This window comes from Rhinoderma darwinii, unplaced genomic scaffold, assembly GCF_050947455.1.
Source record: "Rhinoderma darwinii isolate aRhiDar2 unplaced genomic scaffold, aRhiDar2.hap1 Scaffold_81, whole genome shotgun sequence".
In the NCBI taxonomy this organism is placed as follows: Eukaryota; Metazoa; Chordata; class Amphibia; order Anura; family Rhinodermatidae; genus Rhinoderma; species Rhinoderma darwinii.
In genome coordinates, this window is record NW_027464375.1 from 924,432 (window position 1) to 996,520 (window position 72,089).

Consider the following 72,089-nt stretch of genomic DNA (forward strand, 5'->3'; position numbering starts at 1 on the left):
TGACCTCACAGGTTTTTTTGCAGAAATTATTGGAAGTAGGGCGTGAAAATTAAAATGAACATTTATTCAAAGAAAATGTAGGTTTTGCTAATTTTTTCTCATTTCTACAAGAACTAAAGGGGAAAAAGCACCACAACATTTGTAAAGCAATTTCTCCCGAGTAAAACAATACCCCACATGTGGTCATAAACCGATGTTTGGACACACAACGGCTCAGAAGCGCCATTTGACTTTTGGAACTAGGATTTAGCTGGATATGTGTGTGGACGCAATGTTGCTTTTGGTATAATAAAGGGGTTAATGAAGCATGAAATTACTAATTTATGGATGTTTGGTACTCTTTGAAGCAATCCTTGATACAGAGGCCTGGTTTTTCGGGGCAGGTTTCACAGTGGTAAATAGTGTCTTTTCTAATTCCCATTTTGGAACACACTGCACCTTTATTGTGTCCGTCCCTTCGTTGCAATTTGGGGCACTTCATTGGGGAAATGTTGCCCTGGTACAATACGTGGACCATCGCTACCAGCAGATGTGCTTGGGCCCTCCCCTGCCTGGTTCCCAAATAGATAAAATTACAAGATAAGAATTTTTTTTTAAAAAAAGAAAAGGAAAAAAGAAATAAAATAGAATTTACTGTATGATTGTCAGTTAAAAAAAACACAACTAAACGTTCGTCAGTAACTGACGCTATCTATTACTAAAAAAAAACATGTAGACTAACTAATGTGCTACAGTAAAACTAGGCTCTAAAAAATTACTGGACGAACGTCCGTTAAAAAAAAAAAACGGAATGTCTGATAGTAACTATTACTAAAAAACTTGTAGTCTAACTGAACTACGGTAAATTTCTACTAAAACTGCAGAAAAAAATTGCTAGATATATCTATCTAGATCTAAAACGAAATTAACGTTTCTAACGCTGGCGTATGCTACCCTAACGCCCTACCTACTAGCTACACCTAACTACTATTATTTTTTACATTTTATAGTGTATTCGAAAAAAAAAAAACCTGCACAAAAAATTGAGCACAGGTGCTGATCAGTGATGGTAATCACTGATCAGCGCTCAGTGGGCAAAGGACTCGGACAGGGAGGGAGTGGAGTGGGAAAGGGGGGGATTGGGACAAGGAAAGGGCAAAAAAAAAAAAAAGACTGATGGTTATCAGACAACCGCTCTGCACGCTGCCTCAAACTGGAATGGCGGCGTGTTAAAAACACCCGCCGGTGCTCTAGTTGGTCGGTCATTACAGACCGACCAATCAGAGCGCTCCTAGAGGTAGCATCACTGCCACCTCCATAGGTGACGTTGGTGGTGATGGGTGTTGTGTTAGACAGTGGTGATTGATGCTGTCCATCTGTGAGCTGTGACTCCAGGGCAGTTTTAACAAAAATGCCTGGTATTGGCTGGTCAGAATTGACTGACCAATAGCAGCGATCGCCAATGCAGGGGGGCCGAAACGGCACCCTGGGCGAGTAGTAGAGATGGCCTGCTGTCAGGGACAGCAGTCATCTTTACTCTGTCACAGTGCACTTAGCACCAATGACCGTTTCCCGTTGCGCAGTACCTATACGACGCTTTGCGGGAAGCACCTCCCGACAGCGCCATATATATACGGCGTATGTCGGGAAGGGGTTAATTGGGCTTCTGTCTCTGCCTCTATCTGTGCCATTTTTGCCCTTCTGCTTCCTTCTTAGAAATTCCTTTGCCAACGCTAGCTTCTTCTGCATTTTCACGGATTTCTATTAGCTTGTCACTTAGTCTCATTCCAGGTGGTCAACATTATCTGGAAGAGTTTGGTTGACGTTGATTGATGTGACCTAACCTCTTGCAAGTGTGCGATGCGGAGTTCTGCCTTCTCTTTGGCGTCTTCCCTTTTTTGGAGTAGAGAGCTAGCTCTGCTGAGGCTTTATAAATATCAGTTACTCAGGAATGTGATCTACTTTGCAGACAATCGCTGGCAGCAAGCATAGGCGGTAGCTAACCGATTCAAAGCTGCGTTTAACTGTGCGGTGTCATTGTTAAAGCGTGGAAGTGTGGCTATGTAGCGTTCAGCTCTTTCCCATAAGTCATCTAGGTTGTTGCAGAACTAGTCACTGGTTGCCTCATAGTTCTCTCTAATCTTTTGTGTTGGTTTGATCACGCATTTAGATTGTACTTCAATAAGCCTGGACTCTGCTTCCTGTACATCTGAATTGTCAGAAACATGGTGCATTTGCTTTGGTTCAGCGACCAGAATCCAAAGCTTTTTGTAGACATGTTATGTCTTTGCTTAGAAAAGTACTTTCCCTCTAAGATAGACTTGCAGCTTAGCTTACAGGTGACAAACTGTGGATAACGAAAAATCATGACCACATACACTTCCTAAGATAGCGGATGGCTCTAACCTTGCTTGCGGACTATGCGTATACATGCAGACGCTGTAGACTTAGGTTTCCTTTGACTATTCTACCACTGATGCACGTGAGAGAAGCCTCTAAGTGTGCGTGGAAATCTCTTGTACAAGCAATGGAAGATGGTGAACTCGCTATACTCATTACCTTAGCGACACCAGTTGCATGTAGAAACCCAGTGAGGGAGGGAAATACATACTTCCCCTTAAGGCTTCATGCCCACTTCAGTCTTTTTCTTCAGGGTGCTGGCCGTTTTTCAGATGGCTAGCACATTGACCCATTCATTTCAATGGGGCCATGCACACTTCAGGTTTTTTGACGGTCCTGTTGCTCCCTTCCGACAAAAGTAGAGCATGTCCTACTTTGGTCCGAGAGTCTGTGACCGTGAGGTCCATGCAAGCCAATGGGGCCATCAAAAAATCGGAAGGCATCCGTGTGTGTGCAGAGGTACACATACAGACAGATACTGCACTAATAGGCAGCCACTTCTCTCTGTCAGCACTGATCGAGAGAATAAGTTGTCTTGGTGACGCGTCCCTCTACTGACATCCAGTCCGACCTCCCTGGATGACGCGGTCTGAAACGTCATCTCAGGAGGCCGGACTTGAGGAAGAAACACGCAAGCAGGGAGTTCTGGGTAAGTAGTAACTTTTTTTTTGTTGCAGGTTTTTTTAATGAACCATTAATCTATATTGTGAGCGCCGCTAATGGCTTTCCCTGTCCAGCGGTAGTCCCTGTCCAGGGTGCTGAAAGAGTTAAAGGGCTGCACTGATCAGCAATAACTCTTTCAGCACCCTGGACAGTGAGTACCGTTGGACAGGCAGTAGCATGTGCGGCACTCACAATATTGTGTTCATAGTGTGAACGGGTTTCAGTTTCTGAGAGGAAACTGTACACGGTACACGGAAGTGTACACGGAGTACACACGGGAAGCACACTGTTCCAATCACAGATAAACGAATCCGTGAAAAACGGCCGTGAAAACTGTGATGGAAGTGTGCATGAGGCCCAACAGCTATCACGTACTAGTACGTGACATGTCATTAAGGGGTTAATGTGTTTTAAACCTAACTCAAGAATCACAGATGCACCTTTCACAAGAGCAATCTAAACCGGTATATGAAATATGGATCAGGTTATATGGGCATGTTTTTGGGCTCAAGTATTCAGTAACAACCCTCCACCTTTTACCAGTATGTGCCAATTTGTGCATTGACTTTGCAGTATAGGATCAGTGGCGGATTAAGTAGACCATGGGCCCTGGGCTGTTACCCAAACTTGGGCCCCCCTTCCTCACCGCCGCCCTGCCGCGCCGTAACTATTTTTAACACTACCTTTTTGGGCAAGCATTAACAGTGTTACGATTTCCCTTGTCACAGCGCGGTGTCCCTACATACTGACAGTATCACACTGTGCAGGGACACAACCTCCTGACAAGGGGAATTGTCTATCAGTCCTGGACTGCAGAAAGACTTTTTGTGAAATACAAGGATTCCTATAATAAAAATGTCAGGAGAGGTGACAGATTCTCTATAAATCTAGTGACTCACAGGTGACGACGTCTCAGATTCTAGTAGTTTTTTTCCTCTTTTCTTCTCCATCCGGTCCAGCGCTCATGACGACTTCTCCCGGCCATGACTCATTTCTGCAGAATTTGCCACTCAGACGTCTCCTCACTTTTCCAACATTTCCACACCTATAAACGAAAATAAAGTTATCATGGTGCCACATACTGTACCCCTAAATATAATAGCACCAAACACTGCGCCTGAATATAATAATACCACACACTGTAAAACACCACATACACACAGCCCCCTGTACATAGTGCCACACACAGCCCCTGTAGATATTACACACCCCCATAGATATCGCCATACACAGCCCCCTCTATATATCACACATCCCCCCCATAGAGAGCGTTACACACAGCCCCCTATAGATAGTGCCAAACAGCCCCCCTGTAGAGAGCGCCACACAGCCCTCCCCCTTGTAAATAGCACCAAAAAGCCCCCCCTATAAAGAGCGCCACACACATACCACTGTGGATAGCACTACACAGCCCCCCCCTTGTATATAGTGGCACACAGCGCTCCCCCTTGTATATAGTGGCACACAGCGCTCCCCCTTGTATATAGTGGCACACAGCGCTCCCCCTTGTATATAGTGGCACACAGCGCTCCCCCTTGTATATAGTGGCACACAGCGCTCCCCCTTGTATATAGTGGCACACAGCGGTCCCCCTTGTATATAGTGGCACACAGCGGTCCCCCTTGTATATAGTGGCACACAGCGCTCCCCCTTGTATATAGTGGCACACAGCGCTCCCCCTTGTATATAGTGGCACACAGCGGTCCCCCTTGTATATAGTGGCACACAGCGCTCCCCCTTGTATATAGTGGCACACAGCGCTCCCCCTTGTATATAGTGCCACAAGGTTATGTACACATTTAAAAACTTTATATTATAATTATATATATATATATATATATATATATATATATATATATATATATATATATATATATAAAGTATGTGTGTGATTGATTGATTTCATTAAAAAATATTTTCACTTTTTGAGATACAGCTGCATTGTATCCTGTATCCGTCAGGTCAGCAGGACTGACAGGATCAGTGACACGCAGGATCCACCTCAAATCTATCACATCTAAGATTAGAATTTAGCGCAGGGCCCGTTTCACTGATCCCGTCAGTCCTGCTGACCTGACGGATACAGGATACAAAGCAGCTGTATCTCAAAAAGTGAAAATATTTTTTAATAAAACGGAATTACAAGTTGCACCAAACACACATTTTTATATAAAAAAAAAAAAAAACGTGATTTTTACGACGTTTTTTCCGTAGACAATTGCTATTTTAGAATTTTTATTCATAAAGTTTGAAAATAATAGTAAAAAAATAAGCTTTTTTACGTTTCAGCTATTTTTTTTGGTAATAACAGTTTTACCCTAAAATAGACCTTTTATTTGTAATCGTCATTGTTTACCGTAAATTTTAATATATTACATGTCTATATTAGGGTAATTGGGTCAGCGCTAGCGTTACAACAATGTTTGGCGGGGGGGGGGGGAACGTTTTTATTTTGGGGTGGGTATTTTATGTGTATTTATTATTTCTTTTTTTTTTGCACTTTACTTTACTATTTTTTTATTACTATGGTCTGTCCCCCAAAGGTCAAAGAAGACCTTTGGGGAACTTTATATATATTTTTTCTTTATTTTACACCAGGTTTTTCCACTGTAAGGCTATGTTCACACGGAGTATTTTGGGGGAGGAATATCTGCCTCAAAGCTCCAAACGGAATTTTGAGGCAGATATTCCTCCCCCAAAATACTCCGTGTGAATAGCAATGATCGCGCCGTTTTTCGCCCGCGGCCATTGAGCGCCGCGGGCAGAAAACACGCTTTCTCCTGCCTCCCATTGAAGTCAATGGGAGGTCGGAGGCGGAAGCGCCCGAAGATAGGGCATGTCGCTTCTTTTTCCCGCGAGGCAGTTTTACTGCTCGCGGGAAAAAGACGCCGACGCCTCCCATTGAAATCAATGGGAGGCGTTCTCGGGCCGTTTCTGCTGAGTTTTGCGACGCGGTTTCCGCGTCAAAAAACTCGGCAAAAGACCCCGTGTGAACATAGCCTAACTGGGGCTGCACAGCAGCCCCAGTTACAGGGGAAATCAGCCCTCTCATAGTGACTATTGTCACTAATAGGGCTGTGCTGGGTCTAGTTAGACCCAGCAACAGTCTGTCACTAACGGCACCCGGCTATCATGTGACCAGTCACATGATCACCGGGAGGAATAGAGACAGCGCCGCTGCTGCTGTCTCTATTCCTATACACAGCGTTCATTGAACGCTGTGTAAGAAGACATCGGAGAAGACAGAAGCAGCGAAAGCTGCTTCTATCCTCTCCTCAGGGTCCCCGGCAGTCACTGACAGCCGGAGACCCGACATTCAGCTGCCCGATCTCGCGGGCAGCAAGTTAAAACCCGAGCCGTAGAAAGTCTATGGCTCGGGTTTTAAGGACCCATCCCTGACCGCTGGCCGTAAAAATACAGCCAGCGGTCGGGAACCAGTTGGGTAGGAGGATAACTAACCTCAGCGCCGGTGACCGCCCGGCTCTTCTCTTCTCTTGCAGCTTTGGAGTAACAGAACAGCCGTCCGTCGCTGTTCTGTTACTCAATGGTGCACTTGTCAGGGAGGCGTGTCCTACCCCTTTCCCGGCCAATTCCCTGCTCCTCCCCTCCTCATCTTCGGAAGTTAGCAGCGCTAGCGCGCTGAATAGGTTTGGAAGATGTGCGGTTCGGGCTGCCATGGGCCCCCTGGGAGCCTCGGGCCCCGGGCGGCCGCCCGAATCGCCCATATGATAATCCGCCACTGTATAGGATTCATATATATTGTAAACACAATGGGAGGAACTTAGAGAATCTGTCACCATGGTGTTATGCTGTCCTATCTGAGGCAGCATAAAGTGGTGTCAGACACTGATTCCAGCGGTGCATCACTTAGGGTATGTTCACACGCTTAACAAAAAGCGGCTGAAAATACGGAGCTGTTCAATGGAAAACAACTCCTGAATTTCAGCAGTTTTTTGAGCAACTGGCGTTTTTGGAGCGGTTTTTCTATTGAGTCAATGAAAAACGGCTCAAATAGTGACGTGCACTTAACGCGGCCGTTTTTAAAAATAGCCATGTAAAAACCGCCCTGTAGGAACAGAACGCCGTTTTTTCCATTGAAATCAATGGGAAGATGTTTGGAGGCATTTAGCCCCCGTATTTTTAGCAGTTTGGGGGGTTTACGGCCAGAAAAACGGCTGAAAATAGCCTGTGTGAACGTACCCTTACCTTGTAGTGTTCAGTCCTCTTCATAAAATCAGTTTTCTACTGCAGCGTGAGCCGAGAATGTCCTAGGCTTGTGCTCAGGAGTCTGATATTCATGAGCTGCAGCTAGCTCCGCCCACCCACCACTGATTAGCAGCTTTGGCAGAAAGCGGTCAACCATCGGCCGGTGGGTGGGGGATAGACTCAGCTCATGAATACGAGCTGCTGAAATAGTTTATTTTAACAAAAACTACCGAACACTCAAAAGTGAGTGATCGTGTTTGAATCAGGTTATGCGGACATCAGATAGGGCAGCATAAACCGAGTCACAGATTCCCTTTAAGACTAGGGTTTCATACACCAGTCTTAATAAATAAGGTACGTCTCACTCCAGCACACTTTGATTAAGATCTCTTAATAAATTCTTCCTAACTCTGTCCATCCGTGCGCCAGGAAGTCAAATTTACGCCATCTGGAGTAGACTTGCCCTTCATTTATGCCCATCCATGGCACAAATTATGATGAATTTGACGTGCAGCGGTGGACTTGCCTGCTCCACTATGTCCCTCCAACTTTTTTTCCTTTTTCACCTCTCGTTATTTTTCTGAAATGTTTGTACAAATAAGGTGTGCAACAAATTAAAGTTTTTTTTTTCCCCACCACAATTCTGGTGCAGACATTAATAAATTCCCCCCATGGTATTCATACTATAACATATATATTGTGTATGTTACATAATAATGAAATACCATGACATCTGTGCTGCTCCTTTATACCTTATTCAGACGAACATTGAAATAGTCCGTGTGACAGCCGTTCTTTTAACTGACCGCATGAAAGGTCCTTGAAAAAAATAGGACATGTCCTATTTTTGTCAGTTCTCAGAGATCCCTCAATAGACTCAAGTCGTGTAGTTCAAGCTCTGAATTATTCCCGGAAGTCCTGTAGCTTTTCTAATATGGAGGACGTGACTGAGAACTTTCTTCCTGTGCTGTTCGTGTCGGCGTGTTGACAAGTGCATGACCACAAGGGGCTGTCACATTGCCTATTACTGGAGTCCCCAAGCAGAGCGTCCACTAACGCTTTGCTCTGGACTCCAGAACTGCTCCCGACATTTGGTCAATGACTTCAGGGGTTTGCGGTCGCTGGAGTTCCCAAGCAGAGCAGAAGCTGATGCTCTGAAACTCTAGCGATAGGAAACAATTCACAGGGTTTGAACTGCACGATTTAGTAGAGTTATAATTTAAAGTACATTAGTAAGGGACTTCTTTTCACATAAATATTAACGCAATGCAATTTTTGGTCCCCAGATAACCCGTTATTTTCACCCCTGAATCATATATGGTGTTTATGGAGTCCATTAGTTGCAGTGTAGGTGACGCATGTAAAAGACCACGCGTATTATCTGTACAAGCGGCTTCAAAAACTAAAAATATAAAAATAAAACTTGACACTACTGCTAGGTGTACGGGCACCCTTAAATATTATTATTTTAAAATGTTATTTAAAGGAAAAATTATATTACACATTGATGAAAAGTTAAATGATGCAGTCCTAGTTTTGCTGCCCTACTGCTATATCTAAATACACTGACCAAAGCAGAGAGTTTCATTAGTATCCAGGACCAGGGGAGATTCCTGTGGCAGGAACATTAAAAAGACCACAAAATGTTTTTTTTAAATAAGGTAAAAGCAATTTTTATTTATTTAGTAATAGAAATGTGGAACAAATGTTTTTCAAAATCACTTAAAGCTATGTAAATAAAGTGTAGCTTCGATTTGAAATCTACATTTTTACTATTAAGGGTTAACATGGCTCAATTGTAGAAATTCGGAATCGGGTGCCACCAGGTCTCCATGTTGTCTGCGTTCTTCATACTGCAAATGGCGGATTACTACACAGCATAGCAGAAGTGGAGGTTTTCCCAGTCGGTGAAATCTAGAAAAGAAAGTTTAATCATCAATTCATTTAACCTCTTATTTTCCATATGATGGACACTACTCCGTGACAACTAAAGACAAGTTTTGCAGGAATCATCCACTGATTTGCAGCTGAAGACATATCTGTACTCTCCACCTTTGTATAAAGACTTGTTCATCTATTAAGGTGAATAGTTAAACCATACCCATCCTTATTCAAACCACATCTCCACTATATACTAACAAACTTGCCTCGTCCTCATCTTCTAGCTGCCTGGAGTTCCCTTACAAATCCAGAACTGAGAAAACTATTTGATAGCTGTAAAGTAAGCCACTATAACGGACTGCAATATACTATTACCCTGCTCATCTCAAATATTAAGATAAGCGCCACCTATTAACAATCTACCACCAATCCCCTCACAACCACGCCAATAACACAGAAAGGGCCATCCATAATGGGGGGTTATGGACCATTATACCTTTTAAGTGATCATGAATAGGCAGTTTGGGTACCAGCTTTGGATTGCCATTCTAAACTAATGTCAGGGACATAAGACAAATGAGAACTAATACATACCATCTTGTTGCGGCTTGATGCCCTGGTGATGATTCAACGACTAGCAAGTAGCAGGGCAACGGTGGGTGGTTGTTCAGAGTCCTTCTGAGGTCCATACCAGAGAATCAACGTTTCATGCCTGCAAGACAGAAAATAATGTAAATAAAACATGATATTTTCTAAGCTTCAAATGCCAACCTCTGTATAGAAAACAACTGGTTAGGACCACGGCACTACATACATTTATAGGCATTACAGCAACAGGGATCACACTGGTTACTATAGTTATTTTAGCTATTTTCACACGGTGTTATACTGATAACCCCCCAATTATCAATACAACAAATCATGCTCAAAGTCGCCACTATCCTGCCGGGACTGGGGATTAGAAAGTGGAGCCCTAAGAAGGGGCCACAGCCAGAACGTTATCCTGGATGGGTGTAAGGAATGCAGTAATATACTGCATCAATAATAACTCGCTCGAGGGTGGACTATAGTTATTTTAGCTATTTTCACACGGTGTTATACTGATAACCCCCCAATTATCAATACAACGAATCATGCTCAAAGTCGCCACTATCCTGCCGGGACTGGGGATGGGCTTACAATGTCACCATGGAATTACATGGTGCATTGCCGTTTTACTATAACGGATGATATATCTATTTTGTAGGTTATTAATCTAGAAATTATAATGTCTATAGACTTCATAAAATAAAGGGAGAGACCTACTATCTGAAAGCAGCTCCTTCCAGCTGGGCCAGTGAACCAATGACTGAACGTTGTAGAAACGTGGAAGTCGGATGTTTTCACACTTTCTTAAATAACGGATGTTCAGCATCAGAAGTCTGTTAATGTTCCTGCTAAAAGAAAGAAACAGGACGTTAAAAAAACCTATTATGCATTTTAAGTTTAAAGAAACTCCCAATAATAGCTATTGAGCCCCCCCCCCTCCTGTTTGTACACACCAAGCACTTCATCCACTAATACTTTCAGCCTCCCGCTTTGACTAAGTGAATCCTGCAGCTTTTGCTGTGTGGATCAGAAGTCAGACATTCCATTCAATCCCATGAGTCTCCATGCGATTCTCAAAGGAATGAATGGAAAAACGGACATCTGGTCCACACAGCAGATGCTGCAGGATTTGCTTAGTCAAAGGGGGTCACACGGTCCGACAGACTTAATAGATTTATAAATGCAGTATCATGTAAGGCTAAATTCACAATATCCTCGTATAATCCGTTACTCTGATCTGTAAAACGGATTGTAATCAGTTTGCATCCATTAGGGACTGTTCACATCAGCGTTCGCTTTCCATTCCGGGGTTCCGTCTGAGGTTTCCGTCGAGTCAACCCCGTAACGGAAAATGAAACTGAAACCACAGCTTCTGTTTCCATCACCATTGCTAATGGGTCGTCACCATTCCAGCAGGTTTCCGGTTTTCTGACGGAATCAATAGCGCAGTCGACTCCGCTATTGATTCCGTCGTTAAAAAGGAAACCTGCCAGAATGGTGACGAACGGAAACCATTAGCGATGTTTCCGTCACCATTGACATCAATGGTGACGGAAACGGAAGCTGTGGTTTCAGTTTCACTTTCCGTTGCGGGGTTCACCCGACGGAAATCTCAGACGGAACCCCGGAACGGAAAGCCAACGCTGATGTGAACAGGCCCTTATTGTGATTTCAATGGTATTTTTTAACTGATCCGTTTTTAGATCAGAAGAAGGATAAAAACGGATCAGAGTAATGGATTATACAACGCAAGTGTGAACTTAGCCTAAGAAATTCCATTTACAAACGGGAACACACACATCACAGCAGTCTTACAGAAAAACTGGCCTTGTTGCTCCAAGAAACCATGTTAACTAAAATGAAAGCTGCGCTCTGGTTGCTGTGGGTAACCAGATCCATTTTTCTGTGAGGGTTTATTTAGATGGTAGTTACATTTCTTTTTACCACGAAACAGCCGCAAAAGGTAAAATAACAGCATTTCGGCGAAGTTTCGTGGCAACTGCGGTATAACACGGTCTAAACAAACATTTACATGGTTGATAAATAAATCCATGCTAATACACTTGACCTGCCTAAGTAGAGTCGTGTGTTAATGAACCTTCCCTTACCCATCTTATCCCTCCACCCCCACCTTTAGGAAAGACACGTGACACCGAGGTTGGATGTGAAATGGCCACAGCAGCCGTTTATTAATTTCACAGTTTTATAAAAACAATTTAAATCCGAAACATTCGGATAACTAGTTAGGAATCCACCAGAGAATTCCTCCTAATAATTCACATGACCCAACATGGGTCAGAATCGTAAATAACAATTTTAACGTTAACATTAACCCGAGCAGAGGAAGTCCTTGAAGCCCTTTCAGATATTCCTTTTTTAAGAACACACCGAGTTAGCCATCTGCAAACCACCAATTACCCCCAGCCGTAAACCAGCTCGGAAGCACCGTTCACCTCAGCAGATGGCTCCAACCACTAGAAGTCCACTTCAAAGGGATAACACCCGATGAAGCCCTCAAGTGATATACCGACCACTAGAAGTCCACTTCAAAGGGATAACACCCGATGAAGCCTTCAAGTGATATACCTTCCACCAGAAGACCACTTCAAAGGGATAACACCCGATGAAGTCTTCAACCATGTACCTTTTTTGGGGGACGCATACCCCCGATGCGACCCCCCCACCATTTTGTACTGACTGGCCTCAAGGACTCCCCCCGCCACAGCGAAACAGGCCTTGACCACCTTAAGCCTGTGAGTTCCGCCACACCACCACCGCCCTTTCTATTCCTTCTGCTATCGCCAAGCTCCAAAGATCAATGCCAACCTCGGTCAGATGAACCCCATCACTCCTCCAGAAGTTCCCCACTCCTGACTCCAAATCCCTGTGCCGCACACAAATGCCCCCGTTTTTTGCTACGAAACGGGACACCGCCCGATTAACTTTAATGCGAGCCTTATTGACTCTCTCCACTGACCTAGCCAACCGCCAATGTTTCCTCGGGACTATGTCCGACCACACTATCACCAACTTGGGATAAGAAACCCACAAACACTACATATTGTGTTTGATATCCCGCACCAACTCACGAAAGGGGCGGGCTCCTAAGTCATTCCCACCCACGTGCAACACTAAGACCTCCGGAACCCTATCAAGCCGGGCATATGTCTGGAATTCCGCCAACACCCTGCTCCACGACATACCTCTAAATCCCAGCCAATGCCCAACCGCATCCTGTCGCGGAATGCGCAACTGGCGACCATCCGGGCGGACGTCTGCCCTCAAAGCCCCCCAGTGCACGTAAGAATGACCCATCAACCACACCAAACACGGAGGCAAATCTGAAACGGAAAAACAGTTAGGCACCACCATACAACATTTTAAAAGCGTTACCCACAAACCTCATAACATATGGGGGCGGACATAGGACTTAAACCTGTTGGACTCCCAACGACCAATACGCCACACCCCCTCATCATCCAACCCCCAGCGCCCCGCTTCTGTTGCTGCGCCAATCCTGAAGGAATGAGATGAATATGAGCCTGCCGCAACCCCAACCGCCGTCAAACATTTTTTAAATACAGCTCCAAACTGAAACCTGGACAAAAACGACCCGTCCACATGACGTAACAAAGGCAAATCTGGAGACCCCCTTTTTGGCGTAAAACCCCCCATGCACTCTACTGGGCACATAACCGACCCCTGGAGGGCGAACAAAACTATCAGTTTACCCTTCCCTACTTGGTCAGTTTTTGACCGACGCAACCATACCTCCAGCCGATCTGCGAATAGGCTCACCTCCCCAGATCTCAGCCCCCCTGCCTGTTTGGTACTTGGCGACACCCACTCACCTATTCTAAATGCCAAGCCAGTACAAAAGTGCCACCAACCTGTCTCTATCCGTATTGACGTCACCCAACTCTCTTACCCACTCCTCCCACTGCCTCCAACAAGCAGCATAAGCACTCCACGTTGTGCGCGCCAAAGACCTTTGTAACAGTTGTTCTACGGGACCGATACCAGATCCCAAAGGTGATCCGGACAAGCCAAACCGAGACGATCCGCTCCCGGTGCCAATTGCCGAAACCGGTCCCACTGCGAGCGAGAAAGAGCATCAGCGATACAATTCCGTACTCCCGGGACATGCACCGCCACCACCCACGCGTTCAACGACAAACACACCAACACTAAATGTCGCAACAATTGAACTACCGGAGGAGAGGACGCCGTGATGTTATTAATGGCCAGCACCACCCCCATGTTGTCGCAGTAAAAACGGACCTTCTTATCCCTGAGCCTGTCCCCCCAAATGGTAGCCGCCACCACGATGGGAAACAGCTCGAGCAGGGCCAGATTCCGCGTGAGTCCACTGGACACCCAACTAGCCGGCCATTGACCTGCGCACCACGGACCTCCTCCGTAAGCTCCAAAACCGCCCGCCCCAGCCGCATCCGTAAAAATATTCAAATCACTCGTATCCTGCGCTGGGGCCATCCATAGCGAGCGACCATTGTACTGGCCCAAGAAGTCATCCCAAACCTGAAGATCAGCTCGGTGCTCCTCCTTGAGCCGCACAAAATGATGTGGCGCACGCACTCCCACCGTTGCCGCCGCCAACCTCCTACCAAACACCCTCCTCATCGGCATAATCCGGCAGGCGAAATTCAACTTCCCCAGCAGCGACTGAAGCTCCCGCAGCGTCATTTTTTTCAGTCTACAAGCCCGCCGTACCTCCAGCCTCAAAGAACCCAACTTATCCGCAGGGAGACGACACTCCATTGCCACCGAGTCTATTTCAATACCCAAAAAACAAATAGTCGCTACCGGGCCCTCCGTTTTTTCTGGCGCCAAAGGAATCCCAAAATCCCTCGCCACCTTCTGTAGTGTATGAAGCAAATTACCGCAAACCGGCGAACCCCCGGGCCAACGCACAAAAAATCATCTAAGTAATGGATCAACGAGTCGACCCCGGATACTCCCCTCGTTACCCACTCCACGAAGCTACTAAACGCCTCGAAGTATGCACAAGAAAGGGAACACCCCATCGGAAGGCACCGATCCACGTAAAAAGCCCCATTCCAAAAACAACCCAACAGCCGTTGGCTTTCCGGATGAACTGGCAACAACCTGAACGCCGCCTCGATGTCGGTTTTTGCTAGCAGCGCACCTGGACCCGCAGCCCGCACTAAACCCACCGCCTTATCGAATGAGGTATAGACTACGGAGCACAACTCGTGATCAATCCCGTCATTTACCGACGAACCCTTGGGATACGATAAATGTTGAATCAAACGAAATTTTCCGGGCTCGCGTTTAGGGACAATACCCAACGGGGACACAACTAAATCTTTTACAGGCGACTCAACAAACGGCCCCGACATGCGGCCCAACGAAACTTCTTTTAACAACTTTTCCGACACGACTTTTGCATGCAAGTGAGCCGATTTTAAATTCCTCCGCGTAACCGGAACCTCATAAGGAGGCGGAGGAATAACAAAACCAACACGAAACCCTTCGTAAAGCAACTTAGCCGCCGCCCTATCCGGATACTCATTTAGATAAGGGGCCATCTTTTCCACCCTCACCGGCGACACCCCCTTGACCAGCCGCGGAGGGCTGGTTCCCTGACCTCTTTTTTCGCAGACATTTTGCCGCCCCGTGTGATGCACCATTACACTCGGAACACACGTGCTTGAACTTGCACGTGGCCCCGAACTTACACTGGCCTTCATTAAATTGCCAGCAAAAACCCGCCTTTCCCCCGCCGCTTTGTCCAACCTGACTAGACTGGCCTCCCTGGCCGCCGCTCCCGGGAAAGGACTGCCTAACCGGAGCCGTAACCCGTAACCAGAGAGCAATATCCTTCTGGTCCCACCGAATCGCCGGCCGAACCGCTTTCCGCTGACGGAATTGCTCATCGTATCGCAGCCACGCCTGACCCCCATACGCCCTATGAGCCTCCCCAATGGCATCAAAATAACAAAACAACGCCGAGCAATTTTCCGGCGCCTTTTCCCCTTTCACACTAGCCAATATGGCGAACGCCTGCGACCAGTTAACGAACGTCTGCGGGATAAGCCTATACCGCCGCCGTTCCTCCTCGTCCTTTTTACTCTCGTCCCGCTTGCTCTTATCCAAATTAAATTTAGCGAGCGGCAAGAGAGAAAAAATCTCAACATATTCGTCCTTCCAGATCCGCTCGCGCACCTCCTGCTTTAAATGCGCCTCCAACGGACCTTCGAAACAAACGTACACCTCGCCCCGAGCACGGTCATCAATACGCACCCGATCGCCATCCTTTTGTGCCTCGGTCTGTACCGACACCGCGACCGCCTCCCTAACCGCCAGCACGGGCCGCGCCTGTACCAATCCCACGTCCCTGGGGCCCTCCCACACTACCGCCGGGGACACTTCCGTAGCTACCGCCGCCCTGTCTAGGCGCCCGACCAGCTCCCTCAAGCAACCCACTAAATCTGCCAGACCCGCGCCATCGCGCCACCGATGCGACGCTAGCAGCCCCCCCGCCGACACCCGACATAAAAATCGCTGGATATGACAATGATGGAGTTACACACTCACCGGGCCGCACAGGCGCTGTGTTCCCGTCAGCCGGACCATCCTGACCTCGACGATACACGTCCAGTTCACCTTCCTCCAGCTCCTCTCTCGCAGACGACTGGCCATCCCACCGACATCTTCGGATCGGAGATGATGAAGCGCTGACTGATGGGCCGGCAACCTGCCGCCTGACCGATGGAACCCAGACTTCCGACTGGACCTGTTGCCTCAACGTCGCTGCAGATCTAGGCGTCCGTCTCGATGATCCTGAAGAAGCCTGCCCCCTGGCCGGAACATCACCAGGCGGGGCGGCCGTACCTCGTCCTCCAAATCTTCTATCCGACGGTGGAGGGGTGACAGGGAGCCCGGCCTGCGACTCCCTGCTCACCGCCGGACCCCGTCGCGGCTTGGGATTCCTGCCAGGACGCAGGGCCTGGGAAGGGGCGGTCCCCCCAGCTGCCTGGCCTGCAGCGTCCGAGATCGGGCTCCCTCTGCGACGCCGTGTCCGCGGGACTGCCTCAGGACTGAGGCGCTCTGGGGGTCGAGACCGCCGGGAGGGACGAGTCGACCCGGCCTGCATCGCCGTCACCCCCGGCAACGCTCTCTGCCTGCTCCGGACAGGAGCAGTTGTTGCCGACTCCCCCCCCGCCGCCATGCTAGGAAGGGGGCCGGAGGAGGGGAGCCTGTCTCCTGCAACAGACCCCGAACGCCGTGCCTGACGTGGCAACACGGCGTCCGGGATCCTTGCTAATGCAGCCACGGTCTCCTCCAGCCATCCGGGACCGTGGTGCACAGCAGCAGCACGCAGCTGCTCTAACAACCCTGCCTCTGCCATACTGAGCGAGCGCGGGCAACGGGGAGCTTGTCTCTCCCTGTGTTACTCCTCCCGCTGCTTCCGGCTCAATGCCGCAAACAGCGGGAAGCTCAGCAACGGCCCCCTGACTCCTCCTTGTCCCTCCTCCACCTCCTCCTAACTCTCCCTCCAACTCTCCCCTACCTATTAACCCTTTCCCTACCAGTGAGGTCATGGAGGCTTCCCCTTAAGCCCTGCAGGCTGTGTCCAGCCTCTTCTGGATTTCCTACACTTAAAGGCCATGTACACTAAGAAATCAAGAAGGATTTTGCAACAACTATTAAATTGACTTATTTTTTTCAAGATTTTCAAGATACGGCTTCTATGTATTCTGTATATATAGAAATGGAATATTTCTTCAAAGCAGATTCCATCAGGTCAGGAGCAGCTTTCAGCCCAGCCATCAGTTTAGCTGACCTGATGGAATCGGCTTTGACGGAATACAGTATCTACGTACACAGGATACAAAGAAGCCGTCTCCTAAATAGAAAAAAAAATGTCATATCAATTTAAAAGTTGTTGCAAATCACAAAATATTATAAAAAAAACAAAAACGCTTCGAAGGTTGCAGATCGCCTAAAAACACAAAGATCAAAACTGCATCTACAAACCATATCGGCCATGTTCACCCAGGGTGGCTACGCTGCGTAAAAGTATACAGCGTAACTCCTGCGGGGTCCAAGGCAAATTCCACCAAATTGCTGCTGCGGAAAACAGCAGGTAAAAAAAACCCACAAAACCTTAATTACTCTGGTCTCTGTAGTCATGGCGACGCATCCCTGTTGTCCAGCCTCCTGGGATGAAAATTCATGCATCAATCACATGGGATGAAACGTCATGTCAGGAGGCCGGCCTGGACGGAGAAGTCTAGAGATGTGGGAAAAGCCCAGGCAGAACCATAGAACGGGATCTACAGGCCGCAATTACCGACCATTTCACTTCTATTGACATTGGACATTGTGGAAGCCTCAGAAAGATGGGACATGTCCTATCCTGCTTTTTACTGACCGTGCTCCCATACTTTGCCGAAAATGCGGGTAGCTGTCCATGGCCCCCAGCTGCCGGCCGTGCCCGTAATCGCATACCATGATTACGGGCACAGTCGCGTGCATGAGGCCTGAGTCGAAACTTTTTTCCTATGGGATTTTTGCAGTGGAATTGTGGCTTTTCCGCAGCAAAAACCGCAACATTCCCTTTGAAAGCTATGTATGAGGAAAGCCCGCAACCAAAAACACTGTGAATCAGCAACATAAAGTGACACGCGGCTTAAAAGCACGCAACGCAGGTTCATTTATGAGCTTGTTTTCTGCACATTTTTACGCAGTGTGTGGATGAGATTTGTTCATACTGTATTATGCTGCAGATTTTCAGCAATGAAATAAGTTGTGGAAAACCTGCAGTATTTATGCTACGTGTGAACATACACTAAGGCTACAGCACACGTGGCGTATTTTGATCCGAAAAATTTGCACCAAAGCTCAGGAAATTTGCAGATAAAAGGCCTTGTTCACATCTGACTTGGGGTCCCGTTCTGACGGAGCTTTCCGTATTAACGGGACTCTGAACCGATACAGACGGTACCCAGAGGCTTCCATTTCCATCCCCATTGACAGATCTGTCGCCATTTAAATCAATGGCGATGGAAACGGAAACCTCTGGGTTCCGTCTGTGTCGGTTCAGGGTCCCGTTCTGACTGAAAGCTCCGACGGAACATCAGAACGGGAACCCAACGCAGATGTGAAAGAGGTCGGAGCCGCACCTAACCGCACGCTTTTCGATGCATTTTTAAGTTTTGATGCGTAAATCTGTGCGTTTTCATGCTGCGGCTTTTGGAGGAGTTTTTCCTCAGAACTAGGCAGATACAATTCGCAAGCAGAAACGCAAGATAAATTGACATGCGGTGGATTTTAAAATACGGATTGCAGGTCAATTTCTGTGCAGAAAAAAACGGCAGCGTGTACATGAGATTTCTTGAACTCTTCTACACCTCGCTGTTACTGTATTACGCTGCGGTTCTGCCGCACACAAAATGCATCATGTGCATTAAGCCTAAGGGTATGTCCACGCTTAACAAAATACGGAGCTGTTTTCAAGCGAAAAGCGCTCCTGATTTTCAGCCGTTTTTTAAGCAACTTGCGTTTTTTGCGGAGTCAATGAAAAACAGCCGCAAAAGCATCGCAAGAAGTGACATGAACTTTTTTACGAGGCGTTTTTTTTACGCGCCGTTATTTGAAAATGAGGCGTAAAATAACGCCCCGTCGGAACAGAACGCCATATTTCCCATTTAATTCCAATGGGCTGATGTTTGTAGCCGTTCCGCTTCTGATTTTTCAGCCTTTTTTGGGATGTTTAGGCTTGGTTCACACACACTATTTACGGACGTAATTCTGGCATTTTAGCCCCGAATTACGTACGAAAATGCGGCTCAATAGCATCGGCAAACATCTGCCCATTCATTTGAATGGGTCTTACGATGTTCTGTGCCGACGGTCATTTTTTTTACGCCCCGCTGTCAAAAGGCGGGGCGTAAAAAAGACGGCCGCGTCAAAGTAGTGCCTGTCACTTCTTCAGACGTAAATAGAGCCGTTTTCCATTGACTCCATGGAAAAACAGCTCCATTTCCGTCCGTAATGGACGCAGCGAAAAGCGCCTCAACATGCCTCAAAATTACGGAGCTTTTTTCTCGTAAAAACAGCCCCGTAATTTCAGCCGTAACGGACGCTGCCGTGTGAACATACACTTACAGCCCGAAAACCAGCTTAAAATAGTTTAGCTCAACCACATGTGTTCTACACGCACGCACGCACGCACACACGCAGTATTAAGAAGCCTGAAAATAAACTTTGTAATAAAATTATTAAAGGCTATGTACATCTTAAAAACAAAAAAAATCTAATTGTGTTTATGGTAAAAGTCATTGGAAATTTGCAACAAAGAGGCTCTGTCACCAGATTTTGCAACCCCTATCTGCTATTGCAGCAGATCGGCGCTGCAATGTAGATTACAGTAACGTTTTTATTTTTAAAAAACGAGCATTTTGGCCAAGTTATGACCATTTTTGTATTTATGCAAATGAGGCTTGCAAAAGTCCAAGTGGGCGTGTTTACAGTAAAAGTACAACTGGGCGTGTATTATGTGCGTACATCGGGGCGTTTTTACTACTTTTACTAGCTGGGCGTTGTGTATAGAAGTATCATCCACTTCTCTTCAGAACGCCCAGCTTCTGGCAGTGCAGACACAGCGTGTTCTAGAGAGATCACGCTGTGACGTCACTCACTTCCTGCCCCAGGTCCTGCATCGTGTTGGCCACATCGGCACCAGAGGCTACAGTTGATTCTGCAGCAGCATCAGCGTTTGCAGGTAAGTAGCTACATCGATTTACCTGCAAACGCCGATGCTGCTGCAGAATGATCTGTAGCCTCTGGTGTCGATGTGTCCTCGCTCGTCCGACACGATGCAGGACCTGGGGCAGGAAGTGAGTGACGTCACAGCGTGATCTCTCGAGAACACGCTGTGTCTGCACTGCCAGAAGCTGGGCGTTCTGAAGAGAAGTGGATGATACTTCTCGTCAGAACGCCCAGCTAGTAAAAGTAGTAAAAACGCCCCGATGTAACACACATAATACACGCCCACTTGGACTTTTACTTTAAACACGCCCACTTGGACTTTTGCAAGCCTCATTTGCATAAATACAAAAATGGTCATAACTTGGCCAAAAATGCTCGTTTTTTAAAAATAAAAACGTTACTGTAATCTACATTGCAGCGCCGATCTGCTGCAATAGCAGATAGGGGATTGCAAAATCTGGTGACAGAGCCTCTTTAAGTGATTTTTAATTTCTCAGATATAGCTGCTTTGCATCCTGTATACAGAGCAGCTGTATTCTGCGCTGAGACTTGAATCCGTCAGGTCAGCGAGGCGGACGGGTTCAGTGTCAGTGGGTCCTGCTCAATCTAAAAAACAATTATTATTTTTAAATAAATTAGAACTTTTCACCAATCACACCGATACGGTTTTAAAAAAAAAAAAAAAAAAGCGTTTTCAAAAGGTGTACATCGGCTTTAAAGATAACCCATGCATGTGCAGCACAGATCCTGGGGCACTTCACTTTTTTATTTCCTCCTGTTATTTAGATATCGGTGCCGTTATATTTGGCGCCAGATATTTAAATAACCCCCTGAACTGTCAATGGGGCGTGTAATTGGCGGCTTTTTAAAAAAGGGAGGCGATTTCAGGCGTTTTTCGCCACTGTTTCCGAAATGGTTTACAAGCAAAAAAAAAAACAAAACAAAAAAAAAACCCTTTGTGAACAGGGCCTTAATAAAAACGCCACATTTTGATCCCGAACCTCAGGGTTATCCAGTTCTGGCAGGTAACATGGCCAATGCAGTACAGGATTTGGACTCATTACAGAAGAACCACCACGTGACTGCTTTGTAAACAAGAGACAGCGCGTCATAGACAGTTCACAAGGTAAAGCTTAGTTTGCCGTGTTAGAACCTGGAGAGGTTTCACCACAAACAAATTACTCTGTTTTGCTACGATCGCAGCAAATCCTTGTAGTTTTGCAACGAATGGACGAAAATCTGGGCAGAATAGCGCGATCGCTGCAAAAAAAAAAACCCCGCGATTTTCGTCAATTCGCGGCAAAATGGCGCGGTTTTCCCGCGATCGCGCGGGGAGAGGAGGGGAGGGGACAACTTAATTTTGACCGCAACTTGAACGCCCCTATTGCTGTTACAAAATACTGTATTCCTAGCTGTGCCATCATAAACCTTACACAATATAAAAGTATGAATGCAAATATGGCAGCACGTAACAGCAGCACTGTGTGCACGTGGAGCAGCATTATACAGATACAATTCTCATTACAAGGCGCTATTCACAAGGGTCACTTTTCAGAACGGCTTCTAGTTCGTCTAGTCTAAGGCTTCGTACACACCTGGTCTCAGCTTCCACAAAGAAACGACAACCAGCGAGTCCATAAAGCAGCTGTATTTAACATGAGATGGCCACACCCCCTCCCAAACCGGAATGACAGCACCCTTTCAATGCTGAACAAATTTTTAGCGTTTTTTTTTGCAGGAGGAAAAGTCTGCCTCAAAATTCCGTTTGGGATTTTGAGGCAGATTTTGACCTTCCTGCACGGCGTTTGCCACGTTTTTTGCTCGCGCACATTGAGTGCTACGGGCAAAAAACTCCCGGGAGGTCAATGGGAGGTCAGAGGCGTCACCGCGCGAAGATTGGGCATGTCCCTTCTTTCTCCCGCGAGGCGGTTTTACCGCTCGCGGGAGAAAACCGCCCCCTCCTCTCATTGAAATCAATGGGAGGCATTTTCGGCCGGTTTTTGACGAGTTTTGCGGAGGTGTTTTCACGCCAAAAAGCTCGTCAAAATACTCCATGTGAACAGGGCCTTAAACTCATGCATTACGTGCGGATTTGTTGCGCGTAATCCACAGTGTTAATTAAGTAAATGAGATTTCAAGTAATATTATCTGCACATTGCGAAATTGTACCTGACCTGCGGTGCGTATTTTAAAATCTGCAGCATGTCAATTGATCTTGTGTTTCCGCCTGCGAATTGTATCTGACAAATTTATTAGAAACATCGCCCCAAAAATCCGCAGCATTAGGGTATGTTCACACGACAGCTTCCGTTACGGCTGAAATTACGGAGCTGTTTTCAGGACCACAATTTCAGACGTAATGGCAAGTGCAGGCGCTTTTCGCTGCGTCCATTACGGACGTAATTGGAGCTGTTTTTCTATGGAGTCAATGGAAAACGGCTCCAATTACGTCTCAAGAGGTGACGGGCGCTTCTTTGACGTGGGCGTCTTTTTTACACGCCGTCTTTTGACATGAAGTGATCGTGGGGGGTTCCGATGCTTGTCGTGGCAATCGGAGGTCAGACAATGACCTCCGGGTTGCCATGTACGGAAGACTCGGAGGAGCAGCCTCCTGCCGGTCCTCCGAGGCTTCCTGTCAGTGTGACTGTCACGTCACAATGACAGTTAGAGTACATTACACTACATTACACTACGTGCAGTGCCGCACCTGCCATGAGGCCAGGTGAGCCGACGGCCTCAGGCGGCACCACCTACCCAAACGGGGGGGGGGGGCGGCATTTTCAGCCCGGGACGAACTGGACCGGGGGGAGCAGTCGTGCCGAACATCTGTAACACTCCTCCTCCTCCTCTCTGACGCTGTACACAGCACATGCAGCCAGAGAGAAGCAAGTCTGCAGGAGGAGAGACGAGCAGCACGAGGTAAGTTCCTGCCTTGCTGGGACCGGGACCCGTGACGTGAGTATACTGCAAGGGGGGGTCTGGGCATTTTACCGACAGCAGAGGGCTCTATGGGGCTGGAATAATCCACCCCATAGAGCCCTCACATCACTATAATGGAAGGATTAGTGTGGGTGGGGGAGGGTCTGACTGTCTGACTTACTGCAGAGAGCTCTATAGGGGGGGCTTCTGCAGTCAGTCAGATGCTCAGACCCCCTAACCTTTCAGTATAGTAACTAGTCAGGGCTCTATGATAATTCCCCCCTATAGAGCCCTCTGCTGTCAGTAAAACGCCCAGACCCCCCCCCCCCTTTGCAGTATACTCCTGGCTTTGTAGCTTTCCTGTGCTTAATTAGCGTGGGAAAGCTACAAGCAGGGCTGTGACTGGTGAGTCTCACAGTCACTCCCAGTGCACACTGCATGCGGCAGCTGCGGCAGCCAGTCTGACTGTGAGACTCTGACCAGTCACCACCCACACGCAGCAGAGAGACAGGATAGACTGTCGTTGAATAAACCCTCAACTACTACAGTTTCACAGGCATTGACTATGACAGTTTCTATAGTGTAGTGGTTAGCTTGTCTGCCTTACATATGGAAGGTTGTTGGTTCAAATCCCAGCTGGCATTTTTTTTTTTGTTTTTTTTTTATATTATTAATATCTTGTATTGGGGTTTGTTCACACTAGCATTAATATACGTTTACCTCTCTTCCGTCAGAGGAAGAGAGGATCGATACGTTAAACGGAAAGCAACGGCTCCATTAGAATTACCATTGCTTTCAATGGTAATTCTTTTGTATCAGTTGCTTTCCGTTTGTCTCCGTTCGCTAGGTTTCCGTTCTTTTGAACGGAAATAAAAGTTCTGCAGACTGTACTTTTGTTTCCTTTAAAAAAAACGGAAACTTAGCGAACGGAGACAAACGGAAAGCAACTGATTCAAAAGAATTACCATTGAAAGCAATGGTAATTCTAATGGAACCGTTGCTTTCCGTTTAACGTATCGATCCTCTCTTCCTCTGATGGAAGAGCGGTAAACGTATATTAATGCTAGTGTGAAAGAAGCCTTAGGGCCTGTTCACATCAGCGTTGGCTTTCCGTTCTGGGGTTCCGTCGGAGGTAACCCCGCAACGGAAAGTCAAACTGAAACCACAGCTTCCGCTTCCGTCACCATTAGCGCAGTCGACTGCGCTATTGATTCTGTCACAAAAACGGAAACCTGCCGGAATGGTGACGAACGGAAACCATTAGCAATGTTTCCGTCACCATTGATTTCAATGGTGACTGAAACGGAAGCTGTGGTTTCAGTTTGACTTTCCGTTGCGGGGTTCACCCGACGGAAACCTCCCACGGAACCCCGGAACGGAAAGCCAACGCTGATGTGAACAGGCCCTAATCCTTCCCCATAAACCTGCCCCCGCTAATTAAAATAAATATATTATATAATGTATATAGCGCTGTATCCTGTATCCGTCAGATCAGCGGGACTGACTGATTCAGTGTCAGCGAGTCCTGCAGGATCGAGCTGTTACCGATCACATCTAAGTTCATAACTTAGATGTGATCGATAATAGGCGACCTAATGGATTCAGGTCTCAGCACTATATACAGCTGCTCTGTATACAGGATACAAAGCAGCTGTATCTCAAAAAGTGCAAATCATTTTCAATAAAAAGTAATTAAAACTTGCACCAATCGCATTAATAGATATCTTTATATATCATACTGACATGTCCGAAGTTTTCATCGGTGGGGGACCGAGCACTGAGGCCCCCACCGATCGCTAAAACGAAGCAGCAGAAGTGCTCGGGTGAGCGCTATACCGCTTCATTTATGATCGACTTTCAGCCGAGTGAGCGGTGTACGGACTCCTAGACTTTCTATTGAGCCCGTACACTGCTCCAAGGAAAGCCAAACAGAATTGAAGCGGCACACCGCTCACCTGAGCACTTCTGCTGCTTAGTTTTAGCAACTAGTGGGGGGTCTCAGTGTTCGGACCCCACTGATCAAAACTTCTGACATGTCAAAAGTTTTAAAAAAAGTTGTTACACTTTAAAGAGAATCTTTCACCTGCCCACAGATTTGCATTTGAGTGCAGCATGTAATGGGGAGGGCTGCACAAACTCTGGGGCACTTTATATTTTTTTTCCTACCCTCTTTCCTTACTTAGATATCGGTGCTGTAATATTTGGCGCCCGATATTTAAATAACCCCATGAACTGCCAATGGGGCGGTAATTAGCAAGGGGACGTGTAACATCGCTGTGACACTGCCCAATCCGCTGCGGACAATGTCAACAGCAAGAGCTGGAGAGAGGAGATCATGTGCGCGTGCACACGCTCTCACTCTTCAGTTCTCGGCAGGCAAGTACAAGACTGTGATCTCAGGTGAGAGATCAGTCTTGTCGTCCTTGTCTGCCGAGAGCTAAAGAGTGAGAGCGTGCGTGCGCGCACAGCTCCGATGCCATGAAACAGAAGAAGAAGAATTCACACTCTTCTTCTCCTCTTGTGTTCCTTAGTGGTGGTGGAGCTGCGTGCACGAGCTCTCTCTCCAGCTCTTGCTGTAACGCTGACAGTAGCTGATTGGACAGTGTCACAGCGATGTTACACGCCCCCTTGCCAATTACCTCCCCATTGACAGTTCATGGGGTTATTTAAATATCGGGCGCCAAATATTACAGCACCGATATCTAAATAACGAAGGAGGCTAAGAAAAAAATGTAAAGTGCCCCAGAGTTTGTGCAGCCCTCCCCATTACCTGCTGAACTCAGCTGCACATGTATGGGGAGGTGAAAGGTTCTCTTTAAAAGAAAGGTGTTATAATTATTTATTTTTTATTTGATATGTTTTATTTTATGGGCCTAATTTTTCTAATTATTTTAATATGTTTCCGAAGGTAGCTATTTATTCATGTGTTTGTACGTCTGTGGGGGCAGCCAGCTTTATCTTTATTTTTCATACTGCTAATTTTTGTTTTGCAGGTTCCGCTGGACCATTTGGACTACGTCGTAGATTCGTTGAACTACTTCGCTGATTTAAGCTTTATTTCTTTTTTTAACCCCTTAACGCTCTGCGGCGTAATAATCCGTCGTGCTAACTGTATCGTTAGCGCTCAGCGACGGACTACTACGTCGCGGGAAGAACGGTCATTTTGGCCGTCCTCCCGACACATACAGGAGCTGTGACAGCTGCTGTCTCGTACAGCAGCTGCCGCAGCTCCTACAGCGGGGACCGATCGCTGTGTCCCCGCTGATTAACCCCTTAAAAGCCGTGTTCAATAGCGATCACGGCTTTTTAGGGGTTAAGCTACAATCGCCAGCCTGCTACACGATTGCGGCTGGCGATGGTGGCTATGGCAACCGGACACCAAACAATGGCGTCCGGCTATGCCATCGACGGAAGCCTAGTGGGTCCTGACGAAGTCAGGACCCACTATGCTTGCTGTCAGTGAGTAGCTGACAGCTCTGATACACTGCACTACGCATGAAGTGCAGTGTATTAGAATATCGATCAGGGCCTCCAGCCCTCAAGTCCCCTAGTGGGACAAAGTAATAAAGTAAAATGTTAAAAAAAGATGTGTAAAAATAAGAAAATAAAAGTTTTAAAAGTAATAAAAGTCAAAATCCCCCCTTTTTCCCTTTATCAGTCCTTTATTATTAATAAAAAAATATAAACAAACAAATAAACGATACATAATTGGTATCGCCGCGTCCGTAACGGCCTGAACTACAAAATTATTTCATTATTTATTCCGCGCAGTGAACGCTGTAAAATAAAATAATAATAAACCGTACCAGAATCACAATTGTTTGGTCACTTCACCTCCCAAAAAATGGAATAAAAAGAGATCAAAAAGTCACATGTACCTAAAAATGGTACTGATCGAAACTGCAGTTCGTTACGCAAAAAATAAGTCCTCGAACGGCTTTCTTGATGGAAAAATAAAAAATGTATGGCTCTTAGAATAAGGTAACACAAAAAGTGAATGATTTTTAAAAAAAAGTATTTTATTGTGCAAACGCCATAAGGCATGTTGCTGATTTTTTAGTCACCACGCCACTTAAAAATAGAATAAAAACTGATCAAAACGTCGCATGCACCCCAAGAAAACTACAATGGATTCCTCAAGGGGTCTAGTTTCCAAAATGGGGTCACTTTTGGCGGTTTTCTACTGTTTTGGCACCACAAGACCTCTTCAAACCGGACATGGTGCGTAATAAAAAGGAGGCCTCAAAATCCACTAGGTGCTCCTTTGCTTCTGAGGCCGGTGCTTCAGTGCATTATCACACTAGGGCCACATGTGGGATATTTCTCAAAACTACAGAATCTGGGCAATAAGTATTGAGTTGCGTTTCTCTGATAAAACCTTTTGTGTTATAAAAAAAATGGTATAAAGTTGATTTTCTGACAAAAAAAAAATGTACATTTCACCTCTACTTTGCTCTAAATTCCTGTGAAACACCTAAAGGGTTAATAAACTTTCTAAATTCTGTTGTCAATACTTTGAGGGGTCTAGTTTCTAAAATGGGGTGTTTCATAGGGGTTTCTAATATATAGGCCCCTCAAAGCAACTTCAGAACTGAACTGGGACCTAAAAAAAAATCCTAATGAGCATTGCCTACTCCAAGATGACCCCAGTTTTGACCGTTTGTATAAACGGAGACCCCTATTAGACCGTTTCAGTGCCCGGTTTTCCCAAGCATACACCCCCGAGAAGTGTATTTCTATTGATGAGTCCTTGGTAGATTTTAAAGGGAGAGTTCAATTCCGTGAGTACCTGCCGGTTAAGAAGGGAAGGTATAAGCTGTGTGAGAGTGTATCAGGGTATACCTACAAATTTAGGATATATAAAGGGAAGGACACCAGTATTCAGCCCCCAGAATGCCCCCCCCCCCCCCTTACTGGGAGTTAATACAAAAATTGTGTGGGATTTGGTGCACCCACTGCTGGACCAGGGTTACCACCTCTACCTGGATAATTTTTATACCAGCGTCCCACTCTTCAACTGCCTCGCTTCCAGAAGTCCTGCGGCATGCGGCACCGCTAGAAGAAATCTGAGAGGCCTCCTTAAGACTCTGCTTGGGCAAACAAGAAGGGGTGAGAGCAGGGCACAATCTAGCAGCAACATATTGTGTGTCAAGTACAAGACAAGAGAGATGCCACACCAGTACCCATGTACCAGTAGGAGGTACCAGTACAGAGACCCCCAAACCAGACTGCATCCTGGACTACAATAGGTACATGGGAGGGGTGGACTTGTCAGATCAAGCCCTGAAGCCCTACTGCGCCATGCGGTGTGGTATGAGAAGCTGGCCGTGCACATCATACAGATGGCATTGTACAATGTGTACGTGCTACGTCGATGTGCAGGCCAGAGGGGATCTTTCCTGGAATTTCAAGAGGTGGTTATCAAGAACCTAATCTTTAGGGACCAGGAAGGGGGGGGGGCACCCAGTACTTCTGGAAGCGGGGCCACACACATCGTACCAGGGCAACACTTTCCAGGAGAAGTTCCCCAAACTGGCAAGAAGGGAAAAAGTCAAAAGAGGTGCAAAGTCTGCTATAAGAGTGGGATAAGGGAGGACACAATATTTCAATGTGACGCGTGTCCCGAAAAACCAGAGCTCTGTATGAAAGAGTGTTTTAAAATTTATCATACATCCCTTGGTTTATAATTTACCCCAATTTTACTTACCCTGATGCACTCCGCACAGCTTATCCCCCTCATCTTTCCCTTCTGAGCCCTGCTGTGCGCCCAGGCAGCTGATAACAGCTGCATTGAGGGTATTGCCATACCCGTAAGAACCCACATTACAGTTTATAGGGTGTAAGTCTCCGGTAAAAATGCTCACTACACCTCTAGATGAATGCCTTAAGGGTGTAGTTTTTAAAACGGGGTCACTTCTTCCGAGTTTCAACTGTACTGGTACCTCAGGGGCTTCTGCATACATGACTTCGCACCAGAAAATCCCCAGTAGGCCAAATGGTGGTCCTTTCCTTCTGAGCCCTCCCATGGGCCCAAACGGCAGTTTATCACCACAAATGGGGCATTCCTGCACTCTGGACAAATTGCGCAACAGAATGGGGTATTTTATTTCTTGTGAAAATAAGAAATTTTCAGCCAAAACTACATATTATTGGAAAAAAATTATTTTGTTTTAATTCCCAGCCCAATTCAAATAAGTTCTGTGAAAAAACTATGGGGTCAAAATGGTCACAACACCAATAAATGAATTCCTTGAGGGGTGTAGTTTCCTAAATGGGGTCACCCCTGGTGGTTTTCCATTGCTTTGATACCTCTGGGGCTCTGCAAATGCGACATGGCACCCGAAAACCAAACAAGCAAAATCTGCACTCCAAAGAACACACAGCGCTCCTTCCCTTCTGAGCCCTCCCATGGGCCCAAACAGCAGTTTATCACCACAAATGGGGTATTGCCGCACTAAGGACAAATTAGGCAACAAAATGAGGCATTTTGTTCCCTGTGAAACTAAGAAATTTTGATCACAAATGACATCTTATTGGAAAAAATGTCATTTTTTTAATTTCACATCCCAATTCAAATAGGTGCTGTGAAAAAACTGTGCGGTCAAAATGGTAACAACAACCATAAATGAATTCCTTGAGGGGTGCAGTTTCCAAAATGGGGTCACTATTGGGGGATTCCTACTGTTTTGGCACCTCAACACCTCTTCATACCTGGCATGCTGCCTAAAATATATTCTAATAAAAAAGAGGCCTCAAAATGCACTAGGTGCTTCTTTGCTTCTGGGGCTTGTGTTTTAGTCCACGAGCGCAGTAGAGCCACATGTGGGGCATTTCTAAAAACTGCAGAATCTGGACAATACATATTTAGTAGTGTTTCTCTGGTAAAACCTTCTGTGTTACAGAAAATATTTGAATACAAATAATGCAAATGTCACCTCCACTTTGCTTTAATTCTTGTGAAATGCCTGAAGGGTTAAAAAAAACTTTCTAAATGCTGTTTTGAATACTTTGAGGGGTCTAGTTTTTAAAATGGGGTGTTTTATCAGGGTTTCTAATACATGGGCCCCTCAAAGCCACTTCAGAACTGAACAGGTACCTTAAAAAAAAGGCTTTTGAAATTTTCTTAAAAATATGAGAAATTGCTGTTTATGTTCTAAGCCTTGTAACGTCCAAGAAAAATAAAAGAATGCTCAAAAAACGATGCCAATCTAAAGTAGACTTATGGGAAATGTGAACTAGTAACTATTTTGGGTGGTCTAACCGTCTGTTTTACAAGCAGATGCATTTAAATTCTGAAAAATTCTATTTTTTTAAAGTTTTCTCTAAATTTTGCAATTTTTCACCAATAAACACTGAATATATCGACCACATTTTACCACGAACATGAAGCCCAATGTGTCACGAGAAAATAATCTCAAAATCGCGCGGTTAGGTTTAAGCATTCCGACGTTATTACCACATAAAGTGAAATATGTCAGATTTGAAAAATGGGCTCTGAGCCTTAAGGCCAAAACAAGCCTGCATCCTTAAGGGGTTAATAAAATGGTTAAAGTGGATTGTGTGGAAGAGTTGTAATTTCTATAAAATAAATTTCTTTATGTCTCTGTTTTTTAATACTTCATTACCGCCTTAGTAATGGCTGCTGTCTGATTGAGAGCCTACATTACTAAGAAGGGGCTTAGTGTTAGCCAGTAATAAGGCTATCACTAACCCCTATAATTACTCTGGTACCCACCGCCACCAGGAGTATCGGGAAGAGCTGGGTACGATCCAGCACCCGACCGTCTGAAGAGAAGGGCGGGTACTGGGGTGGCCACAGGCTGGTAATATCAGGCTGGGAATGGCCAAAAACCATGGCCCTTCCCACCCTGGTAATGCTAGGCTGCTGCTGCTTTATTGTATCTGGCTGGTTATGAAAAATGGAGGGGATCTCACGTAATTTTTTTTCTATTATTTTTTTTTTTAAAAAGACCCAACGTTCCCGCTATTTTTCATAACCAGCCAGATACAATACAGCAGCTGCAGCCTAGCATCACCAGCGTGGGAAGGGCCACGTTTTTTATCCCTTCCCAGCCTGGTAAAACCAGCCTGTGGCCACCCTGCTGCCTTACAGTCGCTTCAGATGGTCGGGTACTGGATCGTACTCCCCTCGCGGCAGTGAGAACCGGGGTAATAATATGAATTAGTCATAGCCTTTTTACTGGCTAACACTAAGCCCCTTCTTAGTAATGGACGCTCTCAATCAGACAGCAGCCATTACTAAGGCCATAATAAAGTATTAAAAAAAACAGACATAAGAAAAACTTTTTTATTGAAATCTAAACTCCCCCATGCAACCCTCTTTCACCATTTTTTTTTTTTTTAAAAGTAGATCATCGAAGTAGTCCAATGAATCTACGACGTAGTCCAAACGCTCCAGCGGAACCTACCAAAAAAAAGCAGTATAAAAATGTAAAAAACTTACATTTGGCACAATAGAAACTAGAGGTCAAGGAAAAATAATTCCCCTTCATGTAACTGCTTCCTGTCAACTGAAAAGTCATCCGCCAGAGGGAAAAATGTTGCCCCATGGTGCAGTACAAGAAAGTCTAATTCCCAGGTCAGGCTTTCTAGTACTCCGCCATCAAGAAACATTATTCCTCCTGGCGGATGATTTTTCCATTGACAGGTAGCAGAGTTCTTCCGCAGCAGTGTTAGGGGGGCAAACTTGACAATTGCCCAGTTCCCCCAGAATGGGCCGCTACTCTTGGCCATATGCTCCCTGCTCCGCCGTTTGCTCTTGTAGGCCACAGCCTGGTTTAGACCTGAGGCCTACAAGAGATCGGGAGCATGCTGATGACGTCAACTGCCCGGCACAATGACATCACTGCATCATGCCATCCACGCTGGGCCACGGAACTCAGTTAAAATTCATAAGTCTATTAGGTAATAAAAAGGGGGCATAAAAAAGTGGCATACAAAAGGGGGCATCCTTATTGTGGGGGCATAAAGCAGGCATTTGAGTGTGGCAGAAAAAGTGGCATTAGTACTGAATGGGGGCATAAAAGGCCGCATTACTACTGAGTGGAGATATTATTTCTGTGGGGACATAAAGGGGTATTAGTACTGAGTGGGAATTCTATTACTGGGTGAGGGCCCTAAAAGTGGCTCTATCACTGAGTAAGTTATAAAGGGGACACTAACACTGTGTAGGGGAACAAAAGTAGCACTTACTGTGTGGGGCCTTTGGGGGAACAAAAGGGTGTGTGTACTATTACTGTGTGGGGCACCTAGTATAGTATGTATATGGAGTTTGTGTAGAGGTAGGGAATAGTTAGGGAGTGCGCTAGAAAAGCAAGGAGTCAAAGATATCTGTCATATTCTGCAGGGCTTAGGAAATCGTGTCCGGGAGAAGTTGTCATTGCGGTCTTGGCTGGATAAAGAAGAAAAGGTGAAAGTGAGCGACTTCAATCTGAGAAGACGTCACCTGTAAGTCACTCGATATCAGTATACTGTAATCACTTATATGGTCTGCAGATATCTTGTGTATAACTGGCATCTACCTCTATAAGGTCTATATATAGTGTGTTTTCTTCACTAACAGTATGGTGGTTTTTTTCTGACACTATGTTGTAGTAATATGTGATCATGGTTTGGTAGTTTTTTTCAGTAACAGTATGGAGTTATTATTCAGTAACAGTATGGAGGTATTATTCAGTAATAGTATAAAGGTATTATTCAGTAACAGTATGGAGGTATTATTCAGTAACAGTATGGAGGTATTATTCAGTAATAGTATAAAGGTATTATTCACTAATAGTATGGAGGTATTATTCAGTAACAGTATCGAGGTATTATTCAGTAACAGTATGGAGGTATTATTCAGTAACTGTATGGAGGTATTATTCAGTAACAGTATGGAGGTATTATTCAGTAACAGTATAAAGGTATTATTCAGTAACAGTATGGAGGTATTATTCAGTAACAGTATAAAGGTATTCAGTAACAGTTTGGAGGTATTATTCAGTAACAGTATGGAGCTATTATTCAGTAACAGTATGGAGTCATTATTCAGTAACAGTATGGGGGTATTATTTAGTAACAGTATAAAGGTATTATTCAGTAACAGTATGGAGGTATTATTCAGTAACAGTATGGGGGTATTATTCAGTAACAATATAAAGGTATTCAGTAACAGTTTGGAGGTATTATTCAGTAACAGTATGGAGGTATTATTCAGTAACAGTATGGAGGTATTATTCAGTAACAGTATGGAGGTATTATTCAGTAACAGTATGGGGGTATTATTCAGTAACAGTATGGAGGTATTATTCAGTAACAGTATGGGGGTATTATTCAGTAACAGTCTAAAGGTATGTAGTAACAGTTTGGAGGTATTATTCAGTAACAGTATGGAGGTATTATTCAGTAACAGTATGGGGGTATTATTCAGTAACAGTATGGAGGTATTATTCAGTAACAGTATGGAGGCATTATTCAGTAACAGTATGGAGGTATTATTCAGTATCAGTATGGAGGTATTATTCACTAACAGTATGGAGGTATTATTCAGTATCAGTATGGGGGTATTATTCAGTAACAGTATGGAGGTATTATTCAGTAACAGTATGGAGGTATTATTCAGTAACAGTATGGAGGTATTATTCAGTAACAGTATGGGGTATTATTCAGTAACAGTATAAAGGTATTATTCACTAACAGTATGGAGGTATTATTCAGTAACAGTATGGGGGTATTATTCAGTAACAGTATGGAGGTATTATTCAGTAACAGTATGGGGGTATTATTCAGTATCAGTATGGGGGTATTATTCAGTAACAGTATGGGGGTATTATTCAGTAACAGTATGGAGGTATTATTCAGTAACAGTATGGGGGTATTATTCAGTAAGAGTATGGAGGTATTATTCAGTAACAGTATGGGGTATTATTCAGTAACAGTATGGAGGTATTATTCAGTATCAGTATGGGGGTATTATTCAGTAAGAGTATGGAGGTATTATTCAGTAACAGTATGGAGTTATTATTCAGTAACCGTATGCAGGTATTATTCAGTAACAGTATGGGGGTATTATTCAGTAAGAGTATGGAGGTATTATTCAGTAACAGTATGGGGTATTATTCAGTAACAGTATGGAGGTATTATTCAGTATCAGTATGGGGGTATTATTCAGTAAGAGTATGGGGGTATTATTCAGTAGCAGTATGGAGTTATTATTCAGTAACCGTATGCAGGTATTATTCAGTAACAGTATGGGGGTATTATTCAGTAAGAGTATGGAGGTATTATTCAGTAACAGTATGGGGTATTATTCAGTAACAGTATGGAGGTATTATTCAGTAACAGTATGGAGGTATTATTCAGTAACAGTATGGGAGTATTATTCAGTAAGAGTATGGAGGTATTATTTAGTAACAGTATAAAGGTATTATTCAGTAACAGTATGGAGGTATTATTCAGTAACAGTATGGGGTATTATTCAGTAACAGTATGGGGGTATTATTCAGTAACATTATGGAGGTATTATTCAGTATCAGTATGGGGGTATTATTCAGTAAGAGTATGGAGGTATTATTCAGTAACAGTATGGCAGTATTATTTGTAATGTTGGTCTTACAATCTATGTACATTACTGTGGTGGGGGCTGTGGGGAAGTGTGAGTGTGGCAGCAGATGATCAGGCTAAGAGACAGTCTGCAGAGTGGCATGTGATGCACTTTGACATGTAGGTGAGACTTAAGTGTAGGGTGTGGGCAGATAACTTATGCACAGCCCAGGGCCTAAGATCATATTAATCCACCACTGGCATCGAGCCAGCACAGGCAGACCACTACAATACAGCAGGTAGAGAAAAGAAACCAGCCCAGGCTGCCGCTTCAAAACAGGCCTTGAAGTTTCACCTGGCAAGAAGATGTGTTAAACCATGTTCAGTGATAATGCTGATAATGATACTAAAGTAATACAGTAAGAAGAATTCTTTAAATATTTTCTATACTTTAAACAACACTTTAACAAAAAACAACACATTTTTTCCTATTTAAAAAATGTATATATTGCGTGTTTGTTGTGTAAAGCTAGTAATGAGAAAACTCTGATAGATTGGGGGGCGTCTTTTTATAGTTCGACTCAGGCAGCAGAGAGGCTAGGTTCACCCCTGGGCATATCCCTGAGCACCCCTGATGGTAAGTCTATAACTTAACCTTTACCTAACAATGTCCACCACCCCAGTCTCTTCTGTTCCATGGGAGGTTTCTGTCCTCCCTGAGGTCACCTCAGGAGCAGGACGTATGTTACGTCCATGGCCGGGGGTCGTCGTTCTGACTTACCCCTTCACGATCCCGGCCATGGACGCTTCTCTTCTCGGCGTGTACTCCCTTCAGTGAGACGCCGGCACTCTCTTCCGGGTCCTCGGACTGTGTACCGCAGGGCACGCGTGCCTGTGCGTGCACGGCCTTAAAGGGCCAGTACGCGTCCAGCTGCCTTACATCAGTTATCAGCCTAAATGGCTGCTGGACTATAATAAGGGGCCCTGCCCACTGGTTCCTTGCCTGAGTGTTGTTGTATACCCTAGTTTGTCTTGCTAAAGGTCTCCCAGTGTTTTCCAGTTCCCAGTGTTACCCGTTCCTCCTGCCTGTACCCTGTATCCCGTGCTATCGTTACCTGCTGTGAAAGTCAAGTCATGTCTTCCCACTGCATCCGCGACGTCACCTGCTGTGAAAGTCAAGTCGTGTCCCTGCCACTGTCTACATTGCCTCAGGTACCCGTTCAGAACTATAGACATGGTTTTGTACCTTGTTGGCCAGCTGCTACCCCGCTGCGCGGTACGGCCCTGTGGGTCCACATCCTGCGCCGTGACAACGTAGAAGAATATTTATCACCGCTTAACTGCAGTAACTCTGCTCAATCTTTATTAAAACCATAAAGCAGTACAAAATGTAAAAAAAAAATGCAGCTCACCAAAAGACAATTAGGAAACAATGTAAGCGTCGTCTTTACCAAATCTGTACTTTTATCCATGTTTTCAGTACATGACAGTAGTTCCACGGAGAGGCAGGGACTCCTAGCGTCGTACATAACTACGATGCTAGGAGCCCGGCTCCCTGCACTGAGTTCGGTCCGGGACTTGCGGCCCAAATACGTCCGTCCATTACGGACGTTAATGTGCTCGTGTGAACCCAGCCTAAAACAGCAATAGACAGCGACAATTACAGAGAGAGAAGAAAAAAATTTAATGTTCGGGCCATACAGCGAGGTAGCAGAGTGGAGGGAGTTAGCGGTCAACTACTCAGAAAATGCCTGAGATTACTTCAACAATCGGCAGAGTTGCTGGATTCTGAATATCAGTGAATGTGGCCAAACATTTAGATTTGTACCGGGGAATTGTAGACTTTCAATGTCTAGGCACAACCTAGTCTGAATAAATGGAGGAGAACCTTCTTCTGGAAAGAAATAGATCTGGAGAGAATGGAGCGGAGAGGGCAACCAACATGTATGTAAAAGTTTTTCTAGTTTTGCACAATAAAAACACTTTTTAATATTTTTTACAAAATAATTTGTTTTTGTGACGCTGCCTTCGAAGATGAACTGCATAGTTTTTCAACTAATCTGGTCCCCATGGCAGAAACATGTCTTTCCATCTGGCACCTCCAGCAGACTCCTTTCAGTCTAGTTTGATTTCTTTTACCTCAGAGTTCCTCTTTTTACCTTTTTTTAATTTCTTCTCTCCTCCTTTTTTTTAACTATTTCTAACAGGGGCTGTGCAGGATTAGAAAAATATGGCTGCTTTCTTCCAAAAACAGCACCACACCTATCCACAGGTTGTATCTGGTATTGCAGGTTTGCTCCATTGAAGTGAATGGTAATGAGCTGTAATACCACACACAACCTATGGACAGGTGTGGTGCTGGTTTTTGGAGAAAGCAGATAAGTTATCTAATCCTGGAGAACCCTTTGTCATGGATTGTTCTTGTGCGGAGATGCTCCCTGCATTATCCCTTTTCCTTTATGGCCGCTGATATGTTCTATTCAGCTTTATGGCCTCTGTGGTAAATACACTGCCAGTCATTAAAGGGTTAACACTTCAGACCACTGTGGGTGAAGTCACAATGAACGAGGCGGCAGTGTTAATAAACTCCTGCAGTAATGATGATGAATGCGCTGATGTCATAAATACAAATGTTTATGACATAAAGAAGATTCCATATTAGAACGTTTTACTGCCACGTTCAGCGCCATATTAGATGGGACTGAGGACCTTGAGCTTGACTTCCCCACCAATGCCGACCTGATGTAATTTGTAGGTTCTAGCAGGGAAACCCTTCACCCAAGACCACTTCTTCATCACAGTGATGCCATCCTCTTCATACGGGTTGTCTGTAGTAGACGGGGGTTTCCAGCAGGAGATCCCCCCCCTATTAGCCAGAGCGGAGACAGGTGCTACAAGGATGCATCTGGAGGACCCCTCTGGAGGACCCGTCTCAACCGAGCATCGCCCATTCATTTTAATGGGTGCCCAGGAAGAGAGACCTCCGCCTAGCCAACCAGATCAGCCGATTTATGTGTTTTATGTCGTTCGTTCATTGTATTGTCTTTCCTTGAAAATCTGAGAAAATGTACAAATTCTCTTACAAATTCTATTTTGGCACCTTCTAAGCCCAGAGGAAGGGCAATCCTCCAGCCATGGTTTCCCTAGAGGTTTCCCCCACAGGGGGTTTTTCCTTCCCTGCGTGCTGGAGGGTGACTCTTCGTGAGTCGGAGGTTTGCCATTTTGGGTTTGGTTATATAATATAATAAAAGTATTGACCATTTAACACCCAATTATAATGTTTTGTGTCATTATTTTGCATGACTTGGGGTAAGTCGAGTGATGTATGTGTATGCAAATTACACTTACCTATATATCTGTTCCCCATTCATAACCCACACCTTTCTCTCAAGAAGACTCGACTCCGAGGGTTTGGATAAAGTGGCCACAGCAGCCATTTTATTAAGAAATAAATATAAAAGTTAGTTAACTCAATTAACCATAAATAAATAATATCCATATTATTTATTAACAAAAACAATAATAAATCAATAATGCACGAACCATAAATTATAACCCAAACACGTCAGACACCACTGACAAACAAACATTAACACATAGACTAGGAGAAGTCCTTGGAGCTATCATTAACTTTTTATTTTACCGGCTATCTGCCCCACCATTTTACCCCCAGCCGTAAAAACCCGGCCCAGAGGCACCAATATTCCTGGCAGATGCCGTAAGGTAACTGCCACCTCTCCCAAGGGATAACACCCTAAGGAAATCACACTATCCAACCGCCAGACAGTGTCCTTTCATCTTTAAAACCCGGGGGGATCCATACCCACGATGTATCCCCCCCATAATTATTTGTCTAACTCCAAGGACTCCCCAGCCACAGCGAACAGGCCTTGACCCCGTCAAGCCTGAGAGTCCCGCCACAACAAAATAGCCCCCTCAATGCCATCCTGCAAGCCCAAGCACCACAAATCCGTCTCCACATCATTCAGGTGACACATCTGCACTCCAATACGCTCCAACTCCGGCTTCCAAGTCCCAGTGCCGAACACATATGCCACCATTCCGTGCAACAAATGCAGACACCCAGTGGCGGATTAAGAAGACCATGGGCCCTGGGCTGTTATCCAACAGATAGAGACACACACACACACACACACACACACACACACACACACACACACACACACACACACACACACACACACACACACACACACACACCCCTGTAGATAGAGCCTCACACACACCTCTGTTATCTGTTGCAGGTTTTACCTCCCCATTGAATTAAATGGGGAAAACCCAAAACAAATGAGCAGCGTTTACGCAAATACAATTGACATGCTGCGGAATAAAAAACGCACCGCAGGTCAATTTCTGAGCTTTTTTTCCCCCACTTATCATTTACGCAGCGTGTGATGAGAATTGTTCACATCTAATCTACTCTGCTGCTACTGTATTAGGGCTTGTCCACACCTATCGGAATTGCTGCATATTTTCTGCCCGGAAAATACGCAGAATACGGTAGCAGCAAAGTGAGTGAGATTTACCAAATCTCATCCAGAAGCTGCGTAAAATTTCTGACCAGACATTTTGTCCTGCGGTGCGTATTTCGCTACTGCAGCATGTCAATTCCTGCTGCGGATAGTGACTGAAATGCTGCATCACCATCTCCCAGCATTGAGAAAAATGCAACAAAATACGCAACATTTTCTGCAGCAAAAATTCAGGAAATGGTGGTTTTTATATACATACACACGCGCACGTACACACGAGTATGCACATTATACACATATAAAGTACACACGAGTATGTACATTCTACACATATAAAGTACACACTGTAAACACACACGAGTACGCACATTATACACATATAAAGTACACATTGTAAACACACACAAGTATGCACATTATCCCCTTAGTGACCAAGCTTGTTTGTACCTTAATGACCAAGCCAAATTTGTCACATCTGGTATGTGTGACTTTATCAGAGAATAACTCTGTGAAAGTTTTGAATATCCAAGTAATTCTGACATTGTTTTTTCGTCACATGTTGTACTTTATTTTAGTGGTAAAAGTAGACTGATACGATTTGCGGAAATAACTTAAAAAATAGAAAAATTGAAGAAATTTTGTAAAAATTATCATTTTTCCCTATTTTTAACTGCAATATGTCACATACTGTACAATTTTTTTATTAAATATATATTTCCATCTCTTTACTCTATTTTGGCAGCACTTTTGAAAAAAAAAAAATAATTTTTGAGCAATTTAGAGGACTTACAAGTTAAGTAATAATTTTATAAATTTTGTAGTACATTTTGTTTTCCTGCACCAAGCCAGGTTTTCATAGGCTCATAGGTGTCAGAATGGTGGAAACCCCCACAAGTGACCCCATTTTGAAAACTAGACCCCTTAAGGTATTTATTAAGGGGTGTTGTAAGTATTTTGACTACCACAGTTTTTTTGTAAGAATTCATGCAAAGCAGGCATAAAAAAATATAATTTAACTTTTTTCATAAAAGTATCAGTTTGAAGACCGATTTCTTTGTAAAGTGACCATGAGAATGAAGAAACACACCCAAAAATCTATCACCCTGTTTCTCCTGTTTTCAAAAATGCCCCCATTGTGACCCTAATGTGTTGCCTGGACACACGACAGGGCCCGAAAGGGAGGGAGCACCCGGAGGCTTTCAGGACTCATATTTTGCTTGAAAATGTTTTAGGCCCCACTGTACATTTGGAGAGGTTTTGAACTACCAGAACGATAGAAACTCCCCATAAACGACCCCATTTAGAAAACTAGACCCCTTAAGGTATTTATCTAGGGGTGTAGTGAGTATTTTGACCCCACAGTTTTTTGCTAAATTTAATGCATAGCAGGTGAAAAAAAATAAAAAATCACTTTTTTCATAAAAGTATCACTTTGAAGACCGATTTCTGTGTAAAGCGACTATAAGAATGAAGAAACACACGCCAAAATCTATCACCCTGTTTCTCCTGTTTTCAAAAATGCCCCCATTGTGACCCTAATGTGTTGCCTGGACACACAGCAGGGCCCGAAAGAAAGGGAGCACCCGGAGGCTTTCAGGACTCCTATTTTGCTTGAAAATGTTTTAGGCCCCACTGTACATTTGGAGAGGTTTTGAACTACCAGAACGATAGAAACTCCCCATAAACGACCCCATTTAGAAAACTAGACCCCTTAAGGTATTTATCTAGGGGTGTAGTGAGTATTTTGACCCCACAGTTTTTTGCTAAATTTAATGCATAGCTGGTGAAATAAAAATAAAAAAATCACTTTTTATATAAAAGTATCACTTTGAAGACCGATTTCTTTGTAAAGCGAACATGAAAATGAAGAAACACACCCCAAAATCTATCACCCCGTTTCTCCTGTTTTCAAAAATACTCTCATTGTTGCCATAATCTGCTTATTAGACGTGTGGCTGGGCCAAAAAGAGAGGGAGCACCCTTTGGCTTTCAGGGCACAATTGAATAAATTCTAGGCCCCATATCATGCATTTAGAGGCATTGAGCTGCCTGAACAAAAAAAAAACACGCAGAAATGACCCAATTTTAAAAACTAAACCCCTAAAGGTATTCATCTAGTGGTGTAGTGGGCATGCAGACCAAAAATTTTTTAAAGGAGGAAATAATGGGTATCATTTCAGACACTATGGGTATATAATGTTTTCTTCAAGCTTTTATTACGTTTCCACATGAAATAGAGGAGACGTGGTAGAAGGTTATTTTGTTAGAAATACGCCACATTAATAAATTTGTGCGGCACAGAATAGAAGTGAAGCCGTGTATTCATAATGGATACATGTTGCTATAGACGTATTTGCCTGTACTTATGACTATGTCTTGCTGAAGAAGCAGTTGGTGCCATTATGATGTCATTGTGGACAGAATTCTGTCCTAATATAAAATCAGTCAGAGAGGAAAAAATAAACTGTACTGGAGTGACGGGCAATATCTTCAAACAAATGGAGGAAAATGTATCCAACTATGTTGCAAACTCGAGTCTGTTCACTAGATAGAAGAACACCTGCAGGGCTGTCATGACAAGGATTTTTTTTTTCAGTGACTGGTTGTACGTCTCTTTAGCTCCATCAATCCTTATGAGGGACGAATGTGCCAAGTGACGCGGTACACCATAACAGGCCCCTGCCCGGCAAGGTAGGAACCGCTATGTGCACAAAACAACCAATCACCTACAGAATATATAAAAGGACAGTGTCCAAAACCATCTATAGGAATAGTAAAGGATCACTAATCCCCAAAATGATGTCAGTATTTCCAGAAGAACCGTAACAAAGACCATGGTGTATTGATAAGGAACAGCTCGATTATTAGAGATCCTCCCCAAAAAAATATCATGCCCGTATCACGGTACAGAATTAGGAATGTAACAGCTGTATGTGGCAGGACATAGTCATAAGAACAGTCAAAATAAAAAAATTGTGGATGTGGGATTTTGTACTGGACAATTAATTCCAGCACTTGATCACCCACAAATAAATAAAAAAAAAAATAAGGGGTAAAATTAGTTTCACGGTCTGAAAAAAAATGTGCTCTACAACCTCTCCCACAAGAAATAATCCCTACTTGGAAAGCCCACGAACTAAAAAGAAAATATAAAGAAATTGACTCCCTAAAAAGGCCCCCAACCCAATATTTTTTTTTGTGTTAAATTCTAGTAATTTGCAACCGTGTGAAAGGTTTCGAAACAGGGGTAGTTACAAAGGGCTGGTTTTGATGGACACATGGGGAAATAAAAGCGGGTATCCCTCCTCCTGCCATGCCTGCTACATACCCGACACCTTTTTTGGGGATATTTTTGGGTCTCAGTGGAGGGAATAGGGTGTAAAAAGTGGCGCTCTGAAAGCCTGCACACATCCTCAGATTCGCAGGATTGTGCCGGTATAGTGGACTCAAAAAGGAGATGCTCAATGACCTTCTCCTGAAATTGAAGAAAAGTGAGCGTTCCTTGGGCTTTTTTGAAAATAACAAAACTGTTATAGGTAAGTAACCTGGATGAGGTAGATTGCTACCTTTTTGTACCAGGCCTTATTTTTGCGCTTCACCAGGTAAGGCTGAAGCACCTGGTCGGAAAGGTCTACACCCCCCATAAATTTGTTGTAGTCTGTTACACAGACAGGTTTCTGCTTTGCAGTGGTAGCCCCCCTCTCCGTAATTGCCACAGTGGTGTCCGTGTGTACGGTGGACAGCATGTAGACATCCTTCTTGTCGGCCCACTTCACTGCAAGCAATTCCTGACTTGCAAGGGCCATGGATGTTCCCTTTCCCAAACGCCTGGACACCAACTGTTGTGGGAGTCCCACTCTGTTCTTCCGTACTGTCCCACAGGCCCCTGTATTTGCAGCATGGAGGGCTTTATAAAGGGCAACGCTGGTATAAAAATTGTCTGTATAGACGTGGTACCCCTTGTGCAGAAATGGCTCCATTAGGTTCCACACAATTTTGCCAGAGGTGCCAATAGTTTCTGGGCAGCCTGGGGTATAAATTTGGCAGTCCCTGCCTTCATAGATTTTGAAACCGCAGGTGTAACCCGTTGTGCTCTCGCAAACTTTGTACAATTTCACCCCATATCTGGCTCGTTTGGAAGGGATGAATTGACGAAAGGAAAGACGCCCTTTGAAGCTCATGAGCGATTCATCTACTGACAAATTTTTGTCAGGGGTGTACAACTTTAAAAATAAATCATTTAGAAGGGTGATTAATGCCCTTAATTTATTAAGCCGATCATAAGCTGGGTCACTTCTTGGGGGGACTTGGGAATTATCAGTAAAATGCATGAATCGCATTAGGGCCTCATAGCGGTTTCTGGACATCACTGCTGCAAATACAGGGGTAGCGTGGACAGCACTACAAGTCCAGTAGGACCGGACAGAGGGTTTTTTAACCAAACCCATATTGAGGGTAATGCCTAAATTTTTTTTTATTTCTGGGACACTTGTGGGGCTCCACATTCTGGAGTACATAGATGCAGGCTTTTGTAGAACAAACTGCCTAGCATACAGATTAGTCTGCTGGACTATCAAGTCTAGGACCGTATCACATATAAATAAATTAAAAAAATTATAGGGGGTAAAATTTTGGACGTCGACACTAATTCCTGGGGTCGCTTCAAATTGGGGTACTTGGGGGGAAAATGATAGTGCAGGATCCCACATCACGGGAGGGACTGCAACACTCGGCCCTGCACTTGACACCTCTACAGCGACTGACGTATCCACCACCATAGGACTATGGGGTTCAGCGGTGGAATTAGAATCGTCACTGTCACTGTCTGGAACAAATTCTGAAGCGGTGTCTGTTTCGCTTTCAGAAGTGTCGGAACATAGCAAGGCGTAGGCTTGCTCCATGCTGTACATACGCTGAGACATATTTATAGATGTGTATGTATATATATATATATATATATGCCCTATAAGTCCTAACCCTAAAGTAAACCTAAAATCCTAAAAACGACACAAATTTTTTTATTTTTTTTTATATATATATTTTTTTTATATTTTTTTTTTTTTTATATAACAGACGTAAAATTAATTCTAAACGGCCCTAAACACGAACGCTAAACTAGCCCTAAACTAGCTGACGCTAATATAGATTTGATATATTATATATATATATATGTATGTATAAGAACAATGATTTTTTATCACTTTTTTTCTTTCTTCACAGCACAGGACTTAGACTGATTTCTCTCTCCTCTCAGAACAACTACAATGGGAGGAGAGAGAAACACAGCCCATGTCCTGGCTGTGTTTTGAAAATAACTGTCAGTGATCTCTGTGATAGGTTTTATCACAGAGATCACCTGATCAGGGACCAGTCACAACGGTCCCTGATTGTTGCTGTGCCAGATGACGACACAGGTAAGTTATGCAAAGCGCACTCGGGCGCCATTTGGGGGGGGGAATCGGACCGTGGGGGGGGGATCGGACCGGGGGGGGGGGGGGATCGGACCGGGGGGGGGGGGATCGGACATGAAGGGGAATCGGACGGGGGGGGGGGCGCACTATTTACCCGTTCTCTCTCCTCTCTAAGGAGTTATTCCATGAAAGGAGAGAGAAATGGCGATTATCCGCCGGTTTAGCGTGAACGCCGTGAAATAGCGATTCACGGCGATCACGTGACCAGAGACCACTCGTTATGGTCTCTGGTCGTTGCCCCGAACTCTCAGCTACCTCCGGTAGCTGAGAGAACGGAGCCCCGATCTTTAATTTCGGCGCTACTTTAGGCTAATGCGATCACGTTAAAAGGCGTCGCATTAGCCTAAAGCCCATTAGTGAGGAACGTAAAAAGGCGTACTGTTGGTCACTAAGGGGTTAAGTGACTGTGCCTCTCTGCTAAGAACAGTTTTTTGTATTTCCTTTTGGTCAATTTGCAAACATTACCGGCCTACTAAAAGAAACCTGCATCAAACCTGGGTTTCTTGTCATCATACTGCCAGTAACAATGCAAGGTCAAATACATTACTCGCCCTCACTAGCCTCCCCTCATGACAAATTTTATGGTCAAAAGGACCATAACAATTATATTCTATTGGAAATAAAAGGTGGATTTCTGACTTTAGAGAACAGAGGGTAAAATAATAGACATGTTCCTCACCTCTGTACCTGAGATATGGTACAATTTGTCCCGTAAAAATTAAGCCCTCATATGGCTGTGTCAACGAAAAAATAAAAGAGTTATGACTTTTAGAAGGCGGGGAAGAAAAAAACAAAATCATAAAAATGAAACTTAGTCTGGTCCTGAAAGGGTTAATCTAAGACTGAATAGCTATTAAAAATTATATTAAAAATAAAAGGGGAGTCCTGACTACAAAACAGCGGGTAAAGAACAGAGATGTTCCTCACCTCTGTACCTGAGATATGGTTGTGTTATACTAGATATTGTCTATAGAAGATATACATGTTAAAAACACATATATTCTGATGTACCAGGAAGATACTATCACACCTCTGCGGGTCTAGAACTCATATCTAGCCTGAGTGTTATCAGTAATTAATATAAATATTAATTACCTGTCTTGTGATTCCTTTCTTGCTGCTGACAGGATTATATGTCACGTTCCTTCTTCTCACTGGGATCAGTCATCTGTAAAGAATCAAAGGTGTGATAATATGTTCCTGATACATGTTCTAGACACTTATATGTATAACACACTAGGGCCATAATTATTTATCTCAGGTATAATGTACAAATAGAAAATAAAGAAAAAGACGACACGAAGGACCTGTTCACATCACCGTTGCCCTTCCGTTGAGGGATTTTGTCTGAGGTTTCCGACGGGTTAACCCCTCAAAAATGAAACAAAATAACATGCCCCCCCCCCTTGCCTGTGCTGTATGGCAAAACCCCATTTTATGGTAAAAAGTAGCATAACAAGTGTATTCTATTGTAAGGCCCCTTGGGTGCCTGGAATTATGGAGCTTATGGGTATATTGCTTATATAGTTTAAATTAATGGTTATTATCAATGTAATCTTAAATGGTTAACACAATTATTTTTTATGAGTCGTTATAAAGGGTTACCTGTGCCTAGTAGGCAACAGTTCTCCAAAATAATTCAGGATTGTTAACACACAGGGTCCTCAGTGGTGGAGTGGATGCAACGGCGTGGAAATCCCCTTTTTAAGGGATGGCTGGAGTCTGGCAGCTGGTGTCCATTTTCCCAAAGCAAAGGAGCTGAAAAGCCCTTTCCAAAAACGTATGGACTGTTATTGTTGTCCCATGCTTTTTAGAGGGATGTGTTATCATCTAAAAATAGTTCCTACACCACCCCCTTCCCTGCATGTGGCATGGCCGGAAGTTCCCAGCTTGCAGTAAAGTGGTCTGGGGATGTGGGACAGCGCTAGTGTAGAGGAAGGAGGAGTCAGTCCTTACACTGCACCCTCATCTAACTGGTCCATGAGGCAGGGTTCTGCTCTACCCCTGAGGAAGCAGTAGGGGCATGGATGGCTCGAGGTGTGGTGGGAGGAGCAGTCCTGTGGTCATAATGTACAGGCAGACTATGGAGGGCAGTCGGTAGCATCAGTGGTGAGACAGGTATAGACTCCAAATGGAGTTTATTGCCCCCTCCTTAGTGCTGGTGGGAGAGACCATTGTCATAGGATACGGCCGAAGACTGCCTCCTATTGCATCATTGGGATCTGCAGCTGACCACGGTCAAGAGACTGGTCGTCCAGCTACTGGATCAATCTTGGAGGCACCCTTGGGTGATGCCGGGATTCCTGTGGGTGGTGAGTTACCTTCATGTTTGGCTGCATAGTCAATCACAAATGTGTTGACGGATGAGGATTTGTTCTCTGTTTTAACTGGTTGCCGACACAGGACGAGTATGCTCGTCCTGAGCGGCGAGCACTTCTGGCATTAGGACGAGCATGCTCGTCCTGTGTGACAGCCGTCCCTGCGTGCGTCTGTGCGCGCGATCGAGAGCGGGGCAACGGCTGTAATACACAGCCACGGCCCCGCTCTGACAGCGGAGAGGAGAGAAACATCTTATCTCCGCTGTTAACCCTTTGAACGCCGCGATGAAAGCTGATCGCGGCGTTCAAAGAGAGGGGACTGCACATTGATCGCGTCACAGAAAATAACTGTGAAGAGATCAAAGCCCACAACTCATATGGCCAGACAGGCCAGGGTCCATTGAAGGACCCCAGGGCTGTCTGAACATATTTCCTGTTGTTAGGGCATACTGAGGTATGCCCTAACAACTGCCTGTGTACAATCAGTAACAGTCTAATGTACTGGCATATAGATCTATGCCAGTACATTACAGTTAGAAAATAAAAATCAAAATGATAAATCCCTTTATGGGATTAAAAAAAAAAGTTAAATGAATGTAAAAAAAAAATAATGGTAAATAAATAAATAAATAAAAAGTAAATAAAATACACAGAAACACACATTTTTTATAATAAATCAACTTTTTAAAGTCCCAAAACCTGAAAATAATATAGACATATTTGGTATCGCCACGACCGTAACAACCTGTACAACAAATGTATAACATTATTTATGATGATCGGTGTATGGTGTAAAAAAAAAAATATTAAAACTGCTGCGCAACTGCTTTTTTTCTGCATTTTAATCTAATTAAACATTTATAGAAATTAAATGATAATGTATTTGTACCAAAAAATGGTACGTACATAAAGTAGAACTCGTCCCGCAAAAAACAAAGTCTCATACAACTACATCGTACAAAAAATAAAAGCGTTATGAGCGTCGGGATGCAAAGAGGGAAATGTAAAAAAAATTGCTCTGTCCTCAAGGCCAAAATTGGCCGTGTCCTTAAGGGGTTAAAGGACAACTTGGGCTTGTTTGGGTGGCAAAGTGTGGAGTATAAGCTCTGCCAGTAAAGCCAGTAGGTTAATACCCCGCCTGACTAGATGGTTTGTACAGATTAACATTTTGTGGCTTATTATTCTGTGGTGTGGCTCCTCTGGGAATTTACCTGTCCACCAATATAGGGGACAAGATCCACAGACGAGAATTTGTGATATTTGGTTTCAGTGGATCACGTAATGGTGGACAAAGAGCGTATTGTGGACAAGAAGCTTAGTTTTGAGAGAGGGTCTGAAAAAAATTCCACAGTGGTAAAGACCTGTACGATGTAACCTGTCATTTAAAACGAGATTACGCTTGCCTTGCTGTAAATATCACAGAGACGCTACATAAGGGTCAGGATTGTGAAAATAAAAAAAAGTTGTGATAAAAAAAGAATTAATGTTCCATTATTAGTAAAATAATCTATGAAATTATCGGCAGAATTTAATATGGTCTAATAATTAATAATACCTGTCAATGTTCATGGCTTTTACAGATGACACCTAACTGTCCGTACCAACGGGTCCCTCCCCCATCACATTCCTTGTTAATCAAATGGCGGTTTAATATACAAAGATTAATTTCAACGCCAATTACCCTTAAAGACCAGTATATAATTCCCTTTTTTCCAGTTCATGTATTGTCTTAAACTGTTTAAATTATGTATTTTTTAGCGTCTATTTATGTTTTAATATCTCGATGTGAGTATTGCAGAGGTTCATATCCGACAGCCTAATAAACAAAAATAAGCATTAATACTCTATCCACTACTCATGGATAAAATTGGATCATTGTTATCCCTCATCCTATCATTGATAACTATCTATCAAACAATGCTGTAAGTACACAACTTACTATTAGAGCAGTGATGTTCTATCACCGGCTCTCTGTTTCAGCACCACTTCTGCTGGACAGCTCCACCGTGCTGGATAGATTTTATTTATAGACTGCCGATGTTCTATAGGCGTCTCCTTAGTTCAACACTACTCTGCTGGACAGCACCACCTTGCTGTGACAGAACTAATTTTCACCTGTTGGTAACCGGATATAAACCTCGTTCTGACATATAGTTGTTAGCATTAAAGCCATGAGGAAGAACGTGGTATACATCTGAAACGCGTAGGCACTTTACCTACATTTTCACCCTTGCATTCGGGAATGATCTTGTTTTAACCATCCAAATAAAATTGGAACTATGTTCTGTCTTAAACTTGACTGTGCTGGACCATCTACTTTTGTCCATTTTTCTTCTGTCTACAACACCGTGAGCCGTCACGGTGATCCAGGTACAGAGAGCAGTGAAAACCTGCATCAAGGTGAGCTGGAGGATCCCTCCCACAGTTTGTTTGTATAGCTATACGGCTGCATCCATCCGTGCACACCTACTGCCCGTTATATAGGGTTCACAATACAAAATCACAATTGTATTTTTACCATATCCCGAATGTTAAAGAGTTCTATAACATACTAATATACTCACAGAATTCATAAAAAACAACAATTTTTCTTTATATATATATATTTTTACTTCTGGCTTTAAAATACTAATTTTTAAAACTTAACTGGAATTTTGGTTATATATATATATACAGTATAAAACAAGTAATAACCATGTCTCAAGATACACGATGTTCCAGAGTGGAAATGGCCGCCAAAGTGTTTGGCAATTATGATACTCCAGAAGGAGGTGATCGTGCATTACAGGAAATGTTCCGTGATCTAGAGAAACTATCAGTACAGGAGGCTAAGATATGGTGGGACCTGACAACTTTACGTAATTATATTACAAAACAAATTATCCCAAGGGGTCTACATTTAAGAAAAAGTCCTACTTTTACCTACTCCGAAGAATTCAGCACACAATGGAATTTTATATTAACAGAATGTTCTATAAAACTAATGGAACTAATTACCAGACACCACTTTTGCTGGACAGCTCCACTGTGCTGGATAGCTTTTATTTATAGACTGCCGATGTTCTATAGGCGTTTCCTTAGTTCAACACTACTCTGCTGGACAGCACCACCTTGCTGTGACAGCACTAATTTTCACCTGTTGGCAACCGGATATAAACCTCGTTCTAACATATAGTTGTTAGCATTAAAGCCATGAGGAAGGACGTGGTATACGTCTGAAACGCATAGGCACTTTACCTACATTTTCACCCTTGCATTCGGGAATGATCTTGTTTTAACCATCCAAATAAAATTGGAACTACGTTCTGTTTTAAACTTGACTGCGCTGGACCATCTACTTTTGTCCATTATTCTTCTATCTACAACACCGTGAGCCGTAACGGAGATCCAGGCGCAGAGCGCAGTGAAAACCTGCATCAAGGTGAGCTGGAGGATCCCTCCCACAGTTTGTTTGTCAAATACATTACTCGCCCTCACTAGCCTCCCCTCATGCCAAATTTTATGGTCAAAAGGACCATAACAATTTTATTCTATTGGAAATAAAAGGTGGATTTCTGACGTTAGAGAACAGAGGGTAAAATAATAGACTTGTTCCTCACCTCTGTACCTGAGATATGGTACAATTTGTGCCGTAAAAATTAAGCCCTCATATGGCTGTGTCAACGAAAAAATAAAAGAGTTATGACTTTTGGAAGGCGGGGAAGAATAAAACAAAAACATAAAAATGAAACTTAGCCTGATCCTGAAAGGGTTAATCGAAGACTGAATAGCTATTAAAAATTATATTAAAAATAAAAGGGGAGTCCTGACTACAAAACAGAGGGTAAAGAACAGACATGTTCCTCACCTCTGTTCCTGAGATATGGTTGTGTTATACTAGATATTGTCTATAGAAGATATACATGTTAAAACCACATATATTCTGATGTACCAGGAAGATACTATCACACCTCTGCGGGTCTAGAACTCATATCTAGCCTGAGTGTTATCAGTAATTAATATAAATATTAATTACCTGTCTTGTGATTCCTTTCTTGCTGCTGACAGGGTTATATGTCACGTTCCTTCTTCTCACTGGGATCCGTCATCTGTAAAGAATCAAAGGTGTGATAATATGTTCCTGATACATGTTCTAGACACTTATATGTATAACACACTAGGGCCATAATTATTTATCTCAGGTATAATGTACAAATAGAAAATAAAGAAAAAGACGACACTAAGGACCTGTTCACATCACCGTTGCCCTTCCGTTGAGGGATTCTGTCGGAGGTTTCCGTCGGGTTAACTCCTCAAAAATGAAACAAAATAACATGCCCCCCCTTTCCTGTACTGTATGGCAAAACCCCATTTTATGGTCAAAAGTAGCATAACAAGTGTATTCTATTGTAAGGCCCCTTGGGTGCCTAGAATTATGGAGCTTATGGGTATATTGTTTATATAGTTTAAATTAATGGTTATTATCAATGTAATCTTAAATGGTTAACACAATTATTTTTTCTGAGTCGTTATAAAGGGTTACCTGTGCCTAGTAGGCAACAGTTCTCCAAAAAGATTCAGGATTGTTTTCACACAGGGTCCTCAGTGGTGGAGTGGATGCCACGGCGTGGAAATCCACTTTTTAAGGTATGGCTGGAGTCTGGCAGCTGGTGTTCATTTTCCCAAAGCAAAGGAGCTGAAGAGCCCTTTCCAAAAACTTATGTACTGTTATTGTTGTCCCATGCTTTTTAGAGGGATGTGTTATCCTCTAAAAATAGTTCCTACACCACCCCCTTCCCTGCATGTGGCATGGCCGGAAGTTCCCGGCTTGCAGTAAAGTGGTCCGGGGATGTGGGAAAGCACTGGTGAAGAGGAAGGAGGAGTCATTCCTTACACTGCACCCTCATCTAACAGGTCCATGAGGCAGGGTTCTGCTCTACCCCTGAGGAAGCAGTAGGGGCATGGATGGCTCGAGGTGTGGTGGGAGGAGCAGTCCTGTGGTTATAATGTACAGGCAGACTATGGAGGGCAGTCGGTAGCATCAGTGGTGAGACAGGTGTAGACTCCAAAGGGAGTTTATTGCCCCCTCCTTGCTGCTGGTGGGAGAGACCGTTGTCATAGGATACGGACGAAGACTGCCTCCTATTGCATCATTGGGATCTGCAGCTGACCACGGTCAAGAGACTGGTCGTCCAGCTGCTGGAACAATTTTGGAGGCACCCATAGGTGATGCTGGGATTCCTGTGAGTGGTGAGTCACCTTCATGTTTGGTTGCGTAGTCAAGAACAAATGTGTTGACGGATGAGGATTTGTTCTCTGTTTTAAAGGACAACTTGGGCTTGTTTGGGTGGCAAAGGGTGGAGTATAAGCTCTGCCAGTAAAGCCAGTACGTTAATACCCCGCCCGCCTGACTAGATGGTTTGTACAGATTAGCCTTTTGTGGCTTATTATTCTGTGGTGTGGCTCCTCTGGGAATTTACCTGTCCACCAATATAGGGGACAAGATCCACAGACGAGAATTTGTGATATTTGGTTTCAGTGGATCACGTAATGGTGGACTAAGAGCGTATTGTGGACAAGAAGCTTAGTTTAGACAGAGGGTCTGAGAAAAATTCCAAAGTGGTAAAGACCTGTACGATGTAACCTGTCATTTAAAACGAGATTACGCTTGCCTTCCTGTAAATATCACAGAGACGCTACATAAATGTCAGGATTGTGAATAGACATGACGTCCTGGCTGGAGGTAATGTATATTCACTGTCAGGACACTTGAGTATTGTTATAGTGTTTTATGTGGCTGCAAATAGCGATATAGCTATATCGCTATGTGCTGTGTAAATGATTGGGGAGAAGTGTATGACGCTGATTGGTCATTGATTGGTCAGCGCCATACACTTCTCTCCACAACGCCCACTTGGTCAAAAAGTAAAACACGCCCAGTTGTCCATTAAGAAACTCATTAGCATGAAGCTAAAATAGGTCATAACTCCGTCAAAAATGATCGTTTTTCTAAATAAAAAAACACTGCTGTAATCTAAATTACAGCGCCGATCATATTATGTAGAAGATAGGCCACTTATAATGTGAGCCCAGAGCTAAGCAGAGCTGGGCAGAGGGCGGTCATGACGGGTCTGGGCCTGCAAGGGGTCATTTAGAGGGGTATTTTGGTTATAGACTGGTGGGTGGGTTTGAGTCAGGAATTGTGCTAGGGGAATGGGATGTATATATAGTGGGATAAGCAGGGAAGCCATGATATGGCTTGAAAAATGTTGTCAAGAATAGAGGTGTGCAGCCAGTGTCAGGGTAGCTGTTTTCTGGTCAGTTTTAGGGCCTAGAGTTATGGAGGGTTTAGAGCAGTTAATTGCTAGGGTTAGGGAGCAGGCAGCTGATAAGGGGCTGGAGTGGCTCAAGGAGCAGATAGGGGCTTTAGCAGGCTCCCCAGCGGGGCGTCCCCCCAGGGCCCGGCGTTCACGGCCCGGCGTTCACGGAACGCCGGGCACAAACGGCACAAACGGAGGAGTGTGACTCCCCCCTTACCTGTTTCCACGGTAGTGGTCCCTGGTGTGAGATCTGGTGGCTGGCGACGGTGGCGTTGTTCCGGTGTCGGGGACTGGAGCCATGGCGATGTCTGGAGCGGCGGCAGCTGTGGAGACGCCTGGAGTGAGAGGCCGAGGTGCGGTTCGCCGGGTGTCCAGTCGGGGTCAGCGCAGCACAGTCCGTGTGCCTGAGGAGCGACGTGTACATGGACGTCGAGGGAAGTGGTGGTGCAGCGGCGGGGAGCAGTCTCCCTCCTTTCCAGTGCAGTGGGCTCATTTAGGGAGTCTGTCAGGAGTTTTTCTGTGGGGCCGGAGGCAAGCCAGGACTCTGCGGCTGTCACGGTGAGGTCAGGGGCCAGTGTGCATAGTACACCCTTTAGCATCTGTGATTTGGCGCCATCTAGTGGACATTCAGAATATTGCAGTGTCGGTGGTAGGCCGGCGCCACCTGCTGTTCAGGAAAGTTATTACATCGGTGGAGGCAGACCTGCGCCACCTCCTGGTCATTCTCGTTATAGCAGCAGTAGTGGTAGGTCTGCACCGACTGCTGAATATGTACAAAATTTGCATCATCCAGCGCCTCCTGAGGGTGACGTTGGCCAGGTTGCAGGTGTTTCGTCTGTTTATTTGCCGTTCTAGGTGTCGTCAGGATGGGAGTCCGGTGTAGAAGCGGCCGATGCTTTGCGGCGGGCACTCGGGGTGCCTAGGATGCTCGGTCAGGAGACGGCTTCGGTGGATTCAGGACGGACTGCCCCGTTAGTGTCTGGCGACGGGCAGCCTTCTGGTGAGTCACAGCGTTTACACACCATACACGTGGGCAGTAATTTTAGTAATGAGAGTAGTCTAGTGGGGCAAGTACCTGTAGGTTGCGGTTCTACGGGGGATTTGTCAGTAACGAGTGGAGTTTGGGGAAATTTGTTCGATGAGTTACGTCAGTTGTTAGCTTCAGTTGATACTTCTCGTGGGTCACAGCTAGCAGGTCCCATTGGAGCTTGGTCAGCGCAGGGACAGTTAGAGGGGGGTTCTCGTAGGGAGAGTACTGCGAGTTCTGAGGCAGGCTCTTCGTCATTTAACGCCTTAGATGCCGGGGTCCAGACGGAGAAGCTAGATGGGGCTAATAAGCCCTTGCCAGTTTTGGATACTGCAAAGGGGAGCATGTACATTTGCTTTGAAGGACCATTAGGGGCCCACTTAAAGCCAGAGATCCGTGAAAAGATTTGGAAAAGGGAGAATTTGGATATTTTAACTTTATTGCCGTTGGAGCGATTTAGTGTGGAACGGTGGGAAAAGGGCAAGGAACATCGTAAGGAGGAGGATGAGGAGAGAAGACGGTATAGGCTGATTCCGCGCACATTTGGGAATTGGCTACATGCTTTTTCCATCATGGCTAGCGTTATAGGGGAGAAATGCCCAGAACATTGTTCCGGTTTATTTTGTTACTTGGATTCTATTTGGGAGGCTTATAGAACGTATAGGGGAACTGCTTGGCTTAAATATGACGAGCAGTTTCATCAGCGTATGGCGGTTCAGTCATCCCTGCGGTGGGATCATAAGGACATAAGCCTTTGGATGCGCCTTATGACTACACCAAAGGGGGCTTGTCAGGGGGGTCATGTTGAAGTCGCGGGTTTGCATAACCCCTTTCAGTCCTCACACGGCGGGTCTAGATCAGCGGGTTCGTCGGGGAGTTTTAAAAAAGGGGTCTGCTGACTCTACAACGAGAGCACCTGTGAATGGGGAACTAATTGTGTCTATAGACAAGAATGTGCCGGGTGTAGGGGTGGTAACCACCCCGTCTTCAAGTGTTTTAAGCGGGCACGAGGAGGCACGACGAAGCCAGGGGATGGTTCTGCTAAAGGAGGTGAGTCCAGTAAACCTCAACGCTATGACGCCTTGGCTAAAGAGGCACCCCGACAATGAGAGTGCGCAGCTGTTATTGAACGGTTTTGGGGACGGATTTAGGATTCCGTTCTCCCCGGGGATGGGTGTTTTGATGGCTAATAATCTGCGTTCGGTGCGGGATCATCCAGATGTGGTACGAGACAAGTTGCTGAAGGAAGTTTTGTTGGGTAGAATGTTAGGCCCCTTTTCTGATGTTCCTATTTCCAATTTGCGTGTCTCCCCACTGGGGGTTGTCCCCAAGAAGGAGGCGGGCAAATTTCGGCTTATACATCATCTATCTTATCCGAAGGGTTCTTCGGTAAATGATGATATTGATGAGTCTTTGACGCGGGTTTCCTATACGTCATTTGATGAGGCGGTTCGCTTGGTTAGGACGGCGGGGCAATGGGCGCTTATGGCTAAGGTGGATGTGGAGTCTGCATTTCGCCTTTTGCTGGTGCTTCCAGAATCCATACACTTGCTGGGGTGCTCGTTTGATGGCCTTTTTTTATATTGATAGGTGCCTTCCTATGGGGTGCTCTATTTCTTGTGCCTATTTCGAAGCCTTCAGCACGTTTTTGGAGTGGGTGGTCCATGAACGAGCCGGCTCTAAAGCAGTTATTCATTATTTGGATGACTTCTTTTGTGTGGGCCCTGTGGCTCGGCCGTCATGTGCAATATTGTTATGGGCAGTGATGGATGTTTTTGTTGACTTTGGGGTTCCGTTGGCGTTTGAAAAAACCGAAGGACCAACCAATACGATCTGTTTTTTGGGAATTGAAATTCATTCCCAGGCAATGGAATGTAGGTTGCCAGAGGCAAAACTTATTCGTCTGCGAGCAACGGTGCAGGAGGCTCTGGTGAGAACAAAAATCACCCTGCGGCTCCTGCAATCTTTATTGGGGAAACTCAATTTTGCCTGTAGAATTATGCCCATGGGCCATGTTTTTTGTAGGTGCTTAGCACAAGCAACTGCTGGTGTTAGATGTCCCCACCATTTTATTCGCCTTGGCAAGGAGCATAAGGCGGATTTGAGGGTTTGGGATTCCTTTTTGGTAGAATATAACGGCAGATCATTATGGATTGCAGAGGGAGTTTCGAATGTGGAGATGCAATTGTGTACTGATGCTTCCGGTTCTATCGGTTTCGGGGCGTATTTTCAGGGAAAATGGTGTGTTGGTACTTGGCCACTAGAGTGGAGGGAGTGTGGTTTGACGGGTAATCTTTGTTTTCTGGAGTTGTTTCCCATTTGATGCGGTGGAGATTTGGGGACAGCTTTTGTCCAATCGGTAAGTGGTTTTTCACTGTGATAACATGGTGGTCGTGTGCGCTATTAATAGTTTGTCCGCCAATTCCCCCCGGTGATCACAGTGCTACGCCAGTTGGTCCTGCTGTGTTTGAGATGGAACATTCTATTTAGGGCACATCATGTTCCTGGAGTTTCCAATGACATTGCAGATGCTTTATCTCGATTGCAGTGGGATAGTTTCCGTTGGCTAGCTCCAGAGGCAGAGAGGGATCCGGTTTATTGCCCCGAGCACATTTGGAGGGTGGTGTCGCTCGTCTGGTATGGTGGGCGAAGCGTTCGCTGGCCCCTGCTACGTGGGATGCTTAAACCACGATCTGGGTGAGATGGTTCCAGCTGGAGGATTTGTGGTGTAGTCAAGGGAGTCCTTTTAGTGCCTTAGAGGGGATGTTTTGTTTTTTGTTATCTCTTATGGAGAGTGGAACTTCAGCTTCCTCTGTTGTTAAGTCGATAGCGGCACTTTCCTTTTTCTTTAAGTTAATTGGTTGTACGGATGTTACTAAGCATTTCTTGATACGGCGGGCTCTGCAGGATTTTCAAAAAGGGCATGTCGGGCAGGATAAGCGTGGGCCCGTGTCATTTGCAATGTTGGAGGGACTTTATTCTCAGTTGCACAGGATATCCCATTCAGATTATGAGAGGTTGTTGTTTCAATTGGCTTTCTCTTGGGCTTTCTATGGGGCTTTTAGGGTTGGCGAATTGGTTAGTCCCTCAAAACGGGTGCAGGGCGGTATTCAAGTAACCAATGTGTTTTTTTCAGGATAGTGTGTTGAGAATAATGTTGTATCATTCAAAAACTGACAGGAATGGAAAAGGTTTTGAGATTTGTTTGACTAAAATTCATGAGGGGGAATCGTGCCCAGTGGGGTTTTTTCTGCGTTTCATGGCTGTGTGTCCTCAGGGATTTTCCTCTTTGCTGGTGCATGCGGATGGTTCAGCGTTGTCCAGATATCAATTTATTGCTGTCTTTAAGAAATGCGTACAAGGGTTTGGCCTTTCACATCTGGATTATAGCTCTCGTTCTTTTAGGATTGGAGCTGCTACTGAGGCTTCTCGTTTTGGGCTCATCACTGCTTCAGTTAAGAGGATTGGCCGCTTGGAGTCCAGCCGCTTTCGTTCCTATGTTAGGCTGCATTTGCTGGAATGTTGATTTCTTTATCTTGGGTTTATTTTGTGTGGGGGGGGATGTCATTCTTTTTCTGTGTGACTAATTTTCTGTTGCTTTCAGGTTCTGCAAAATGTGTGGTTTGGCTTCTTGACCATTCCTATATTTACTGGGCTGAAAGGCGTGCCCGTGTGCATCCGAATGGTAGGTATTTGGGTTTAGATCCGGATGAGGTGGAGGTACACTGGTTCGGAGTTTGTGGCCTGACCTGGGATCAGGTAAGGCCTTTGTTTCAGGATGCGGTTAGGTCCTGGGGTCTACCTGACATCTTGATAATTCATGCAGGGGGTAATGACATCGGGAGTTATCCCATGCGGAACCTCATTAAGAACATTAAGAGGGACTTCTTATGTTTTGTAGACACCCATCCTGGGCTTTTGATTATCTGGTCCGAAACTGTACAGCGGGTAAAATGGCGCAATGCACAGTCAGTGTCGGCGCTGAATGGGACCAGAGTTAAGATTAATAAGACAGTGGGCAAGTTTGTTCGCCTAAATGGTGGGTTGGTAGTTCATCACCGACTATTGGAGGATCGGGGCGCGTACATTGGAAAGGATGGGGTTCACTTAACGGATGTGGGCCTGGATGTTTTTAATTTTGGCCTCCAATAAGGCCTGGAGTTGGGTTTTCAAGTGTGGCGGCACATGAAAATTTAAGGAGTCAAGTTTTCATGCTGTGGCGGGTTCTTGGCAACGCTATTTATGTTTTTATATATTGCTGTCTTTGACACAATATATTGGTTTTATTTTAAAGCTATGGATTTGGGCTTCTCTAAGGGGCGGACCCTGGGAAGTGTGGTGCTTTAGCATATCCATGGTGACGCCACTGTAGCTGTTGTTTTTTGAGGGGGTTTTACATGGAACAGGATTTGACCATATTTTTTGTATGTGCCATTTATATATTTATATAAGGTAATCATGTCCCCCCATAGTCGTCTTTTCTCAAGGCTAAATAGGTTTAGCTTACCTGTGCTTACATGTTCTGAGCTGTGCAGATGCTCACGTCAGTAAAGCTCACTGCTATGTAACACTGTTCAGACAATGGTGGCTGACCGTGTTTATTGCAGGCATCGGGAATACCGGCTCGGGCACTGTCTTTAATATTTACTTTAGTGTGCAAGAACAGTGTAGTATGGGCATGTAATCAGTGTCGGAACATTGAATAACTCACAAAGGGACTGTTTTTAAATTTGATAAAAGGTGGCTGTTCCCACCTAATGGGTTCAGGTGCAAGGGCTGCGACCCATAAATCAGCAACTATTGTGCCAGCAGGGCTGAGTAGGCCCTGAAGCCAGAGAGGGCCCATTGCTGTGGCGGTGGAGTGCAGGAACCTCCCCACAAATGATTTCTGTGAAAGAGGCAGTATTGGATGTAACAAGTGGAAGTTGCGTGAAGCCTCCCTGTTATTTAGTTGCTGAGACGATGGGTTACACCTGTATCAGGGAAGAGTCCGAGCTCTGTCCCAAGGAAACCAAGCTGGTAAAACCCCATTTCCTGCATTGCCTGAAATTGCCGTCATTTTGTGTAATATTTTAAGTGACTGTGCCTCTCTGCTAAGAACAGTTTTTTGTATTTCCTTTTGGTCGTTTTGCAAACATTACTGGCCTTCTAAAAGAAACCTGCATCAAACCTGGGTTTCTTGTAATCATACTGCCAGTAACAATGCAAGGTCAAATACATTACTCGCCCTCACTAGCCTCCCCTCATGCCAAATTTTATGGCCAAAAGGACCATAACAATTATATTCTATTGGAAATAAAAGGTGGATTTCTGACTTTAGGGAACAGAGGGTAAAATAATAGACTTGTTCCTCACCTCTGTACCTGAGATATGGTACAATTTGTCCTGTAAAAATTAAGCCCTCATATGGCTGTGTCAATGAAAAAATAAAAGAGTTATGACTTTTGGAAGGCGGGGATGAAAAAAACAAAAACATAAAAATGAAACTTAGCCTGATCCTGAAAGGGTTAATTGAAGACTGAATAGCTATTAAAAATTATATTAAAAATAAAAGGGGAGTCCTGACTACAAAACAGAGGGTAAAGAACAGAGATGTTCCTCACCTCTGTACCTGAGATATGGTTGTGTTATACTAGATATTGTCTATAGAAGATATACATGTTAAAAACACATATATTCTGATGTATCAGGAAGATACTATCACACCTCTGCGGGTCTAGAACTCATATCTAGCCTGAGTGTTATCAGTAATTAATATAAATATTAATTACCTGTCTTGTGATTCCTTTCTTGCTGCTGACAGGATTATATGTCACGTTCCTTCTTCTCACTGGGATCCGTCATTTGTAAAGAATCAAAGGTGTGATAATATGTTCCTGATACATGTTATAGACACTTATATGTATAACACACTAGGGCCATAATTATTTATCTCAGGTATAATGTACAAATAGAAAATAAAGAAAAAGACGACACTAAGGACCTGTTCACATCACCACTGCCCTTCCGTTGAGGGATTCCGTCTGAGGTTTCCGTCGGGTTAACCCCTCAAAAATGAAACAAAATAACATGTCCCCCCTTGCCTGTGCTGTATGGCAAAACCCCATTTTATGGTCAAAATTAGCATAACAAGTGTATTCTATTGTAAGGCCCCTTGGGTGCCTGGAATTATGGAGCTTATGGGTATATTGTTTATATAGTTTAAATTAATGGTTATTATCAATGTAATCTTAAATGGTTAACACAATTATTTTGTCTGAGTCGTAATAAAGGGTTACCAGTGCCTAGTAGGCAACAGTTCTCAAAAAAGATTCAGGATTGTTACCACACAGGGTCCTCAGTGGTGGAGTGGATGCAACGGCGTGGAAATCCACTTTTTAAGGGATGGCTGAAGTCTGGCAGCTGGTGTCCATTTTCCCAAAGCAAAGGAGCTGAAGAGCCCTTTCCAAAAGCTTATGGACTGTTATTGTTGTCCCATGCTTTTTAGAGGGATGTGTTATCCTCTAAAAATAGTTCTTCCACCCCCCCTTCCCTGCATGTGGCATGGCCAGAAGTTCCCAGCTTGCAGTAAAGTGGTCTGGGGATGTGGGACAGCGCTGGTGTAGAGGATGGAGGAGTCAGTCCTTACATTGCACCCTCATCTAACAGGTCCATGAGGCAGGGTTCTGCTCTGCCCAAATCGGAAGCAGTAGGGGCATGGATGGCTCGAGGTGTGGTGGGAGGAGCAGTCCTGTGATTATAATGTACAGGCAGACTATGGAGGGCAGTCGGTAGCATCAGTGGTGAGACAGGTGTAGACTCCAAAGGGAATTTATTGCCCCCTCCTTGCTGCTGGTGGGAGAGACCGTTGTCATAGGATACGGACGAAGACTGCCTCCTATTGCATCATTGGGATCTGCAGCTGACCACGGTCAAGAGACTCGTCGTCCAGCTGCTGGAACAATCTTGGAGGCACCCTTGGGTGATGCCGGGTTTCCTGTGAGTGGTGAGTCACCTTCATGTTTGGCTGCGTAGTCAAGCACAAATGTGTTGACGGATGAGGATTTGTTCTCTGTTTTAAAGGACAACTTGGGCTTGTTTGGGTGGCAAAGGGTGGAGTATAAGCTCTGCCAGTAAAGCCAGTAGGTTAATACCCCGCCTGACTAGATGGTTTGTACAGATTAACCTTTTGTGGCTTATTACTCTGTGGAGTGGCTCCTCTGGGAATTTACCTGTCCACCAATATAGGGGACAAGATCCACAGACGAGAATTTGTGATATTTGGTTTCAGTGGATCACGTAATGGTGGACAAGGAGCGTATTGTGGACAAGAAGCTTAGTTTTGACAGAGGGTCTGAGAAAAATTCCAAAGTGGCACAGACCTGTACGATGTAACCTGTCATTTAAAATGAGATTACGCTTGCCTTGCTGTAAATATCACAGAGACGCTACATAAGTGTCAGGATTGTGAATAGACATGACATCGTGGCTGGAGGTAATGTATATTCACTGTCAGGTCACTTGAGTAACGTTATAGTGTGTTTATGTGGCTGCACATCGCTGTGTGCTGTGTAAATGAATGGGGAGAAGCGTCATACACTTCTCTCCACAACGCCCACTTGGTCAAAAAGTAAAACACGCCCAGTTGTCCATTAAGAAACTCATTAGCATGAAGCTAAAATAGGTCATAACTCTGTCAAAAATGATTGGTTTTCTAAATAAAAAAACACTGCTGTAATCTACATTACAGCACCGATCATATTATGTAGACTATAGGCCACTTATAATGTGAGCCCAGAGCTAAGCAGAGCTGGGCAGAGGGCGGTCATGACGGGTCTGGGACTGCAAGGGGTCATTTAGAGGGGTATTTTGGTTATAAGTTTGTGGGTGGGTTTGAGTCAGGAATTGTGCTAGGGGGTTGTGAGCATTGGGGGTGGAGTTAATGGGATGTACATACAGTGAAGGAAATAAGTATTTGATCCCTTGCTGATTTTGTAAGTTTGCCCACTGTCAAAGACATGAACTGTCTAGAATTTTTAGGCTAGGTTAATTTTACCAGTGAGTGATAGATTATATAAAAAAACACATAGTCAAAATTATATATATTTATTTGCATTGTGCACAGAGAAATAAGTATTTGATCCCCTACCAACCATTAAGAGTTCAGCCTCCTCCAGACCAGTTACACGCTCCAAATCAACTTGGTGCCTGCATTAAAGACAGCGGTCTTACATGGTCACCTGTATAAAAGACTCCTGTCCACAGACTCAATTATTCAGTCTGACTCTAACCTCTACAACATGGGCAAGACCAAATAGCTTTCTAAGGATGTCAGGGACAAGATCATAGACCTGTACAAGGCTGGAATGGGCTACAAAACCATAAGTAAGACGCTGGGTGAGAAGGAGACAACTGTTGGTGCAATAGTAAGAAAATGGAAGACATACAAAATGACTGTCAATCGACATCGATCTGGGGCTCCATGCAAAATCTCACCTCGTGGGGTATACTTGATCCTGAGGAAGGTGAGAGCTCAGCCGAAAACTACACAGGTGGAACTTGTTAATGATCTCAAGGCAGCTGGGACCACAGTCACCAAGAAAACCATTGGTAACACATAACGCCATAATCGATTAAAATCCTCCAGTGCCCGCAAGGTCCCCCTGCTCAAGAAGGCACATGTACAGGCCCGTCTGAAGTTTGCAAATGAACATCTGGATGATTCTGAGAGTGATTGGGAGAAGGTGCTGTGGTCAGATGAGACTAAAATTGAGCTCTTTGGCATTAACTCAACTCGCCATGTTTAGAGGAAGAGAAATGCTGCCTATGACCCAAAGAACACCGTCCCCACTGTCAAGCATGGAGGTGTAAACATTATGATTTGGGGGTGTTTCTCTGCTAAGGGCACAGGACTACTTCACAGCATCAATGGGAGAATGGATGGAGCCATGTACCATCAAATCCTGAGTGACATCCTCCTTCCCTCCACCAGGACATTAAAAATAGCTCGTGGCTGGGTCTTCCAGCACGACAATGACCCGAAACATACAGCCAAGGCAACAAAGGAGTGGCTCAAAAAGAAGCACATTAAGGTCATGGAGTGGCCTAGCCAGTCTCCAGACCTTAATCCCATCGAAAACTTATGGAGGGAGCTGAAGATCCGAGTTGCCAAGCGACAACCTCAAAATCGTAATCATTTACAGATGATCTGCAAAGAGGAGTGGGCCCAAATTTCATCTAACATGTGTGAAAACCTCATCATCAACTACAAAAAACGTCTGACTGCTGTGCTTGCCAACAAGGGTTTTGCCGCCAAGTATTAAGTCTTGTTTGCCAAAGGGATCAAATACTTATTTCTCTGTGCACAATGCAAATAAATATATATAATTTTGACAATGTGATTTTCTGTTTTTTTTTTATATAATCTATCTCTCACTGGTAAAATTAACCTAGCCTAAAAATTCTAGACTGTTCATGTCTTTGAAAGTGGGCAAACTTCCAAAATCAGCAAGAGATCAAATACTTATTTCCTTCACTGTATAGTGGGATAAGTGGGATAAGTAGGGAAGCCATGTTATGGCTTGAAAAATTTTGTCAAGAATAGAGGTGTGCAGCCCGTGTCAGGGTAGCTGTTTTCTGGTCAGTTTTAGGGCCTAGAGTTATGGAGGGTTTAGAGCAGTTAATTGTTAGGTTTAGGGAGGAGGCAGCTGATAAGGGGCTGGAGTGGGTCCAGGAGAAGATAGAGGCTTTAGCAGATAGGGCCCGGCGTTCACAGCCTCCTGAACGCTTGAGCCCCTCTGCTTCCCCAGCCCCCCGGCGCAGACGGAGGAGTGTGACTCCCCCCTTACTTGTTTCCGCGGTAGTGGTCCCTGGTGTGACAGATCCGGTGGCTGGCGACGGTGGCGTTGTGCCGGTGTCGGGGACTGGAGCTATGGCGGTGTCGGGAGTGGTGGCAGCAGTGGAGACGCCTGGAGTGAGAGGTCGAGGTGCGGTTCGCCGGGTGACCAGTCGGGGTCAGCGCAGCACAGTCCGTGTGCCTGAGGAGCGACGTGGAGATGGACGTTGAATGAAACGGTGGTGCAGCGGCGGGGAGCAGTCCCCCTCCTTTCCAGTGCGGTGGGCTCGATCAGCGAGCCTGTCAGGAGTTCTTCTGTGGGGCCGGAGGCAAGCCAGGACTCTGCGGCTGTCACAGTGAGTGTCTTCAGCGCTGCTAGAGCGCCATCTGCTGGGTCAGGGGCCAGTGTGCATAGTACACCCGTTAGCATGGGTGATTTGGCGCCATCTAGTGGCCGTTCGGAACATTGCAGTGTCGGTGGTAGGCCGGCGCCACCTGCTGTTCAGGAAAATTACTACATCGGTGGTGGCAGGCCTGCGCCACCTCCTGGCCATTTTCGTTATAGCAGCAGTAGTGGTAGGTCTGCACTGACTGCTGAATATGTACAAAATTTGCATCATCCAGCGTCTCCTGAGGGTGACGTTGGCCAGGTGGCAGGTGTTTCGTCTGTTTATTTGCCGTTCCAGGTGTTGTCGGGACGGGAGTCCGGTGTAGAAGCGGCCGATGCTTTGCGGCGGGCACTCGGGGTGCCTAGGATGCTCGGTCAGGAGACGGCTTCGGTGGATTCAGGACGGACGGCCCCGTTAGTGTCTGGCGACGGGCAGCCTTCTGGTGAGTCACAGCGTTTACACACCATACACGTGGGCAGTAATTTTAGTAATGAGAGTAGTCTAGTGGGGCAATTACCTGTAGGTTGCGGTTCAACGGGGGATTTGTCAGTCACGAGTGGAGTTTTGGGAAATTTGTTAGATGGGTTACATCAGTTGTTAGCTTCAGTTGATACTTCTCGTGGGTCAGAGCTAGCAGGTCCCGTTGGAGCTTGGTCAGCGCAGGGACAGTTAGAGGAGGGTTCTCGTAGGGAGGGTACTGTGAGTGCTGAGGCAGGCTCTTCGTCATTTAACGCCTTAGATGCCGGGGTCCAGACGGAGAAGGTAGATGGGGCTAATAAGCCCTTGCCAGTTTTGGATACTGCAAAGGGGAGCATGTACATTTGCTTTGAAGGTCCATTAGGGGCCCACTTAAAGCCAGAGATCCGTGAAAAGATTTGGAAAAGGGAGAATTTTTACTTTATTGCCGTTGGAGCGATTTAGTGTGGAACGGTGGGAAAAGGGCAAGGAACATCGTAAGGAGGAGGATGAGGAGAGAAGACGGTATAGGCTGATTCCACACACATTTGGGAATTGGCTACATGCTTTTTCCATCATGGCTAGCGTTATAGGGGAGAAATGCCCAGAACATTGTTCCGGTTTATTTTGTTACTTGGATTCTATTTGGGAGGCTTATAGAACGTATGGGGGAACTGCTTAGCTTAAATATGACGAGCAGTTTCGTCAGCGTATGGCGGTTCAGTCATCCCTGCGGTGGGATCATAAGGACATAAGCCTTTGGATGCACCTTATGACTACACCAAAGGGGGCTGGTCAGGGGGGTCATGTTGAAGTCGCGGGTTTGCATAACCCCTTTCAGTCCTCACCCGGCGGGTCTAGATCAGCGGGTTCGTCCGGGAGTTTTAAAAAAGGGGTCTGCTGACTCTGCAACGAGAGCACCTGTAAATGGGGAACTAATTGTGTCTATAGACACTAATGTGCCGGGTGTAGGGGTGGTAACCACCCCGTCCGTCTTCAAGTGTTTTAAGCGGGCACGAGGAGGCACGACGAAGCCAGGGGATGGTTCTGCTAAAGGGGGTGAGTCCAGTGAACCTCGACGCCATGACGCCTTGGCTAAAGAGGTACCCCGACAATGAGAGGGCGCAGCTGTTATTGAACGGTTTTGGGGACGGATTTAGGATTCCGTTCTCCCCGGGGATGGGTGTTTTGATGGCTAATAATCTGCGTTCGGTGTGGGATCATCCAGAAGTGGTACGAGACAAGTTGCTGAAGGAAGTTTTGTTGGGTAGAATGTTAGGCCCTTTTTCTGATGTTCCTATTTCCAATTTGCGTGTCTACCCGCTGGGGGTTGTCCCCAAGAAGGAGGCGGGCAAATTTCGGCTTATACATCATTTATCTTATCCAAAGGGTTCTTCGGTAAATTATGATATTGATGAGTCTTTGACGCGGCTTTCCTATACGTCATTTGATGAGGCGGTTCATTTGGTTAGGACGGCGGGGCAAGGGGCGCTTATGGCTAAGGTGGATGTGGAGTCTGCATTTTGCCTTTTGCCGGTGCACACAGAATCCATGCACTTGCTGGGGTGCTCGTTTGATGGCCTTTTTTATATTGATAGGTGCCTTCCTATGGGGTGCTCTATTTCTTGTGCCTATTTCGAATCCTTCAGCACGTTTTTGGAGTGGGTGGTCCGTGAACGAGCCGGCTCTAAAGAAGTTATTCATTATTTGGATGACTTCTTTTGTGTGGGCCCTGCGGCTCGGCCGTCGTGTGCAATATTGTTTGGGGTTCCGTTGGCATTTGAAACAACAGAAGGACCAACCACAACGATCTGTTTTTAGGGAATTGAAATTGATTCCCAGGCAATGGAATGTAGGTTGCCAGAGGCAAAACTTATTGATCTGCGGGCAATGGTGCAGGAGGCTCTGGTGAGAACAAAAATCACCCTGCGGCTCCTTCAATCTTTATTGGGGAAACTCAATTTTGCCTGTAGAATTATGTCCATGGGCCGTGTTTTTTGTAGGCGCTTAGCACAAGCAACTGCTGGTGTTAGATGTCCCCACCATTTTATTCGCCTTGGCAAGGAGCATAAGGCGGATTTGAGGGTTTGGGATTCCTTTTTGGTAGAATATAACGGCAGATCATTATGGATTGCAGAGGGAGTTTCGAATGTGGAGATACAATTGTGTACTGATGCTTAAGGTTCTATCGGTTTCGGGGCGTATTGTCAGGGAAAATGGTGTGTTGGTACTTGGCCCCTAGTGTGGAGGGAGTGTAGTTTGACGGGTAATCTTTGTTTTCTGGAATTGTTTCCCATTCTTGTTGCGGTGGAAATTTGGGGACCGCTTTTGTCCAATCGGTCAGTGGTTTTTCACTGTGATAACAAGGCTATTTAGGGCTCATCATGTTCCTGGAGTTTCCAATGACATTGCATATGCTTTATCTCGATTGCAGTGGGATCGTTTCCGTTGGCTACCTCCAGAGGCGGAGAGGGATCCGGTTTCTTGACCCGAGCACCTTTGGAGGGTGGTGTCGCTAGTCTGATATGGTGGGCGAAGCGTTCGCTGGCCCCTGCTACGTGGGATGCTTATACCAAGATCTGGGTGAGATGGTTCCAGCTGGAGGATTTGTGGTGTAGTCAAGGGAGTCCTTTTAGTGCCTTAGAGGGGATGTTTTGTTTTTTGTTATCTCTTATGGAGAGTGGATCTTCAGCTTCCTCTGTTGTTAAGTCGGTAGCGGCACTTTCCTTTTTCTTTAAGTTAATTGGTTGTACGGATGTTACTAAGCATTTTTTGATACAGCAGGCTCTGCAGGGTTTTCAAAAAGGGCATGTCGGGCAGGATAAGCGTGGGCCGGAGTCTTTTGCAATGTTGGAGGGACATTTTCTCAGTTGCACAGGATATCCCATTCAGATTATGAGAGGTTGTTGTTTCAATTGGCTTTCTCTTGGGCTTTCTATGGGGCTTTTAGGGTTGGCAAATTGGTTAGTCCCTCAAAACGGGTGCAGGGCGGTATTCAAGTAACCGATGTGTTTTTTTCAGGATAGTGTGTTGAGAATAATGTTGTATCATTCAAAAACTGACAGGAATGGAAAAGGTTTTGAGATTTGTTTGACTAAAATTCATGAGGGGGAATCGTGCCCAGTGGGGTGTTTTCTGCGTTTCATGGCTGTGTGTCCTCAGGGATTTTCCTCTTTGCTGGTACATGCGGATGGTTCAGCGTTGTCCAGATATCAATTTATTGCTGTCTTTAAGAAATGCGTACAAGGGTTGGGCCTTTCACATCTGGATTACAGCTCTCATTCTTTTAGGATTGGAGCTGCTACTGAGGTTTCTCGTTTTGGGCTCGACACTGCTTCAGTTAAGAGGATTGGCCGCTGGGAGTCCAGCCGCTTTCGTTCCCATGTTAGGCTGCATTTGCTGGAATGTTGATTTCTTTATCTTGGGTTTATTTTGTGTGGGGGGGATGTCATTCTTGTTCTGTGTGACTAATTTTCTGTTGCTTTCAGGGTCTGCAAAATGTGTGGTTTGGCTTCTTGGCCTTTCCTATATTTACTGGGCTGAAAGGTGTGCCCGTGTGCCTCCGAATGGTAGGTATTTGGGTATAGATCCGGTTGAGGTGGAGGTACACTGGTTCGGAGTTCGTGGCCTGACCTGGGATCAGGTAAGGCCTTTGTTTCAGGATGCGGTTAGGTCCTGGGGTCTACCTGATATCTTAATAATTCATGCAGGGGGTAATGACATCGGGAGTTATCCCATGCAGAACAACATTAAGAGGGACTTCTTATGTTTTGTAGACACCCATCCTGGGCTTTTGATTATCTGGTCCGAAATTGTACAGCGGTTAAAATGGCGCAATGCACAGTCAGTGTCGGCGCTGAATGGGACCAGAGTTAAGATTAATAAGACAGTGGGCAAGTTTGTTCGCCTAAATGGTGGGTTGGTAGGTTATCACCGACTATTGGAGGATCGGGGCGCGTACATTGGAAAGGATGGGGTTCACTTAACGGATGTGGGCCTGGATGTTTTTAATTTTGGCCTCCAAGAAGGCCTGGAGTTGGGTTTTCAAGTGTGGCGGCGCATGAAAATTTAAGGAGTCAAGTTTTCATGCTGTGGCGGGTTCTTGGCAACGCTATTTATGTTTTTATATATTGCTGTCTTTGACACAATATATTGGTTTTATTTTAAAACTATGGATTTGGGCTTCTCTATAGGGGCGGACCCTGGGAAGCGTGGTGCTTTAGCATACCCGTGGTGACGCCACTGTAGCTTATATGGTCACGGCTAGTGGTTTAAGGGTATTGCTTTATTTATGTTTTGGAGGTTGTCAAGGCCTTAGCCACATAATGTTAATATGTTAATTATGTTTATGATATGTTTATACTTGTTTTTTATATATTCTCAGGTTCTGTAAAATAAATCATCTAATAAAGCTGTGACAAGCACCTTCCAATTTTAATTGTGTTACATAGTTACATAGTTACATAGTTACATAGTTAGTACGGCTGAAAAAAGACACATGTCCATCAAGTTCAAGCAAGGGAAGGGAAAAGGGAAGGAAAAATTTCTACACATAGGAGCTAATATTTTTTTGTTCTAGGAAATTATCTAACCCTTTTTTAAAGCCATCTACTGTCCCTGCTGTGACCAGCTCCTGTGGTAGGCTATTCCATAAATTCACCGTTCTTACTGTAAAGAAGCCTTGTCGCCTCTGCAGCTTGAACCTTTTTTTCTCCAGACGGAGGGAGTGCCCCCTTGTTTTTTGAGGGGGTTTTACAAGTAACAGGGTTTTACAAGTAACAGGATTTCACCATATTTTTTGTATGTGCCATTAATATATTTATATAAGTTAATCATGTCCCCCCTTAGTCGTCTTTTTTCAAGGCTAAATAGGTTTAATTCTTTCAATCTTTCCTCATAACTTAAATTCTCCATGCCCCTTATTAGCTTCGTTGCTCTTCTTTGTATTTTTTCCAACTCCAGGGCATCCTTTCTATGAACTGGAGCCCAGAACTGGACTGCATATTCTAGATGAGGCCTCACTAATGCTTTGTAAAGCATAATATTTGTAAGCGTAATATTACATCCCTGTCCCGCGAGTCCATGCCTCTTTTAATACACGACAATATCCTGCTGGCCTTTGAAGCAGCTGACTGACACTGCATGCTGTTATTGAGTTTATGATTTACAAGTACACCCAGATCCTTCTCAACAAGTGAATCCGCCAGTGTAGCTCCCCCTAGGACATATGATGCATGCAGGTTGTTGGTACCCAGATGCATAACTTTACATTTATCTACATTAAACTTCATCTGCCAAGTGGACGCCCAAACACTTAGTTTGTTTAAATCTGCCTGTAATTCATGAACATCTTCCATAGTCTGAACTATATTACATAGCTTGGTGTCATCTGCAAAAATAGAAATCGTGCTATTAATCCCATCCTCTATATCATTAATAAATAAGTTGAATAATAGTGGTCCCAGCACTGAACCCTGGGGTACACCACTTATAACCGGTGACCATTCAGAGAAGGAATCATTGACCACAACTCTCTGGATACGGTCCTTGAGTCAATTCTCAATCCAATTACAAACTATATTTTCTAAACCTATAGTCCTTAGTCCTTGTTGTATATTTATTAGATAGGAGGTTGTTTGTGTGGCCCCTTGTCGCCCTTGTACCGTCATGTGGTGACAGAGCCTCTTTAAGGGTCATGGCTCATTTTTTTTGTCAGTGCTTCCCTGAAAAGGGTGCTGTACTCTTTGCATGCTTAGATAATGTAGCATATTTAGTGCACACAAGCTGCATGGAGGTGCAGCTTAGTGGTGCTATGATGAGAAATTCAGGTGTCGTTTGTCATTATGTCTGGAGATTGGCTGGGCATCCAAGGCAATCAGTGTTTGGAATCAGCTCATCCTGTATCAGCGACATCCTCAATCCTCTCTAGAAGGAGTCATTTCCTCTAGATCATATCCTTGGGCATTGGCTAGAGTGCCCAAACAGGAGTCTCCATGCAGATGATTGCTGTGATAGATACAGCGTTGAATATAACAGGTGGAAGTTGCCTGGGGCCACCCTACGATTGAGTTGCTGAGGCGGTGGGTGGAAGTTGCCTGGACCTCCCCATAAAAGCGATAAGGGATGTTGAAGGGTAAGAAAGAGGAAAAGCCCCGATTTGAAGTGGATGTTAGTACTGTATCAGTGAGGAGCCCAAGCTCCGTCCAAAGGTAGGCAACCTGGTGAGCCTGCATTGCCTGAAATTGTGGCCATTTTGTATAGATTCTAGCCTACTAAAAGGATTTGCATCAAATCTGGTATTCTTGTCATCATTTCATGACTAACCCTGCGAGCACTTAACTGATACCCGCTCCTAAACTTTTTGGCATAGTTGGCAGGATAGTCGCAGCCCAGGAAAGATGGCATGCCGTATGGAGTGCCCAAGGAGTGAGCAGAGGGCACGGCAGGAAGGTTTACATGATGAATTTCACAGAGAGTATAGTCGGAGTTCCATTGGAGGGTAAGCTAGTGCCGGAGTTGCAGTCATGAGTACGCTCTTGCCAAGTGCACCTTTGGCTGCATTTCAGTAGCTGTAATGCGCCACAAGGAAGCGTTCAAGAGGCGGGTAGAGAGGAGTCTCCCAGCAAGAGAAAGACAAGAGGCTGTGCATGAGACTGAGACAAAGAAGGGAGTCCTAGGACCTTGAGAATGAGACTGCAATTGTTAAGTATGTGCCTCGCCTGTGAGAGACTGTAACCACTAAGCTTTGAACCTGAGGCCCAAGTAATTTTGAAGAGGGCCTGAACTGAGTCTAACAGGGCCTTCAGAGACTGTCGGAAGAAGGCCCAATTTGTGTGAAAGGAATCTGTGTTTTTGTTTCAGTTATTTTAGTTGCTTATTTTTCC

General features: G+C 44.9%; 1 protein-coding gene across 8 annotated transcripts; it reads right to left on the reverse strand.

Moving 5' to 3' along the window:
* Positions 1–8,900: 8,900 nt before the first annotated feature.
* LOC142731511 (uncharacterized) lies at positions 8,901–35,621 on the reverse strand. Of its 8 annotated transcripts, none has more exons than XM_075849418.1 (5): positions 16,297–17,218; positions 12,921–13,058; positions 10,435–10,562; positions 9,724–9,841; positions 8,901–9,162 (listed from the first exon to the last, which is right to left on the reverse strand). In XM_075849418.1, exons 1-3 carry the CDS (start codon positions 17,108–17,110, stop codon positions 10,543–10,545), a joined length of 972 nt encoding a protein of 323 aa, XP_075705533.1. In that variant the 5' UTR covers positions 17,111–17,218; the 3' UTR covers positions 8,901–9,162; positions 9,724–9,841; positions 10,435–10,542. The 8 variants fall into 8 exon arrangements, 2 of the variants coding, with proteins under 2 accessions (XP_075705533.1, XP_075705532.1); XM_075849417.1 differs by having other exon boundaries at positions 10,435–10,565; XR_012878970.1 differs by lacking the exon at positions 16,297–17,218 and adding an exon at positions 22,071–22,119 and having other exon boundaries at positions 8,909–9,162; positions 10,435–10,565.
* Between the last annotated feature and the right edge of the window lie 36,468 nt (positions 35,622–72,089).

Bases quoted from the DNA above. Each gene is read 5' to 3' on its own strand.
- LOC142731511 (XM_075849417.1), bottom strand. From the start codon at position 17,110: ATGGCAGAGGCAGGGTTGTTAGAGCAGCTGCGTGCTGCTGCTGTGCAC. The intron at 13,059-16,296 runs GTGAGTGTGTAA...TTTCCGTTTCAG, and splicing joins CACAGCGCCTGTGCGGCCCG to ATTTGCCTCCGTGTTTGGTG. The intron at 10,566-12,920 runs GTATGTCGTGGA...TCTTTCTTTTAG, and splicing joins GCATTGGCTGGGATTTAGAG to CAGGAACATTAACAGACTTC.